The 72,089-nt window shown below is 39.2% G+C and overlaps 1 protein-coding gene and 3 long non-coding RNA genes across 4 annotated transcripts; 3 read left to right on the forward strand and 1 right to left on the reverse strand.

Annotated features, from left to right (window-relative positions):
- The first annotated feature begins 15,699 nt into the window (after window positions 1-15,699).
- On the forward strand, window positions 15,700-18,892 carry LOC147482986 (uncharacterized). The gene is made up of 3 exons (XR_015203559.1): window positions 15,700-15,735; window positions 18,519-18,617; window positions 18,706-18,892. It is a non-coding gene; the product is annotated as an uncharacterized LOC147482986 (long non-coding RNA).
- Window positions 18,893-27,766: 8,874 nt separating this feature from the next.
- LOC147482987 (1-aminocyclopropane-1-carboxylate oxidase homolog 1-like) lies at window positions 27,767-29,607 on the forward strand. Its single transcript, XM_086580850.1, has 2 exons — window positions 27,767-28,704; window positions 29,041-29,607. Exons 1-2 carry the CDS (start codon window positions 27,898-27,900, stop codon window positions 29,296-29,298), a joined length of 1,065 nt encoding a protein of 354 aa, XP_086436976.1. The 5' UTR covers window positions 27,767-27,897; the 3' UTR covers window positions 29,299-29,607.
- Window positions 29,608-30,900: 1,293 nt separating this feature from the next.
- Window positions 30,901-57,539, forward strand: LOC147482988 (uncharacterized). Its single transcript, XR_015203531.1, has 3 exons — window positions 30,901-31,440; window positions 31,607-31,682; window positions 57,250-57,539. It is a non-coding gene; the product is annotated as an uncharacterized LOC147482988 (long non-coding RNA).
- Window positions 57,540-67,768: 10,229 nt separating this feature from the next.
- LOC147482989 (uncharacterized) lies at window positions 67,769-70,300 on the reverse strand. Its single transcript, XR_015206068.1, has 2 exons — window positions 69,325-70,300; window positions 67,769-68,034 (listed from the first exon to the last, which is right to left on the reverse strand). It is a non-coding gene; the product is annotated as an uncharacterized LOC147482989 (long non-coding RNA).
- Between the last annotated feature and the right edge of the window lie 1,789 nt (window positions 70,301-72,089).

Here is a 72,089-nt window from a genome sequence, read left to right on the forward strand (position 1 = left end):
TTCACGTTATAAAAAATTTGGTTGAGTGATCAATATAATATCAATATATAATAATTTTATATATTTGCAAATATTTTTCAGAATAATTAATATAACAGCCACTACTACATAAATGCTCATTAGCCACGGTAGGTCAAAGTGCATATACCACTGTTTCTCTAATAAAAATATTAATAGGCATATGCCACGGTAAGAAAAACTTTTCTAATTTCGGTACAAGCAAAAAGCCACTAGTCTCAGAAAAAAGCGATTGGTATATAGTATGTCATATACCACGGAACAAACCAATATCGCCTAATTTGTATTTTGATGTTCATATACCCCACGATGTGAACAAAAAGGTGGCTAATGTCTGCAAAAACTTAAGCATACCGTGGACAAAGTCTACCAAAACCCCACGAAAAATTATTAGAAAGTAGGGCCAAAAACGTCTCTCGGCCAAACTTAGGTCTTTTCAACTTCCAAAACTCTCTAAAACTTCTAACTTCGGACTCTCTAACCTTCTCTCGGTCTCTCTTTTTTTTCTTCAACTTCTATCCTCCATTCTTCTTCAACTTCTATCGGTCTCTCATCGTCACCAAGAAGCGTGAGAATATCGTCACCAAGAAAGCGGTGAGAATCTGACTCTCCCAAATTTCCATTTCTCGGTATTGTTTTTTGCTCTATTTAAATTCAATTTTGGCTGTAAAGTAATTGTTTTTGCTTTATATCATTGGTAGCTGTTGATAGAGTTCACAAAAATAAGAAATTGCAATTTTCTTTTGCAAAATTTGGGGATTTTAGTGTAAAAGGAAACTCTCAGATTTGTTCGATGAGGCTAGATATCAAATTTTTCTTGGCCGCAACTCAAGGTGGTGGAATCTAATTTTTTAGCACGTTGATCATGATTGGAAAGAACTCTTAGTTGGCAGCCTAGATCCCAACCTCCACAGTCACATGATCCGCCCGATCTCCATCTGTCGAGCAGAGGTGAAGGTAATCCCGTAGGTGACAAGCCATGAACACCACTAGGAAGTACAGCTAGAATGCTAGAAAGGCTTTGACTTCCAAAAAAAGGTCCATTCATTACATATTCAATAGAAGAGAGTTTCTTATCAAGTGATTTCTCTCGCATCCTCATGCCCAAAAAGTCTTCACGGTTATCAATTTGCTTTGTCTATCAACTTTTTTAGACTTGCTTCCGCCTCTTCGAACCTTGATAACAATGGCTACAAGCTCCACATTTGTTAGGAAACTTGATGTTTCTTGATCTGCCTTTCTAGGTTCAACCTCGAACAAAACAAACTCTCTCACCATTAGTTGATTTTCTGAATCAGATCTCATGGACTTGGTGCACCGAGAACCATTCACTTTCATTTGACCGACAATGTTAGGAACATAGTCGAGACTTTTAGCTTTACTTCCATGGCTCATCCAACCACCACTTTTTTCTTACCTTTATGGAAGGAGTAAAATGTGTATATCCAGCCGCAATCATACTTCTCGGATGAATTAGTTTTCCTCATTGTAGCGGCAAGAATGTCACCAAGTTATTGTCGACCGCAAATGTAAACCAAGGAAGTCCATTCTTAACGGTGACACCGCAAAAGCGCTTTGCACCATATTGCTTTCCTTAAGAAGCAAGAGAGAAAGAAAGAGAAGGAAGCCGAGTTGAACATAAGATAGAGTTTTAGTTCCAAAGAAAGCCCCTACTCCTAACAAGTTGGAAAGTGAAGTTCAAGTCAAAGATAAGTTTCTTATTTCTGATTTTTTTCTTTTGTTCACCATGGGCTGTTAACGATTGGTCATAGCTTGAAGTTGCCTTTCAGCTTTCCACGTGGTAATCGAAGGTAATGAATCGGTGAGTGGGCGCGACATAAGCCTTAGATGAGTCTCACGAGAGTAGTACAGAAAGTCCCCCGCATTAAATAAACTCTTTCTCCCTTGCGAATAGGTTCCCTCCCTAAATTTGATTTCCTCCTCTACGGTGCATCCCCCTCGCTATGAGTTCTCATCGAATTGAGCCAAGCTAGCTTCTCCACATGAGCTAGGTGCCTAATGGTACATAATCACACTCACATCACCACTTGCACACACTCACACACTAGCTAGCAGTAGTACCCGCATCACCACCCACACTTTGACTACCAAATCCACACCACTACACCACCAAATTCCACCACCACACACCGCACACCAACAATCCACATACACACCGCACCACCAGTCCACACAATGCAAACCACCACACACTTTACACCACCAGTTCACACACTGCACCACCAGTCCACACAATGCAAACCACGCCACTAGTCCCTAAACCCATGCCTTCAAAGTTCGAGTGAATAGAGATTCTAAGAACTAACCAACGGACATGAATAAAAGTCATTACCTCGGCTCGCAAAGCTTTGCTTCAAGTTTCAATTGGTTCTCTAGTTTCTTACGCCTAATCCGCCCCTCGGCTACCATAAATTGTTGACAAGCTCTAATCCGGCCTTGTATTTTCGGCTCCATGAATGGATATAACTTAGAGCTGTTGATGCTTGTTTTGTAACTGCATAAGCTTCAGCTAGAAACTCGAGAACTCCAAAACTTATTCTCGCTACCCAAGAAACAGAGCACCCAAAAATCCAAAACGAAATCCATCCGAACTAAACAAACACCACTTCGGAATACCCAACCATACAAAAAGAAACAATTTCTATAAGCAAATAAGAAAAAATAAATCAACTGAAAACTTGTTCAAACTTTTCCGCACAAAATGAAAAAAAATCCTCCATCCAATAACACGAAAGTAAACATAAATTGACCGAATTCAATCAATCACGATGACAAAGAAGTTACAATTTTTTCACACCAAACATTAATGTATTCAAACTAGATTACACTAGAATAACGAACTAAGTAAATTAGAAATTTCAATACCCTAACTTGATTTCAAATTAATCACAAACTTTTATGGCGTCGATTACCTTTCTCCATTAAATCAATCGCATCTTCGAGCTCCTTCTTCAAATATCTTTTGCCTTCGGATACTTCAATCGTTTAATGGCTTGACAAGAAGAAATTTCAAGCTTTAGATCTAAATACTTCAATCGTTTCACGGTGACCGACCAACCATCATTTTTCTAGATTTCTCACGGAAGTCGGTTTCTCCATTTGTGATATTCAAACAAAAATTAACCTTGAACAAAATCATCTCAAGGAACAAGAATTTATACTTTAACGCCTATATCCCGTCACTATTTTTTTTAATATTTAACGCTGGGTTTAAATATCATCTCAAGGAACCGGCAAATAAAAAACAACCTTTAATTTGGTTTTAATATTTTATTAGCTAAAATATTTATACTTTAACGCCTATATGCCGTCACTATTTTTTCCCGAATTATCTAAAGAAAAATAAAATAACTTTTTGATTTATTGTGACGTTAAAAACCGAATACTGACGCCTAATTACCGTCACAAAATTTCTGACGCCATTTTGGCATCACAAATCCTCAAAAACCTCTGTCACAAAAATCCAGTTATGGTGTAGTGTATGTTCTGTTGTGGTTCCACTACTACATAAATTTGAGCGAATCATTCGAATAGATTTTGTATCACACTGCCTGCCGTGTGTTTAGTGCTTTTCTTCCCCCAATATAGTAGGTGCATTGATCAGGTGTTTGCATTCCTCAAATTATAATTCACTGAACTGCTTGGGGATATTTTTCATTGAATTCCATGTGAGGTCCCAAAATTATATGAAATCCCATAGCACTGTCTCGATGCGTCAAAATGTGGTCCAATGAAAGGTTTAGCAAGGTTTTAGCTCTCACCAAATACTTGCCTTTTAGTAGCCCTCGTAAAACTTGTAATGGCCTGGTGATGGCATGTAGTTGCCTATATAGTGGCCCCGGCACAATTTTTCTTAGTGGCTTAAGTTGTTTGACTAAAAGAATAAGATATGGAGACTATTTTCGTTACATAAACCGGTTTTAGAAACTTATGCCTGTTGTTTTATTTTTATTTTTAGTTTGCAAGTTTGCTTATTGTTAATTGATATATTGGCCTAGTGATGGCATGTAGTTGCTTGTATAGTGGCTTGGCGGTTCATGTTTACGGTTTTGTTAGTGGCTTAAGGTGTTTGACCTGAATGAGTAAGAGATAGAGATCAAGTATCGCATATAAACTGATTTTAGAAGCTCTTATGCCTGTTGTTTTACTATTAGTTTGCAAGTTTGCTTATTGTTGATTGATATATTGGGCAGAACGCCTTCGATCGTGATTTGCATGATTTTATCTTGCTTAATCACCTTTTTTTCATGTGTATGTAGTACTTGTGTATTGAATTTCTCGACATTGAGTATGGATAAGCCTTGGATGACTATGGATAGACTTTTCGATGAATACGAGGAAGGGGTCAAGTATTTTATAGAATGTCTTTGGAGAGCATGCAGCCCGCATAATCTTAATTTCATAAGATGCCCATGCCTTAATTGTGGGAACCACTTGCATCAGAGTTTGGACGATATCAAGGATCATCTGTTTCATGTTGGTTTTGAAAAAAGTTACAGAACGTGGATATGGCATGGGGAAAAGCCTCACAGTGGAAAGTCCCGAAGTGTCGACACGCATGAACCTCCATGTCAAGACTTTGATATGGAAACCCCATGTGATTTTGGGGACACGGTTAGAATGGTTAATGATGCATATGAGAGTTTCACGGGGAATCCTGAAAAGCTTTGTAAATTGCTTGAAGATGCTGAGAAACCTTTGTACAAAGGTTGCAAAAGCTATACAAAGTTATCATCCCTTGTGGAATTGTTCAACTTGAAAGCCAGTAGTGGGTGGTCAGACACGAGTTTTACCAAGCTATTGAAGGTGTTGGGAAAAATGTTGCCGATAATAACGAAGTGCCACAATCCATGACCAAAGCTAGAAATGTTTTGTCTACGTTTGGAATGGAAGTTCAAAAAATACATGCATGTCCCAATGATTGCATACTTTACAGAGGAGATGAGTACAAGGATTTAACTAGTTGTCCAACTTGTGGAACATCGAGATATCAGGAAAAGAAGGGTAAAGCGCCTGCGAAAGTTTTGTGGTACTTTCCGCCTCTCCCAAGGTTTGCAAAGATGTTTCAATCTTCTCAGACATCAAAGGATTTGGTATGGCATGCAGATAGAAGAGTAGAAGTTGATGGTCAAATGCGTCATCCAGCAGATTCTCCAGCATGGAAAGAGGTTGATAAAAGGTGGCCAGAGTTCGCTGAAGATCCAAGAAATCTGCGACTTGCTCTTTCGACAGATGGGATTAATCCACATAGTAATCTCAGCTCTAGGCATAGTTGCTGGCCGGTTATGTTGATCACTTACAATCTTCCTCCATGGTTATGTATGAAGAGAAAATTTCTGATGCTGACAATGTTGATATCAGGTCCCCGGCAACCTGGTAATGATATTGATGTTTACCTTAGACCTTTAATTGAAGATTTACAGGCTCTTTGGAATCCCGTGTGGGAGGTTTATGATGCCTACAAGCAAGAATCTTTTACATTAAGGGATGTTCTATCGTGGACGATCAATGATTTTCCCCGCCTTTGGAAATTTAGTCAAGTGTAGTGTCAAGGGATATCTTGCTTGTCCAATATGTGGTGAGAAAACTGATTCTACAAGATTGAAACACTCGAATAAAACATATATCAGTCCCATAAAAAGTTCCTTCCAAAAAATCATCGCTATCGGCTGCAAAGGAAGGCATTTAATGGTCGACAAGAGTTAAGATCACATCCGCACCTGCTAACCGGAGAGGTGATTTCGTGAGAAGCTCAAAGGGATGAAAGTTAGATGGGGAAACCAAAGCTGGTGATTCCAAAGCCAAAACATCAAGAAAGAAGTCAAAGGCATCCAATGAAGAGTCACAAACACGAGAGAAGCGACCTAGCACTTCGATGAGAATGAAAGTGGTAAATATTGGAAGAAGAGATCCATATTTTTGAGCTTGAATATTGGGAATTCTTGCTTGTCAGCGACACAACTTGGATGTCATGCATATTGAGAAAAATATTTGTGATAGCATCATCGCACACTACTTAACATTAAGTACAAGACAAAAGATGACCTCAAAAAAGTCGCCTAGACCTCTTAGAAATGGACATGAGGAAGGAACTAGCACCGAGAAAAGGGGAAATAGGACTTATCTTCCACCAAAGATGTCATAATGCTATCTAGAGCTGAGAAAGTAATAGCTTTTGCAACACTTTGTGAAACTCAAAGTGCCGGATGGATATTCTTCACATTTTAGACACCGCGTGTCAATGCAAGATCTAAAAGTGTATGGTCTCAAGTCTCATGACTGTCACATATTGATGCAGCAACTTCTTCCCCGGGCATACGATCGGTGTTGCCAAAACGCACGGAGGTATACCATCACTTTCGGTTGTGTTTCTTTTCAACTCTCTTTGCACCAAAGTAGTGGATGTGTCAAAATTAAAGGAAATTCAAGACAATTTGGTCCTCACTTTATGTCTCTGGAAATGTACTTTCCACCATCGCTCTTTGATGTCATCATGGTGCATCTATCCGTTCATCTTATAAGGGAGGTTGAGCTTTGTGGGCCAAGATTCTTTCGTTGGATGTATCCATTTGAGAGGCAAGTACACGAAAATTGAATTAACTACTTTCAATAATTTAGTAAAGCTTCATCAATTTGATTGTTTGTTTGTTTGTATTTTCTCTTTTTTGTTACTTTTTGAATATTAGGTTCATGAAAATACTAAAGGGCTACGTCTGAATCGAAATCGCCCGTCGATGGATGCATTGCTGAAAATTATATCCTTGAAGAAGCCGCTGAGTTTCTTAGCGAAAAGTACTTATCCGGAGTGAATGCTTTGTGGGAGTCCCATCGGTTAGAAACATGGATACTAATGATACGGAGAAAGAAAATACAATTTCTAAGGGAAAGCCTCTTGGTGGTATGAATGTTGTTGTTGAAGTCGACGAAGACTTGGGAGCAAGCTTCATCAATGTGTTTTGGCAAACACTAATGACGCTTCAACCTTATATCGAAAGCGTTAGTATAGGATTTTGTTTTTCCTTATTTCACCTAGACAGATAATGGTGACCAAGCTTTTTCTTAACTTGATAGGAAGCATATGGAACACCTAAAGCTTACTTATCCTCGTAAGTCACCAAATGGTATCAAGATGAGCACACTCGCGACATTCATTTATTGATTCACAAAGGGTAAGATTATCTGAAATTATTTTACATCTAATACAACTTTGCTAAATTCGACTAAGATTCTTGGATAACTTGGATAATCGAGGTTAAGGAGGAGGCAAAGAGCTACCGTAACAAACTTTCAAACACCCCGAAAGTTATAGCTCAAGGACCTCGTCGAGACGTTCTAAAGTGTTCAGCTATGTTATTGGTGGATACCGCTTTCATCTGAAGGATCATGAAGCTTCACTAGTAAACCAAAATAGTGGTGTGGGTTTAATGGCTTACAACAAAGGCAAATTTCAAGTGCCAAGGATAAGAACCCGTTGTTTGAAATGGGTTACTACGGTGTTATAACCGAGATATGGTCGCCGACTATCCGGTACTCAAAGTCCCAAAGATTTAAGTGTGACTGGGTTGACAAATGAAATGGCATCAAAGTAGACGATTTGGGTTTCACTCTGCTGACCTTGGTAGAATTGGACATAAGGAAGACCCTTTTGTGATGGCCTCTCGTGCCAAGCAAGTCTTTTATGTACCGACCAACTCGATCCAAAATGGTCAATAGCTTTGAGGACTCCCCGAAAGAGACTACCTTGAGGAAGGGAATGAGGATGAGCTAGATCATACAAGTAGTAAAGTCTTTCCGGATGTCGACTTCCTTAGTTCAAAAAGCATCAAGATCATCATCTTATGCTAGTAGATTGTGAGGGGACTTATGTCGAATTCCCTACCTCAAACGATTAAGTTAGAGCATGTTATGATTTTTTCCTTTCTATGGAGATGTTTGAACAAGTTTGTTCCTTTATTATTTGACTATTGAATATTGTTATTAAATGTGAATTGCACCTACTTTGATATTTATATTTGCCTTAATACTTTAATTCATGTTATGGATGATCATTTGTCTTATTATTGTTTAATTAATATTGTCCAAGTTATTGATACCTAGCTTATTTCATATGTTGTTATTGGTTCAAGTCTTCATGTCTATACTTGGTATATAGGAAATCAAAGATGGATCCAGAGAGAATTCTGATTCGATTCAGATATGGGAGTTGACGAGACTTCCGATACACCAATGGAAGTTAACAATACACAAGCTTCAAGTGTAGAAAGGACAGAAGAAGAGGAGCAGTTCAATGCAAAAAGATAACAAAATGAGAGGGGGTGAACTATTGAATGTTCAATACAATGAAGATGGTCAACGATATAGGGAAGGCGAAAGGATTTGGCAAGCTACTCAGTTTGTTAGCGGAGTCCCGAATCTCTATTGTTGATTATGAAAATTGGCATGTCATCGGAGATGAAGTGAGAGACTTGTTATGGGATAGTATAAAGGTAAATAGCTCGGTTGTAATACTAATTGTCTAATTAGTCTTAGTTTATTGTAACTTTATAGCTTATTCTTATTTTATAGGCCAAATTCAAATTGACAGTAAGACGAAAAAGAAGGGTGTCGTCCTCGGATATTGGTGAGAAATGGAAAGAATTCAAGAGTCGGTTGACTAGGTACTATATCACTCCCTACAAAGACCAACCCGAAATGCTTTTGAAGCCGCTAAAAACACGAGAAAAAATATTAGACAGAAGATTGGGAAAGATTTGTGAAGTCAAGACCGACACCAAAATTTCAGGTTAGGATAACTTATTTTTCTTAGTTTGATTGGTTTTGGATAATTGTATTCATTTCGGTTAACAAGCATTCTATCTTCTGATACTTCCTACTGCCTTCATCCCTAAAATCTCAGCCCATGTGCTATTACTTTATGCTGGATTTTCTACTGGGTGTGGGTGTGGGTAGTAATTTGGTAGTCTCTTTAGTCATAGTCCGGGGCGAAGTCTCACAGTCTAGTCTAGACGCTTGCTAGATAGCAGCTGCTACTTCCTCTCTAAAACAGGTGCTGCTAGTTAAGGAGGTTTTCCTAAATAGTAGCCAACTTTTAGAATAGTATAGAACATTGATACCTTGTACTTTTTAAAAAGATTAAGCATTTACGGGCATATCTGATTTAGTGTTGGTCTTTGTCTCTCATTCCCCTACTATTGATATGAATTGCCATACTTGCCTTTACGCTTATTGGCCTTGAATTGATTATGAGTATTTTTTCTTAGAATGGCGAGGTGCCCCTTCCTTAGTCGATATGAGTATTTTTCTTCAAGATGCATCTTAAATTGGATTTTCTATTATTGATACTAGTTGATTCATATAAAAAATGACAACCATGCAAAATGTGTCTATACTTCCGTACCGTGTTCACTTGGGGTGGTGTATTGTCCGCAGTGATAGTGGCTGATTGTGAAGTATTGTGCGATTCCTTAGATTGTGAAGTATCTGGTGATACTTCTGGTACCATTCCTTAGACTGATTGTGAAGAGTATTTGACAGTGGATAATCCGAAGACTGAAGAGTATAGATTGCACATTCTAACAAGTGCCTGAAAAGTTTGTAACTCCTAATGAGAATTTGTAAGTCCATAGGAACTAGCAACCACTAGCATATAAAGACTCGACTTGAACCATGACCTCCTAGGTTCTAGACAGCATGAACAATCCCCTACGATAAAGATGGATGATATACTTTTGGGTGTAAATTGTGCGAGTCCATGCGTCAATCACAATTGTAGTAGAAGTTCTTATTAGAACCCGCTTAAAAGTAAACAAACGTAAGGTTCTCACTGCTATAATGAAAAAGAAAAATGGTTTGTTGCAACCGTGGTGGAGGGTGTGTTATGTTCGGAGACACAGTTTGTTGCAACTTGCAACTGTTATTATCAGGATGAACACGCTTTTTGTTGCAACCGTGTTCATACCGCGATTTAACCGTATATCTCGACTAGCCGATATGGGGCCATTCGTAAGCCAAGGACTGCCTTCCTTGCTTTGGTTGTTTGCTTCATCAACAGACCGCCTCAACTAGAGCGAATCGATGAAACTAGATCAACTGCTGAAACTCGCTCTATTGCATCTTCTGAACATGAAACCTATCGCATTCTTTTTTAAGGCTAGCGACACATACCTAGTTCTAGTAAAAAATCTCTTCTTGGCTTGGCACCTTGGCTGAAATCCATGTTCTTTCAAGGGTTCCAGTTTCTTTGGTAGCTTTGGGCAAGGCGCAAGATTTCCATAGCCCCAAAAAGGCGAAGGAAGAAATACATTGAGAGGAAGTGAGCGAGGGATACAATGTGTTTTCACTTCGAAATCACCTTAGTTCTTGATATGTTATGGAGGGTGTGTTATGTTCGGGAGACACGGTTTGTTGCAACGTGGTCTATACCGCGATTTAACCGGTTTGTTGCACCTTGATATGTTATGGGCCATGACCAACTAGGTGCTAGGCCGTGAATATAGCAGACTTAAGTCTTTTGATCTCTATCCCTTTAGAAACAGATAATGATTAGTTGAGGAGTTATCATATTATCAAGCAAAAAAAAAAAATATTAGTTTTGGAAAATAAAGTTAGAACTAGAACTAAAGTACAAAATAAGAGAATCCATCCACATGTTTGGGTCGCCGAAAGGCGAAACTTTCGGAATACGAGAGATAACCCAAAACTGTAGTCGACTAGCCGATATGGGGCCATTCGTAAGCCAAGGACTGCCTTCCTTGCTTTGGTTGTTGCTTCATCAACAGACCGCTTCAACTAGAGCGACCGATGAAACTAGATCAACTCAATAAACTCGCTCTATTGCATCTCCCCGAATCGCAAAACCTATCGCATTCTTTTTTTTTAAGGCTAGCGACACAGCTCCTCAGAGTCCCCTTTCGGTCAAGTGGCGTTTATCCTTCCCTTTTAGTCGAAAGTAGTAAAACCCCTCTCGTGGTGGTTCGACCAACCCAATATGCAAATAGGTGCCCTTTGGTCGCTCCTCGATTCGAAAAAACAAAATACTAACCGAAAACGAAAAAGAATACGGGTCGTGTCTTTGTTCGATGCTAAGCCCGAAAGCCCTTAGAGTCTGATTTTTATGCCATTATGGAATGCAGGGGTTTTAGCTCACCCTTGCTTCTTTGGATGCCAATCGTCTCTTTGTTTCAAATTTGATTCTCGCTACGGATGAAGATTTGGATACTGAGGCATCTTTCTACCATAAAAACGAGGGTTTATCACCGCCGAAATGAGGCTAGAGTTATGATTCTCAAATTGAAGATCGGTCTTCTCAAGGGAGTCTTTTATGCCGTCCGAAATCCCTTGTTTTCAATCTGTATATCCAACCCCAAGAGTGTACCGAGCGAGCACTAAATGAAAGGGTGTCAATCCTCTATACTACGGGATACCGCCTCTATGAATCTATCCGCGGATAGATATGTATGAGTGACTATGCCGATCCTTATATGTTTTGGTCCAACTGATCGGGCAACTAGTCGCACCTAAACCCTTAACACACCGAACGCAAAAGGAGGAGTTTACTCGAACTAACACACCGGTAATGACTACTCACAAGGCAAACAACAAAGATCGGCAAGGAAACCACACGAGAGCTTCCCTCGCTTAAAAGAGGACTCGATAGCTACTAGCTTTTGAAAAGACCTATACAAGGCTTTTCTCACAAGATTTCTTAACTCACAACGGGATAATCCACAATCTAGCGAGGTATTTCAACAGGCCTTCTTCGGTTTAAGGAAAAATAGAAAAAAAAGCTTGAAACTCAAACTTTTTTCTCTTTTTTTTCTATTTCGCATCCATTTTGCAACTTCTTTTTTATTGTAAAATAGTTGTAGCTGCAATGAGAGTCACACCTAAGTGATTATCCTTTATGAGGGGAAGCTTATTAGTAGGGGCGAAACGGCTTTAGCTGTCTGCTTTACTTAAGCCGGTAGGTCTCGTTCAAAAGCCACTTTAGTTGATGTGTCCCAATCAATGTGCTCGGTAATGATGTTGTCATCGCTGATGCTCAAGTTGCTGAAGTTTATTTTCGTGTCTTCAGAAATTAGGAGTTCCAATTTCAACTCCAAAATATCTGATTTCGACCGGTGCATTTGAGTTTGCTAAAGCGCTTTTGGCGCCAAGGGTGGACGGGTGGATTTATCTGCCATGTCCGCTTTCGTTGTTTGCTTTGCTTTACCATCATCCATATGGTCTGATGGCTATATGTAAAAATATCCATTCATTACGAAGGTTCTCTACCTTAGTAAGGATAGGTGGTGGAGGTTATAGGGTCCTTGCCAAACTCACCATACAAGATCTCGCCACTTTGAGCTGGTTCTTGCTATGTACACACCAAGCCTCGGTCGGGTCACAATGACTATCCATTAGAATTGTGGCTTGGCAAAGTGAGCTTTAAGCTTCCTTATCTTCGAGGTTTCATTATCTCCTTCCTTCTTAAAGAGATGAAACCTTCGGATTTTTGGTGGCTCCCGATGAATTATTTCCAACAAAAAGAGTCCGGGACTCCCTTTGAGTGGTCTTTGCTCGTGAACCGGATGAAGGATTGGCTTCGCACGCCCATTGGTACTGGAGTGTCGCGAATTCACCGATGTTTCCTTAAGTGACTTCTTTTCTGCATCGGTCTATGAGAAAGAATGGAGGATCGACGCTTAATCGAGTGAGCTCATTCGCTTTGGTCTTCTCTCGGAAGATCTATGATTTGGTAGCGTAGAAGGGTGTAGCTTGGAGCCCGCCATGTCTTCAAGAACACCTCCCCGGATTTCGGGATGGTTACTAGGAGGAGTCTCGGGCATGGATTTCTTAGTCGAGCCTGATGGTTTAACCCAACCTAGGGCTTTGAAAGGGATCATCATAAGACTTTAGCGCACCGGGGAAGGACTACATATAAGCAATTAATAAACGATACCGAATTAACCGATAAAGAGACAAAACTAACAACTACCGTAAATGAACCTAAACTAAAGACGGAAAGAGTCACTCACTGAATACCTATTTATTAAAGAAGACCGAAGTTAGTCCTAAAGCCGAAAAGACGGCGGCAGAAAGCCGAAAAGGAACAAGGATTGTTTGTTACACGACTTATCCATTTCACCGGCTAGCCGAGGCTAGCCCGCACTAACAAGGTCGAATGAGACAGCTACTAGTGGCGGAAGGAAAGAAAGAAAGAACAAACAGAGGGAAGCAAGCCTATGACAAATGGTTAGGAAGGTGGGTCAAGGTTTAAGGAGCCCGACGGTCACCAATCACTGCCTAGGGCCTTCCTCGCGGTCGCAACTCTTTCCTCGTCAACAATCCCAATCACTTGCTTTGAGACAAGCTATCCTCCTATTTCAGATCGCTTCGGTTGATGTCTATTATGCTCTTTTTACTTCTTAGACTCGCCTTCCAGCTCAAACTAGCCAAGACTCCTATTCCGGTAGTGTTTTTATAGTCCTTTGCTCTTTACAAACCCCCGACTCGTTCATTCACTCGCTTGATTCAGTCTCGCTCGGTTGTTGATTAGTTCATCGGTAGTCGATGAAGAATAAGAAAGAGAGAACGATGCCGAGGCTGAAGTTGAAACCTAAGTCAAAGTTCAAGCTAAAGCAGGTGCCTAAGTCGATGCCTAAGCCGGTGTTGATGTCTTAGAATAGGGAACACCAAGTGAAAGATGCCATCCGAACTTGAGAAGGGGGACGAACAAGCAACGGATGAGCGTACTACCGAAAAAAGCCGCTGCTTGTTCCCCAACGACTTGTTCACAACTTCAGTCCGACTTCGAAGGATCTTGGCTTCTGCTTTGTAGGCTTTAGATAAAAAGTGCCTCTTAGCGCCCGGTAGATTGAATACCGTGCTGTCTTGATGGCAAATAATACCGGCGACTTATTAGTTAGCATTAAAAGGATTTACCTAAAATCATGCTTTACCTAAGGATTTCCATAGTTCTACCTTTTCTTGAGGTAATTTGGTTCCCATAGGTAGATTGGTCCCTCCGTTATCATCTAGTAACCGGGGCTCTATTCGCTAACCCTTCTAAAAAAGAAGGAGTTCATCCCCCTAAAGCTTAAGCCGAGCGGTTAGGAAGATGATTCCCATTAGAAGAGAGAGAAAGGAAGGCAATCAATAAAGACATCAATCAAGGCTTTAACTCCTTTTGTTAGCTCTCCCTCAACAAAAAACACTACAAGCGTAAACCGAAGAGAAAAATCAGAATAAGCAAGCTAACCCAAGAGAAAAAATCCTATAATAAGCCTCTTACTACGGAAAATCCTAAAGATACAAGAAGAGATACTATACCGCATTGCCTAAAGAGACTTTCAAATTACAAGTGGTCACACCTCAAGATACTAATCCAAAGATACAACAAATATACCAAAGCCTAAAGATAAACAAAAAAAACCTAAAACTAAAATTAGAGAAACCAATAAAATAAAGATACTGAATCCTATGATTCGACAAAACTACAATACCTTTAAGGATTAGAGAAACAACAAGAGATACCAAAACCTAAAGAAACTAATCATATGACTAAAGATAAAAAGCAACCTACTATATACAATCACAAAACTAAAGCTATGAATAAGAAATGCAAGAATCAAAGAAGAAACAAAAAGAGAAAGAAAACAAAACCTCCAGTTAAGAAACAATGAGTGTTGACTTAAGAGGCAAAAAGGGCTATGGACTGTTCGGTAAGGACAATGTAAGCCTTGAGAAGGAAACAAGACAGGATTAGGATTGCTATTAAACATTTGACTAAGAATCCTCCCTACTAGTGATCAAAGGTTTGCACTTTTATTCCATCCTCCATTGATCACCTTAAAGTTTTCTCGATGGCTTAACGAAGTCTTTTTCGTCTTCATTAATGAACTTGCCCCCAGACCCTCCCGAAATCAACAATAAAGATTCCCTTGTAGACATCCAATCGATCATTAATCCTTCTTTCCATCCCATATCCTTTAAAGCCGGCTGCGCTTACTAGTACTAGTAAACTATTAGATTTTGCCACCGCTACCGACTCGGATCTACGGATAGCCTTTCTAGTGATGAGAGCGATGGGATACGGTGGTTTCATTCCCCGGGTGGCGCTAGAAGAATGGGACATTCAAGAAGGCTTGAGGCTAGAAAAGAGTTCGTTAGACCAACCCAATATCTCGTGGTGGTTCGACCAACCCAATACATGGACAACAACATTACATGTTCATTCCCCACGATCTTGCATTCCCCTCGCTCCAAGAGTTATTATCAGCTTTTTTTTTCTTTTCTCATGAGGTCTTTAGTCCCGCTTTGGTCATCATAGCAGCCAGTTTGCTAAATTTAGATTTAAACTGCGGCTCTGTTAGTGTTTATAGTTTATATTGAAGTCAAGAAACTCTGTTACATGGTTAATAAATATGTGGATTGCTTCCAAAGATGACATTAGCATTCAAGGAGTGTCGCGGGGAGGAGGGATTCTCACAAATCTCTACTCATGCCACTCATTTATGAAGCGTAACTTCTACTACTCGGTGTTCTCCTTTAAACCCATATATTGTTTTTTATTCCTACCCATATATTGTTTTTATTCCTAAAGACAACTAATTCCATGTTTTCCAGAAATTAGCAAACTTAATTCACAAAGCCGAGCAGCAAAAGTATATAATCACGGACGGGAAGACGGGATTTGCTGATATTGGAGAACAATTGGTGAGTACATTGTCTGCGTCTCGACATTTATACACGTAGGCACTTTGTTAATTTGTTTGGGTATGATAAACCTCTAAGAGTTTCGAAGACATGCACCGTATTAACCCTGTCGTTTGTGTGATTATTTTGTAACCATAGAAAAAAGAGTTGGGACCATCCTTTAATGGAAAAAAATCGAAGGCCTTCAATATGGAAAAGAGCTTACTCAAAAAAAGGAAAATATATTGAAGTAGCTACGGAAAGAGTGGCTGAAAAGATTGTAAGTTTTCTAATCGTTTATTATTATGTTTTAATGTTAGACATGAATGCTTGTTGTGATTTGGATTTGCTAAATCCTTGTTTACTTCAAAACTTAATTGAAGGATGTGCTGACTAAGGAAGTGGAGGAGGGAAAGGTAGTTATTGAAGGAAGTAAGGACATCTTAACTCTAGCATTGGGCACACCCGAGCATCCTGGTCGCACTCGAGCAGTTGGAAAGGGGATCACTCCCACCACATATTTCCACGTTAACAAACGTGGCTCAAAGGAACATGTTATGAAGTTGGAATCGACAATTCAGGAGCAACGGGACCAAAACTACTGTCTTCAGGAAGATGTTAGGTTGTTGTTGGATAGAGTCAGAAGGTTGGAGGACAAAGATAATTCCTTACCATCTGAAAAAATCTCTTCAAACAGCAATACGAGTGTCAATATTGATCATAATGATACACTCATCCGCAAACATCAATCTGGTAGATTAGTTAAAAATGCTCAGCAAGTAAGTTACTACTGTGAATGTTTCTTTTATTTTTTTTTATTGGTAACATGTCATCTATTTGCGCATCCTTCATCGTTGCATCTAGTGTTTGTGCAACAATAGTTTGACCCAACCATTTTATGCATTCCGACCTTCTAACTACAAATTTTATTTTTCTGACTAATAGTTGAAAAAAATTGGGAAGGCAGCCCAACCCCCATCAAAGCCCAAAGCAGATCATGGTAACAAAGCAAATAAGAAAACACAAGAAGGTCAAACACCATTTTCGAGGCCAACATCTGGTCTAGGACAGGCAAGTTGCATTTTACACGTGATATATATAATTTTAATAATGTTGCGTGGTTCTAAGATTATATTTCAATTGTAGGGCCTAGAGTGTAATTTGGCTCAATCTGATCGTGTGAACAAGACAAATAAGAATAAAACACGGGGTCAACCACCATTTCAGGGTCTAACATCTGGTCTAGGAGAGGTAAGTAGTATTTTACACGTTATATATATAATTTTAAAATGGTTCTAAGATTTATACTTCAATTGTAGGGCCTAGAGTGTAATTTGGCTCAATTTGATAATGTGAACAAGGCAAATAAGAAAACACGGGGTCAAACATTTGGTCTAGGGGAGGTAAATTGTAGTTTATACGTAATATGTTATTAAAATATAATGCCGTGTGCTTATTATGATACTTAGACATTTATATAGGAAAAAAAGAATGTTATTTGGCTGTTGGCCGATCAAATATTGTTCTTTGAAGGCTTGGTATACGAGGGAAATAAACGAAAAGAAATTCACGGTTACCCTTTGGGACTCGATAATGTTAGGTGTTATGGGTTGTATCGCTTGTTTAAAGAAGCCGGGCCGCCTTGCTCTTCCTATACAAGTGAATGAGGAGCTTAGATATGTCGCAGATGCTCTTGGCGCACAAGTTCCTTGGCCAAAGGACCATGTCTATTATAAAGACGACATTGAGGTAAATAACAAGATTCTTTTATATGAAGTTATATGATAGATTTCTGAATTTGGCTTCTCTTTTAATAATTGGTTGTTCTGAATTTTTAATTTAGGGAAGTAAAAATCAAACTAGTGATGGTCATAATCAAGGTGCAATAGATTCGTTTGTGGGATTCCTCAATATGGAGCTTCCAGGGGACCAAGGTTCGATACATTTTCCAGTAGGAGGAGAATTGTTTGGAGATAATATGGGTAGTTTCATTATGGAGAAAAGCGATATAATGGATGTATGTAACATGGGTTGGTTAGATGCTGCTATTTTGGTGGTATACATGAGGTTAGAATATCTACAAAATTTCATTGTTGGTGTTATCGTAAATCTTAGATATTCATCTTTAGTTTTAGTAATTATGATTGTTTTATTTTTTTTTCTCTAGGATTCTTTATGACGAATTTGTGAGTTGTCGTGATGTCGTCCGGATTTGTAAACCCTTTATCTTTCACAAGAGCTAATGGGAATGAGAAAACTCAAATTATCGTGGAGAGCTTGCAGAATACAAGTGGTAAAAGAGTTGTTCTTATCCCTTATAATCCGTAAGGGATATTGTCTTATATTTTTAATACTATCCATGTTTTATCATTTTCATTGAAATGTATATTGTAGTTTTAATGTCTAATTTTTCTTTTTAACCACACATGCATCTGATCTTTTGTAGTGGACATTGGGTTTTGATTGCCATTAATTTATCAAGGATGACTTTTAATTGGTTGGATTCGATGCATAATCTGCCCTCTAATGATATGGATATCTATTTTAACAGGTTTGTCATGAGTGTGTATGTATATGAAATAATTAGATCATTACGTGCTTATCTTTTACTTGCTAATTAGGTTTTACATTGATCTTATTTTGAAGTGCGGTCATGAAAATAGAAAGACTTGAAGGGAAAGGAAGTAAAGGTCCAAAGTGAAGTGGGAGAATATTATGGTAATAAACAAATTAAATTCTTATACATACATACTGTGTATTTGGAAAAATATATACTTATGAATATTTTCCATGTTTGTACTTAGGGCCCGTACCAACCTAGTAGTAAAGAGTGTGGGTATTACGTAATGAAGTTTATGAGAGAAATAATAGAAGCTTGTTCAGATAATTCTTTTGAAAATAAGGTATAATTCGTCATACACTAGTATTCTATATTTTGTGTTACTCTTCCTTTTTTAGTTATTATATACTTTTTGATTTTTGATCGTGCAGATGACAAATCTATCTCTCAAAGCTACATACACACAAGAGGAACTTGATGTTGTTCGACTTGAAATTCTTAGATTCATCCAGCATAATGGAGTGTTTGAGCCAAGCGTCGAGTCTTAGCTAGGTTTTGACCCATTCCAGTTAAGGTGTGGTGCTTGGTCTCACCATTTTTTTTTTATATTTTAGATAGAACAAATAGATTGTTTTTTGATTGATGCAACAAGTTATGTCATTATTATTTTGATAGAACAAGTAAATTTGGATGTTTCTTTCATTATTGATGACTCAAAAAGTTCAAAACTCTTTTAGCAATTCAATGTCTTCGTGTTGGACGTCTAAATTTATTTCTTTTGTTTGTGTTGCACTATGAATTGTTCATTTGAGCAATGTGTTTTTAAATCCAGTGTGGATATATATGGTGAAAATGGGCAGGTTGCAGGTTGAATGAATATGATTAGAATCAAATAATTAGGGGCTTTTATTTAAAAAAAAAAAAGACTATAAACCACGGTTTATATCAAACCGTGGTATATATTATATTTATTTCCCACGGTTTGTAAACGTGGTATATATCAGTTTATATAACCCACGGTTTATATCCAACCGTGGTATATATCATATTTATTTCCCACGGTTTGCAACATATAACCCACGGTTTGTATCCAACCGTGGTATATATCATATTTATTTCCCACGGTTTGCAACATATAACCCACGGTTTGTATCCAACCGTGGTATATATCATCATATTTCCCACGGTTCACATCGAATATAGCAGACTTTTCGGGCTATTAACCACGGTTTGTAAATTCTAATACCACTGTTTTACTAAAAACCGTGGTATATAAGAGATATTTTTCCCCACGGTTTTGTTAGAAGTATTTGTCACGGTGGTTGTTACCACGGTATGAAAACAGTGGCTAAAGGCTTTTTACCACTGTAAATAACAGTGGTATATGAGCTTTTTTGTAGTAGTGAGCACCCGTTCGTAGATAATCTTTGAAGATTTCACATAATGAGTCATGCATAATTTAAAGAATAATTAACGGGAAATCGGGAACTGGATAATCTTCGATGATCCCACATAGTAAATTAAACATAATTTATTTTTTATGTCATGTTTGCAAGGACACTACAGATGGATCAGTAGAAGTTTGTATTACACACCACATTGGATAATTATAAGAAAATCGAAAACTGGATTCAAATACATAACTGAGCTTAATGAGTAATTAATGGGAAATCGGAAACTTTATGCAAATTGCATTAAACTAATAACAGAGAATAACTAACGGGAAATTATAAATTGGATACAAATCTTTGAAAAATATTTAACGGAAAATCAGAAACGGTATGCAAATACATCAAAAAAACCTCAAATAATAATTAATGGGAAACCGAAAATTGGATGCAAATGCATTGAACTTAATTCAAAAAATAATTAACATAAAATCAAAAACAGAATGCAACTGCATTGAACTAACCTCATAGAATAATTGGTGGGAAATCGGAAACTAAATGCAAATGCATTGAAATAACTTTAAAGAATAGTTTATGGAAATCATAAACCGAATATAATTGTATCGAACTAACCTCAAATAATTAGAAACTAGATGCGGATGTATTGGACTAACCTTAAAGAGTTATTAGTGAAATCGAAACTAGATCTAAATGCAATGAACTAATCTCAAAGACTAATTAATGAAACATTGAAAAATGGATGAAACTGCACCGAACTAACCTAAATGAATAATTAACAAAAATTATAAATTTGATGTAACTGTATTGAACTAACTTCAAAAATAATTAACGAGAAATCAAAAACTTGATACAAATGCATTGAACTAACCTCAAAGAACAATTAACATAAAATCGAAAATTGGATGCAAATCGCATTGAACTAACCTCAAAAAATAATTATTAATGAAAACAAAAAACCTGGATGCAACCGCATTAAACTAAAATAAGAAATTAACTAACGGAAATCAGAAATTAGATGCAAATGCATTGAAATAATCTAAAAAATAGTTAACTAGAAATCGAAGTCGGATGTAATCGCATCATGCTCACCTCAAAGCATAAATGTCCACTTTTTAACCTTCTCACATTAGCAATTACGAGTAATTAGGAACCCAAAACGAAAGTGAGTTTATAAAAACAGACTTTTACATGTATGCAAACAAATTATAAACTATCGAACTAACCTAGAAAAGCAATTAACGGGAAATCAGAAACTGGATGCAGATGTATTGAACTAACCTCAAAGAGTAATTAACGGGAGATTGGAACTTGGATGCAAATGCAATGAACTAATCTCAAAGACTAATTAATAAAACATCGAAAACTTGATGCAACTGTACTGAATTAACCTTAATGGATAACTAACGGGAAATCATAAATAAGTAGATGCAATTGCACTAAACTAACCTCAAATAATAATTAACGGGAAATTGGAAACTTGATGCAATTGCATTGAACTAACCTCAAAGAATAATTAATGACAAATTGGAAACTGGATGCAACGTACTACATTAAACTAACCTCAAAGAATAATTAATAGAAAATAAAAAACTTGATGCAAATGCATTGAACTAATAATCCTAAAACATATTTGTATTATATGTAGGGAGAATAAATGTCTCAACAAATATAGTTTTGCATTTTAAATAGTGTTTATTATAATTATTTTATTGTAATTGGGAATGTCTTGCTATTCAAGTAGCTTCAATATTATCTTCGTCATATTGGACATTCTCACAAAGCTTCAATCAAACTTCTATTATTAAACCTAACAATAAAAAGAAGTCGATAAGTTTTATCAAGGCTTGGTGCTTCCTTTTTATAGAGAGTGGTCAAGAAATTTAAATGAGTAATTAGTATAATTTTCATATCTCATAGCTATGCATAGTTGCTAATATTTTTTAGAATAATTTAATATAATGACACCCGTTCGTAGGACACGTTCATGTGAAAAATCTTTTTAAGTGGGAGTAGTGTATTCTTTGAGGATATGGAAACAATCCATCTGTTTTAGTGATTTGTACACATTACGTAAGCCGAATGGTGATGATTTACCGCTAAATCACCATAAATCTAATAAAACTATTATACAAGCTAGATCGAGTTTAAAATAATTTTATTTAAAAATTACGGATTAATATTCTAAACCACAATGTGAAGAGGCTATCTCAATTTAATCCCTTAGTTTCCAAGTACTTATGCACTATAATCGTTGCTCACTAACGTATTTCGGTTTATTTTCAATAAAAATATATTCTTATTCGAAAATGTGCCGCTAAATCACCATAAATCTAAGAAAATTATTATACAAGCTAGATAGAGTTTAAGATAATTATATTTGAAAATTACGGATTAATATCCTAAACCACAAAGTGAAGAGGCTATCTCAATTTGATCCCTTAGTTTCCAAGTACTTATGCACCATAATCGCTGGTCATTAACGTATTTCTATTTATTTTTAATAAAAATATATTCTGATTCGAAAATTTGTGTGAGACATTTTGTAAAGCCTTTTCAGCACACAAAATATTTAATAGATCCCGAGCATATGCCCGGGTCCAAAATCTAGTACTATCTACAGTAAAATCTCGATAAGTTAATACCCTTAGGACCAGGCAAAATCCATTAATTAAGTGGGGTTTTAATTAATCGGTAAATTAATAATAACATTAATTAATTGGTAAATTAATAGTTATTAATTTATCCAAACATTTACGGATATTTTAAAGTTTATTCTAGAAATAATTATCCATGGTTTTGTACCATGGAGCCAATTTCACGTAAACTTGAAGGCGACAATGATGTTAAATTTCCTCTTGCAATATGAAAACACCACACCGGAACTTCTTAGCGCATTACGAAAGATTAGAGGTGAGATCCAGTTAGACTTAAATTTCACCAAAATAATAAGCAACACTAAACTCATAATTTAAGAAGGCATAATATATGGCCTCAATTGTATTGTTTTATTAATTTATGTAATAAATTGGGTTCACTAAACTCTACTTATGTTTTGAAATCTATTATCTTACAAATTTAGTGAAATTATTAATTTAGTCCATTGGCAGTAGGGGTGGGAATTTGGCCCTAACGACCCTAATCCGGCCTTGACCGACCCGACCCTAAGCCCTATAAAGCCCTTACAACTAAAGCCCTCACAGAGTTTAGGGAAGGGCCGACCCGGCCCTAATGCCTTCTAAGGCAGGGTCAGGGCTAAGGTTCTGAAACATAGGCCCGACCCTAACCAAGCCCTAGTTATAATTTTACTATAAAATACACAACTAAAACTATCCAACTCCTTGTTACATATTTTCAATTAAAATAGCACTGTCCTTTGTAATTTATCAGTTACCATATGGGTACTTCTAATAACTTGTCTTATATCATAAAAACTTGTAAACTTAATTGTTTCTATCTCACAACTCACGTACACCTCACAACTCCCCGTCTAACCTAGTCGCCAAGAACAATAATGAGCACTGAGCACTAGCCTAATGAAAAATAGGTTGACGTCAGTAAAAACTCATTCCATACTCTTATTTGTCTTTGTGTTCTTCAATGTTAAATGTAATTTTGGTGAGATTTGAGTACAAGAAATAACGGATTTATGTCGATTGAAAGCTCATTCCAAAATGTGTCTTGTGCATTTTAACCGTAATTTTGAAATATAAATATGAGTCTCTATGTACTTCAGTTTATTAGATTGTGGATATGCATTTTAAATTGTTGGACTTATCAAGAATTATTACTAGATTGGTTGTTATTCAAATTTCAAAGTGGTGGGACTTTGAGTTTGCAAATCTTTGAAATTTTTTTGTAATATAAATGAGTTTTAAAATTGATGCAGTAAAAAGAAGAAAATATATAGGCCCGACTCTAAACTGTTAAAAAGGGCTTAGGATAGGGTCAGGGCTTGAAATTTAGACTTATGACCCGGCCCGACCCGGCTTTATGGAGACTTTAAGGCCGGACTGATCCGACCCTAATAATTGAAAGGCTTTAAATATTTAGGGCCGGGCTAGCCCGACCTAGCCCATTGCCCACCCCTAATTGGCAGAGTCGGGACAACACAAATTTCATTAATTAAGTGCAATAATTAATTTATGACATTAATTTAACGAGGTTCTACATATATATTTCATAAAAATTGTATCCTGCCGAGTCTTACACGTAAGGTGGCGCGAAAAGATTTCCAATGGAAATTGGTCATTATTTACGAATAAATTGCAGGGAAGTAATTAAATTTTGCTGCTCAGATGCTGTTTCATCTTGTGTTGATGTCATTCTGACTTTGTTGGTTGGACTCCACTACTACTCGATAAGATGGAAGAACCCTATTGCACTTGCCTATGTTTCTTGCTTTTTAGAAATATCACCGCCTCTGTAGAAGGTCTGTGGAAGCTTAAAGGAGCTCGCAAATAGTGTGATGAGATGACTTGCTTCATCTATAATCTATTATATAAAGGCTAAATCTACTGTGTGCGAGATGTAGGCTATGCCCTCACATCTCGGCCACTCATCACAAAGGAGGTGCGTGTGTATTGTGTCAAGAAGTACTGATCAACGGCCCTCACTTCCTGCACACGATACATCTCGCGCACCGAAGTAGTGCTCTTTTATAAAAGAGTTCCTTCGATGTTTTTTCAAAATTGTAAACTTAAATAAAAAATAATCACGTCAATAAAATTTCAAGGACAATCGTGCCGAAGGCACAGGCAATGCCTATTGCCTAGTCTATTAATATTTCCTGCCTATGTCACCATTTTTCTGATTACTTCAATTTTGCTACGAGATGCATTGACCGACTGTTGAACTTCGTTATCCTTATGTCTTTCAAGTATTTTATGACAAATTGATCATTGTTTAAACTTTATTCTTATTGCTGCTCTCCAAATAGCAATGATTATTTGCCGGCCAGCTGCCACTGGAATTTAAAAGTAAACTTCAGGGAATCAATGCTTTTTTGATAGATAAACGTGGGGTGGGTCTCGAGTTCTCGACAAAATGCATTCAAATTTTATAAAATAATTCAGACCTATGATTTATTTAAAGTCAAATTCACGGAAAGTTTGGATCTGATCTGACTTTAATAATGCATGTGATTATGATCTTTGATCTGATCTGACTTTAACAATGCACTAGTACACTGGCACGTGGCAGTCGCCACGTGTACGGTCAGTTTTTAGTCGGGCAGCACAAACAAAATTTTAAAATTCGGTCAGTGGCAATATAAAAAATGACTGAAAAAATAGAGACAATGTCTTACTCCACGTGTGTGTGGTCAGCTGGATTAGGCAGGGCAGCCCGTTTAAAACCCGAGATATTGGCAAGGCGTCTGGTTCCAGTTTAAAACCCGGATTTAAAAAAAAAAAAAACCGTTTTAAACGTTTTAAATGCGTTTTAAACTTAAAAAACGTTTAAAACCCGAGATTTTGAAAATCTCCCGTTTATTTTATTTTTTATTTATTTTTTAATCTAAAAGAAAACACGAAGAAGAAAAAGAGATTTTTGAGTTTACTTTTTTGAAGAGTGGGCGTTAGATTGATTTATTGAGACAGTTTTATTTTGTTTTGGACTATTAATAATTAATTATAAAATTTAAAGGTATTAACTTATTTGTAGAACTTGATTATGTCATTATGGTTGGTAATTAGTAGTATCTTATTTAGAGCCGTGTTTTGGTACTGAATTTAAAACTTCTAGTATTTGGATGAGTAATGATAATTTGATACTTTCATGTATTTGAATTTTCTTTCATTTGTATTATTTTTATTTTTATTTTATATGTCAATTCTTTTTTCCACTCTTATAAAAAAAAATCAATTATTTATCTATTATATTCTTTATCATCGGTTTTACCGTTTCTTTTATGTATTGTGCGTGCATTATTAAACCCGTTTTTATGCCCCACGCTTTTTTCGTTTTTTTTTAGTTTTTTTTTTAAAGACGCGTTCGTTTAAAACACGAACTAAGTTTTTTTTCAAATACACCGTTTTAAACACGTACCGTACTTGGTGACAATGACAAAAATACAAAATTTAGTCAGCAGCAATTTCGTAATTTTTAACAAAACTGATGGCAGTGTTAAAATGAAAGAGAAGCGTCTGAATTTCACTGTAGAAACGGACTATTTTATCCCTCCATAAATTCCGTTATTACAAAAATCATTACTATACATATCCAATTATCGAAGTCGGATAAAGATAAAATCGGAAAATACTACTAATTCTCTTTAAAGTAGAGAAACTCTAGAGGACAAATCGACCGAAAGAGAAACTCTAGAGGACATGTTATTTTTGTAATTACTCACAAGAACCGGGTGGATGAAAGTTCAAGTTTACCCTTGACGCGAAATAAGAACGGCTCAGGTAGATAAAAGGTCAAGTATACCTTTGAAGAAAAAAAAAATAAACGGCCCAACCCAACTGAAACAACCCGGTTATGAACATTGATTGTTCATACCCACAATAGGTATGAATAATGACTATCCATGTACGAACAATAGCTATGAACATTGATTGTTCATACCCCTAATTATGAACATTAGCTATGAACAATGAGTGTTCATATCTATTTGAGCTATGAACAAGCATTGTTCATACCTATCCATGTATGAACATTGATCCAGTTGATTGTTCATACCCACAATAGGTATGAACATTGATTGTTCATACCTACCCATGCTGAACATCAGCTATATATGAACATTAATTGTGGCTATGAAAACATGAACCCAAAACAGATATGAACAATAATTGTTCATACCCCAAATTATAAACATTAGTTATGAACAATAGGTATGAACAAAACAGATATGAACAATAAATGTTCACACTCAAAACAGATATGAACATTGATTGTTTATACCTTCTTATACCTTCTTTAGGTATGAATAATCCGTGTTCATACCCAAAAAAACATGAACCCAAAACAGATATGAACATTGATTGTTTATACCCAAAATATATATGAACAATAAATGTTCATACCCAAAACAGACATGAACATTGATTGTTCATACCCAAAATATATATGAACAATAAATGTTCATACCCAAAACATATATGAACATTGATTGTTCATACCTACTTAAAAAAACATGAAACCAAAACAGATATGAATATTGATTGTTCATACCCAAAACATATATGAATAATAAATGTTCATATCCAAAAGATATATGAACATTGATTGTTCATACCCAAAGCAGATATGAAAAATACGTGTTCATACCAACAAAAAAACATGAACCCAAAGTAGATATAAACAATAAATGTTTATTTCCAAAACAGATATGAACAATACGTGTTCATACTTAAAGTAGGTATGAATAATACGTGTTTAACTTTAACAGTAAAAAAATGAACAATCATTGTTTGATTAACATTAAAATTTTAGAGAATCTTAGTGGAATCGAACCACCATCACTTTTGGATATCACTTTTACCCAAATTTGAATAAGTTATTCACATTACCTATGAACATTGATTGTTCATACCCTCAATTATGAACATTAGCTATGAATGTTCATACCTATTGGAGCTATGAACACTATTTTGTTTGATAATTAGTCTGGTGCCGCCATCTCTAGCTTTGTTTGATAATTAGTCATTGATATTATCGTATAAAAAGGGTTATTCTTCGCAAGGAGGTATTATTATCGTCTAAAAAGGGTCTGGTTGGTTGGAGAATAAGGAGTTTTGGCGTTTTGGGTTTTCTCTCTCGTTTATTCACATAAAGGTAAAAGGGGAAATAAAATAAAAAATTAAAAACCGGGCTAACTTATTTTGTCCTTGAGGGTTATTTTAATTAAAAGATTGCGTCCGTAAGTGATTAAAACATGGAATTTGGTTTTGTGAGTGATTTCTAAAATAGGTTGTCCTCTACCGTGATTTTGGCTTAAAATTGGTCTAGAAAATTTCTTTTTAAAGTAATAAGATAAGATAAGATGTGATTATGATCTTTACTTGGTTTTATTTGTATGAGAGTCTTGACATATTATCTAAGTTATTAAAAAATGAAAGCATGACACACTAGCAATTGAAAAACAACATACAAAATGAAAGCATAACACACGAGCAATTGAAAAACAACATACAGTGTACTATATTTATAATTCATCGAGGATGTTATATATAGTTGACCCCATAGTTGATACTTGATAGTTACCCCAAAATGGATTATGATCGGATGAAAGAAGTAAAAGAATTTGATGATTCAAAGATTGGAGTGAAAGGTCTTGTGGATTCTGGTATCACCACCATTCCAAGATTTTTCGTGCACAAGCCTGAAAATCTAGCTGATATCAAAACATGTTCAGAATCCACTGACCTCCCAATCGTTGATCTCTTTGGCGTCAATTCTCACAGAAGACCAGAAATTATTGAAAACTTAAGTGAAGCTGCCCGCGAATGGGGCTTTTTTCAAGTCATAAACCATGGCATTCCTCTTCCCATACTAAATGCTACAATCTCCGCCATCAGATCATTCCACGAGCAGCCACCAGAAATCAAGAAACTGCACTATGTCCGAGAGCAACCTGTATCTTATGTTACTAACATAGATCTCTTCCGTTCCGAGGCTGCCAGTTGGAGGGACACACTCTTGGTGCTGTTGGCACCACACCAACCACAAGTAGTTGAAGAAATTCCAGCAATATGCAGAAAAGAAGTGGTGGACTGGGGTGTTCATGTGAGGAGATTAGCAGAAATGTTGATGGAGCTCTTAGGGGAAGGATTGGGTTTGGTGGCCAACACATTGAAGGAAAGAAAGTGTTCGAGTAGCATGCAACTTGCAGGGCACTATTACCCATATTGTGCGGAGTCAGAATCAACATTGGGCTTCCCATCACACACTGATAAAGGTGTCCTGACAGTTTTGCTACAAGACCATGGAGGGCTACAAATGAAGAAGGGAGAGCAGTGGGTGGTGGTCAAGCCCATACCTGGTGCTTTAGTTATTAACGTCGGGGACTTGCTGCAGGTAGCACATATACATGACTTACACTAAATATTCCCCTACACTATTAAAGATATTACACTTCAAAAAAGATGTGTGTTCTGTATGTTCTGGATTAAGTTATTTTCATTCAAAATTTGTTCACCTTAACCAATATTATCTCCTTTGACAACTCTCACAAAAGCACCCAAATGCACTTATTTATTTTGCACAAACTAGCACTGATTAGCAGCAAGCTGTCACCTTAACATTTTTCTTCAAATGTGACTAAATCAACTATATATGATTACTAAAAGTTACACAGTAATGTTAACGTTCCAGAAATAACATGCCAATGCTGTCGCCAATTTTTAACTGCAGATGCTATCTAATGATCAATACAAGAGTGGAGAGCATCGGGTGTTGGCAAATTCTTTTCGAGAGCCACGAACCTCTATTGCCGTGTTCGTTGGTGTAGAAGTAAAAGATACAAACACAGCGTCATATGGGCCACTGCAGGAGTTGTTGTCACCTGCGAAGCCACCCCTTTATAGGAATTTCACTATGTCTGAACTTGTACAGAAGTTTTATAGTAGAGCATTGGGAAACATGTCTATTCTCGACGAGTTCAAGTTGTGATCGAACTGTGTCAGTTCCCAACACTGCGTTTACTGCTGGCATCAATGGTACACATACATCTTATCTATGTCTTTCAAAACTAATGTTCAAGATCAAGGCCGGACTGGCAATCAAAACCTATATAGAGTGAACTATATACCGATCACCATGCAGTCTCGTCAAGCAGGAACTGTTGGTTCTTTGTACAATTCACAGTAGCTCTCCAGTCTACCTTTCACTTTTTCGTTTAAGTTGTTACAGATCGTTTCCCTTGGTATCCTTTTTCATGAACAAATCAAAATGAATAAATATCTCGAAAGTGTTGGGAAATAACGATACCAATCGATCCCACTACTAGGATAACTTGCACTTGGACTAACTACAATTTCCAGAAAATCTAAACTTTCACTACAACCAACCTAGCATACCCAACTCTCTAAACAACTATCACCAACAAATAATAATGCAAAGAAAGTAAAACATACCACAACACAAGATGTAACGTGGTTCGGCCAATAATGCCTACTTCCAAAAGAGCTAATTCTTTTATAAGTATAGGAAGAAAGATTACAATCACTCCTCTCAAGTCTCTCCACCTTACTAGATCTCTCTTCTCTTCTTACAAGCTTTTCTGGATGTAAGAGTTTTCTCTCAATTTTGATAGCTCTTAAAATTGGGTTTCTATTCACTTAGGTTTTCCAAAACCATACTTTTGGTTTTTATAGTAACCCACAATTTCGCGGTTACTGTAGAAAATAGAAACTGCAAATTTAGACATGAGTGCGGGCGCGTTCTCGGTAAGGCACAATCGAGCTCGTGTGCGCTCTCTTATTTTCCTCAAACCACCAAAAGTCCAGTAACTTTGTTTCATAAGAGGCTGAAAAAAAACTATCTTCTTTTTCACGGCAAGGGCGCGGGCGCGCCTTGGTCACGACCAATTTGAACGTGCGCGCTTAGACTTCTTCACACGAACAATACTGCTTTCTCATCTTTCTCTCATCTTTCTCATTCTCATGTGAGGGATAACTCCAAGAGAAAATTATTAAGTATGTTTGATCCTAAAAATGTGTCTTCAAGTTCATTTCATATAAGTTGATTTTATTAGAATATAGTCAACTTTTCGGCATATTGATATCCCAAATCATAGAGATTTAGAGAATGAAACAGTTGAGATTGTTGGTACAATAAAAACATGTCGATGTTTCTTGAAATTGTTCAATAAAAACAATTGAGATTGTTCATACATACCATTCAGGCAAGAGTTCCCAAGAGTCTAGGACCAACTCCAACGTTTCTTGAAATTCATCTGCAATGAATTAAGGATGAAGGGAAACTCAATTTGTCACCAGAGTTTGAAAGATGACGATGACACTTGAAATGGCGCCTAATTGCCTTACCCCTATAAAGCAACAAGAATGGCGTCTGAACTCTGAAAGCCAATTTTTTTGGAAAAAAATAAAATAAAATAAAACAAAAATGGATTGACATCTCACATCTGAAAACCTATTTCTAAATTCTAACAGAGGCAATGGACAATGTGCAATAGTGCTAGAGCCTACCTGTATCCCTGCAAATTTGATCGAATAGATCATCACATCACTTGGGCCAAGGGGGGCATAAATTGAAACTAATGGCAATGATTCAATTTCTTACAGTAGGAAAAGTCCAACAGCTAGTAGAAGCATAGTTTGCCATCCAGTTAGAAGACCAAATTAAAAGCTGATCCGAGCGAAATATCAATACTACCAACTAAAGGAAAACCACAGGACAACAAGTCCATTGGTCTAAGGTTCAGAAGTGAGACACATAGACACTAGCAAGTGTGAAAGTGTGATTCATTTATCCAAACACTAATTGATATAATACATGTAGTTTAATTGAAAGAGTGGAGCTGAACTAATCAAGTTCTTCTTCCCATCGCTGTTGAGCAAAGTAGTAAAAAAAAAACCCCTAGTAATCCACTGCCTTCTTTTCTTTTTCCTTGTTTCTGTACCCGAAACCCGGCCGTTGTAAAATTTCCTAACATTGGGGCTGGAGCCCTCTTATATAACCCGTTACTGTTTTAGTGTTTTCTGTTTTTGTTCGTTCGATATAAAAACAAACGGTTTCTCCAAATCGAATCAAATCAAAAAATAATAATCCCTGGGTTTCTCCATTACATAGGTTGGTTTCTCTTTCTTGTGTAATGTTTTTTCTCCATCACATCTCTATTTTTATTTTTCTAGAAAGAAGGTTAGAACAAAATAAAAATTATGATTTGATGAGAAACAAGCAAATTTTATAGGAAAAACATATTCTTTTTGTTTCTAAATACAGTTCTGAATAGCAGATATGCTATACATGGATGAAGTGAAAATATACACACTAGTAGGCTTTGGCAGATACAAACAGAATTAACTCAGGAGGTGAGTTTTCATTTGTTTTTTTTGTATCTTTCAAATTTTGTTTACGGGTAATGAGAGCTTGAGTGCACAATGTCAAAGGACAATAATGGATATTGTTTCGACCCCCACCTACGTGGCAAACGTCCATTAGTAGGGGTCTCTATTTTTTTCATTTAATCAACAGGGCTAAAGCCCAATTTGCAATATCATGGATCAATGTATGCGGGCGATTAACTTCGTATTATGCAAAATTCAACCTTAAATTTTACATGGCTTTACACTAATGTACGTTGATTTATGTCCGTGATTCATTTCTTATTAAAGAGATAGTTATCGGTTAGCTATATATTCTATCACAATTACTCAAGATACAAGATTACTTGAGCTACAAGGACTCTTTACTCTACCTATATAAATACCACATTATTTTTCATAAGGAACTACGTGGAAACTTGATCCCTAGAGAACAGATCTTGGGTAATGCGTAGGCAGCCATTATTTGGTTCGGTTTCATCTCCCCACATCAAAATCCTCTGTTTCTTAGTGCGTTAAATCACCATTGCTCGTTGTGGTTGAAGCGGTTTATTGCCGAAACATAATTGGCGCCGTCTGTGGGGAAAAAGAATTCATTATCCGTGAAACAATCAAGATGGTAAGCACGAAGCGGACCAAATAGTCAACATATTCCTCCTACTAACAAGAATTGCAACCACCTCGAAATTCAAATCGGCCGATGCATGAACCGTTGAACAATCAAGTTGCTCCTAGTAGTAGGATCAATTCTCAACATCCGGTCAGAAGTAATAAGATCCGCCACCGCCTCGCCCGCCAAAAGCGGTACAAGTGCCACCACCCTTAACGGCCTTGCAACAAGAAAATCGACAAGTCGGTAGTCCTCCCATGCGGTCCGCCGATCATCCCGTCCATGTCGATCCTTCCGGTTGACATGGATATGGGCGTGGACATTACTCTCACGCCAACTAGCGGAAAATGTGATAGTAATGACCAATTCACCCCTAATATGGTTGGCGGGGAGTTACGACGAGTCAAAAATTTAAGCGAGAATTTGAGAAGGAAGGCAAAGAGGCAAAGGCGGTGGGACGGCGTTGCAAATTCAACAACATCAAGGCGACCACGGCGGACGCAGCCATTCCGGTGTATGGGACCGTCTTGACGATCCACTTCGTCGTCACCGACAACGTCTATTTCTCGAAGCACAATCAACCGATTACAGCACGCTCTAGGAGTAATGACCACTATTACCCGTACTTATGGGAGAATCGGATTGGCGGGGATAACTACTACCCTAGACATGTCCGATCTCAAAGGGAAGATTTACCTCGAGAAGCAATTTCGGGAAGACCGCCATCCGACATGTCGACATGACCGGGAAGCGGGCATCCCGCACAAAAGCAACAAAATATGGAGTGGTATAATTATTCCGACCACCCTAGGCCAAGGGTGACTACCGACCTAGACACGAGCCTGGTCTGAGGGGATAGACAAAGACAATCACCGGTCGGAGCCGATCGTGGGTACCGCCAAAGATCTCTAACTCCATAAGAGATAATGGAAGGTATCCTTCTCCACATACGGGCACGACGGAAATCCAGTTGTTCGAGCCAATACTTTAACTCTAACGAGAACAACGGTTGAAAAGAGTTGATTGCAAAAGAACTTAACGATAGAGAGTCAAGGGATGTAAGAATGAAAAACTTGGCGGTCAATGATGGAGTACTTGACAAGTTTTAAGCCGACATTCAAGAAGCTTACCACCATCCCGCTTCAAACAACCCGATTTTGAACTTTATGATGAGTCGGAAGGAGATCCCGCTTGCATGTTCTATCGTTCAAAAATAAGTTGGTGTTGTGGGGTGGGGATGATCCGCTCATATGTAAGCTCTTTCCATCGACTCTAAAGGGAGAAGCATTACTGTTGGTTTAGTGAGTTGCCTTCAAGATCAATTCACCAATTCAATGAACTAGAAAATCAATTTGTTAATCGTTTTTAAAAGCCACAATTGCAAGGCGCCAAAGGATGTCGACTAAACTTCTAAACATCAAGCAACAACGTGGCCGAAAGTTACGTACTTTTGTTACTAGGTTCAAAGGCGGCAGCCAGATGTTCGAAGTTTACGATGGGATGCTTCTTTTTGCCTTTAAAGAAGCATTATATTATGAAAGAGACGGTTCGAACTTCATTGTAAAGGGATCTTTACCACTCTCTAATTAAAAGATGTCCCTAAAAACTCGATCGATCGTATGTTAGGGCTGAACAACACATCCGTATCGAGGAGAACCTATCGGCGAAAAGCAAAAAGGGACAAAGATATTCGGAGTAAAGATTTTTCCGAAAAGCAAAAATTTTAAGCCGGGCAAGACGATCCGGATCAACAACATAACGATGGAAAGAATGACAATCAGAAACAAGTCAATTTCAATCGTGATGGAAAAACTCTACCGAGCTAAAACCACCCCATTTCAATGCCAAGTACTCGCTTATATATGAGAAGTTGAAAAGTGGGAATCTTCTTTCCCGCCGTATCCACTTTTCGAAGATACCAAAGCGACAAGGGACAAAGCCTTGTGGTGTAAATTTCATAATGACTATGGCCATGAGACGTAACTTTGTCGCTCTCTCCGGGTCGGATTCAGAAATTAGTGGAGAAAGGACTTTTGAACGAATATCTTACTTAAAAACTCTCAACAGTGATTCTTTACAACTTATGAGCATGTCATTAATGTCTCCCATTCTCATGTTGAGTCTCTTTCCAAAAGTCGAGTAAGAATCAAAAGCGTTTGAAAGTTAGTTATGTTGGTGAATTTAACCGTATCAACAAAGTCGATTTTGTCAAAGGAATCCGGTATCGAGACTTTTGAAGAAGAGCCCTCCAATTCACCGATGATGATCTCCGTGGTGTATATCACCCTCACTATGACGCAGCTTATAATTTCTGTGTCTATAGGTGCTTCTCGTGTTCAACGGGTAATGATCGATACGGGGGCCACTTCAGCGTCATTTTCGGTGGATGTTATTCTCGGATGCAACTTCATGAGGGTATGATCATCGCCGAAGACAATCTATCATCGGTTTTGATGGGACAACATCTTCAGCCGGTTGGAAGAATTACCTTACCAATCAAATTAATGAACAAAGAAGTTGAGCTCGATTTCTTATTGATGGATCATCAATCCCACTATAACGAATTTTGGGCGGATTGGATACATTCCATGGGGGCTGTAGTCTCCACTTTTCATCGATGTGTCAAGTTCCCATTCTCCGGGCATATTTGCAAGGTTCAGTAGTGACCGGTATCTGCCCATTCTGTCATGACAAAGCAATGGATGACTATAAAAATCTGAAGTTCGAGGTAATCTGATCCTTGCAAGTGCCCCGCCTGATTACGGTTACCAAAGCGTGCCTCCATCTATAATATTGAGGCTCATGTGCAAGGGCCGACGATTGATCGACTTTTGGAAGTACAAGTAGGAGATTCAAAGAAGAAACCACTTTTATTTCCATTTGAACTTTCGAGCATAGAACAACAAGAGTTGGTTTCCCTTTTCTGACAAAATAAAGCGTATCTTCGCTTAGAAAATTGAGGAAATGCCGAATCGACCCATTCTATTTACTCATAAACTTGACATTGATCCAAGTTTCAGGCCGGTTAAGCCAAAACCTAGGAGAATGGCACCGATCGAAGCTCAAAGTTAAAGAGGAGATTGATAAGCTACTTGCGGTTAACTTTATCCGGCGAAGTTACTTACCCGAAATGGCTTGCTAATGTCGTCATAGCGGCCAAAAAAGAACGGACAAATCAGAATTTGTATTGACTTTACAAACCTTAACGCGGCTTTGTCCGATTCATCCGTTATCCATTGCCACGAATTTCCGAACTAGTGGATGCCACTTCGGGATCCAAATACCTATCTTTCATGGATGCTTCTTCGTGGTACTACCGGATCTCTTTGAATGTTGATGACCAAGAGTTCACCGCTTTCATTACCGACCAAGGCATTTTCTTTACAACTCGTTATGCCTTTTGGTTTGAAAAATGCCGGTGCAACCTACCAAAAGCTTATCAATACAATTTTTTCCGATCTGTTGGGAATAATAATGGAGGCTTATATCGATGATATAGTCGTGAAATCAAAGCTTACTGGTGATCATCTTTCCGATCTTCAACTTGTTTTTGATAGGCTTAACAAGTATAACATGAGACTCAATCCCGCCAAATGTTCTTTTGGCCTCTCTTCCTCGAAAATTTAAGGATACCTCATGACTCGTTAGAGGTATTGAGGCTAATCCTGATCAGATCCGTGCCGTTATTGATATGCCATCACCAAAAAATAAGAAGGAAATTCAACGGCTTACTGGTCGGCTTGCCGCTCTTCATAGATTTATTTCTAAATATTCCGATCGTTGTCATCCCTTCTTCCAGACTTTAAAGGGGGCGGCAACTTGGAACATTGATTGTGAGATGGCATTGCAACAGCTGAAGAAATACTTGGTCAGTCCTCCTATATTGACAAGTCCTTCAACGGGTCAACCCATTGGCATGTACCTAGCAGCTACAACTCAAGCTGTTAGTGCTGTTCTTTTCGTCGATGATGGTAGACCCGTCTTTTTTATCAGTAAGACGTTAACCGGAGCTGAGTCTCGTTATTCAAAGATGGAAAAAATGGCACTTGCATTGGTTCATGCCGCTCGTCGGTTAAAACCATACTTCCAGGGGAAGGTTGGTCGAGTTTATCTTGAGTATCCCTTACGCAAGATCTTTCGTAAATGCACAAGAATCAAAGCGGATTAGCCGAATGGGAAAGTTATCTTAGTGCGTATAGCATTGTCTTTAAAAGTCGCATCACTGAAAAAGGACATGCTTTAGCTTCTTTGATAGCTGATTTTTTTCCGATTGATGATTCTCCTATTGACGCGATTTCTTGCGCCAAGAAGAATCTATGGAAGACATTCGCCACCAATAACTGGGGCGAATTTAAGACCAACTTGCAAACGCAATTCCTAATCCAATTGACCTATGGATTGTTTATTCAGATGGCTCCCATAATAAATCACGGTCCGGAATTGGATCGCGTTTTGTTAAACCCGGGAGGAGAGAAGATTGAGAAATCGTGCGACTTTGCTTCGCCGCTTCAAATAACGGCGCGTATGAGGCTGCCGTTTGTGCCTTGAGAACGGCTTTAAAATGGGGGCGCGAAGCTCCAGGTTATACACGGATTCTCGCCTTTGTAGCCAATCGGTTTGGCGGGTCTTTTGAAGCAAGAGATGACCGTATGGCGGCTTATCTTGGTTTGATACATAGCCTTGCTCGACAATTTGATAGCATCTCTATCACTCAAAGACCCGAAATGACATACGCCATGCTTGATTCATTGGCTTATCTCTCCGCCCGTTAGAAGCGAAGAGTCAAGATACATCACCGTGGAGTTCGAGAAAGAGCCAAGCATTGACTTTACCGGACAAAGAATTGCATGACTTGTATGTACATGAAAGCAATTACTTGTTTTGCTTATGCATAACAAAATAAAATACGACCCACGTATAATCGCACCAATCATGACTTCGAAGCGGAAAAGGGGAGATGGAAAATTCACAACATGACCATATTTTGGATCTTCCATTAGAATCTGTAGATCCATTTGTTCCTCCCGAATTAAGCTCCCAAACAGATAGTGAGTTGGTACATGAAGCAGATGATAGTCCTGAAGTTCCCGATATAACTATCAGAGCCAGTGATGATCTCCGATGCACAAGATTGGCGTCTTCCTTATATCCACTACTTGCAAGTTTCTTCACTTCCGCTAGAACCAAAACTTCATTTGAAAGAATCAAACCACGATGCATGGAAGTTTTGGTGATATCTCATTCGACGAAAGTTTGCACTTATATCGCAAAGGCTCGGACTTTAACCCTATGTTGCGGTGCCTCTCAAAACAGGAAGGACTTCAAGTTTTGGAAGAGATTCACTCCGGCTTATGCGGAAGCCACTCCAAGGGGCGAAGTTTAGCTCATAAGGCTATGAGACAGGGCTATTGGTGGCCAGAGATGCAAAAGGATGCAAAACACCTATCTGAGAGGTGTGAGCCATGCCAAAAGCACGATAATATGAGTAAACTACCTGTTACTGAGTTGCATCCCATGCTAAGCCCGTGGCCATTTGCCAAATGGGGCTTAGACATTGTTGGTCCTTTACCTAAAGCTCCAGGTAGTATACGATTCCTTCTTGTGGCAACCGACTTTTACCAAATGGGTAGAAGCAAAGCCTTTGGTCCAAATCCATGCTTCCAATGTCAAAATGTTTTTGTGGAGAAATATTGTTTGTCGTTTTGGCATCCCTGCGGACTTGTATCGGATAATGGTAAGCAATTTGATGTTTGAAGAAATTCGATTACGCTTCTGCTAATTTGAAGATACGGCATAACTTCTCCGCACCTTATCATCCATGAAACAATGGGGCAGGCCGAAGCCACCAATAAGGTGATTTTGGCCAACTGAAGAGGCGCGTTGATCGGCCAAAGGAAATTGGGTCAAGGAGTTACCACCGCCTTGTGGGCTTATAGGACAACGCCAAAATATTCAACTGCATTATCACCTTTTAACTTTGCATATGGTGTCAAGAAGCCTCTTACCTACAAAACTGATTTCCGGTACATCTCGGTCAATTCATGCGGTTGAAACAGTTCCAATGACACTACTTTGGCTCACCAAAAGCTCTTATTGATGAGGTTCGCTAGAGGGACTACAAACAAATTTATTAAGTATCAAGTTGACATGAAACGGAACTTCGACAAGAAGATCCGTCCCTAAGTCTTTTTGCTCCTCAAGACCGGTTCTTTGTAGAAACCCAAAGCTTGTAGAATTTGGAAAGTTTGGGGAAAATTGGCAAGGACCCTACATCATAGATCGCCCAAAGATCTAAGGGGTCATATTTCCTCCGTACTATTTACGGAAGAATAATAGAGAAGCCATGGAATGCTTACCACCTTCGCAAAGTTTTACCGTTAGGAAATTTTTTTGCAATTTTACATTACTCCATCAATAACAAATCTATCCATCTATGTAGTTCGTTCTATGTTATTCATCAATAAAGGCATTCAACTTCCATTCTCTTAGTTTGGTTGTCATTTTACATTTCTCTATTCGTCTGTACTTTTACTTTAAACAATGTCATTCATTAACGTTCATTCTACGGAGGTCATTCATATTATGCCTTTTTCGGTCCAAGTAAGTCGCATTCATGCCTACTTGACGGAAATCCGAGTCAATAAGATGGTTATTCTTGCTCGGAACAATTATTGCAATACTCCCACAATACAATATCCGTGCTAATTCCACTACTAAGGCAATGACGTTGTGTTTTAGTTTGGTCCCAGTGCACGGGTGATGACTTTGAACCTGTGACAACTCCAACAGTTGTCAGGCCGTGCTTCACGTTCGGTACAAATATTTTAACACCTGAATAGCTAGGTTCATGGAGGACGATCATGTCCCCTTTACCTTTCAATAACTTTGTCCAATGGTTCTATATTGGGAGGTTTTTCTCTCTACATGGGGGCGTCTCGTTCTTTTACATTCATAAATCAACCACACTAAGTTTTATACAGGTATGTTATCTAACATCACAATGATATTCAATAGCCAACACATACTTTATTTTTATTTTCATAAAAAGAATTTTTAGTTCTACGATATTACATACTCGCAATCACATGATTATTGGTTTGGGAAAATCCGATGGTTCCTTCCCAACTTTTCGCATATACAACTCGTACAAATCTTTGTAATTCATCTTCTCGCGTTCTAGTTCATCTCCGTTTCTATTAAAGTCTCATCAATTCTCTTACGGACGATTCCGCGGTGTGCCATTTGCATCGTGATCTTGGCCGAGCCGCTCGTTTAAATCGTCATTCGCTTGTTATTTTTCTCTACCTCCTTTTTGACGCTTAAGTTCCTCGATCTTTGGTCGCCACGAGTGACTTCAATTCTATCACATCTGCTTTTAAGTGTTTGTGTTCCTCCATTATCTCACAGGCTTTCCCGAATTCTTCGTACGATCTCTCCTCTGCTTCTTCCGTACGCTCGGTTAAGCTTTTGTTTTCGTCTTCTAAATCTCTGATGGTGCCGTTTAACGCTTTGTTTGCCTCTTCCAATTTTTGGTTGAGTATCTTCACTTTCTCTATTTCTTCTAAGGCATTGACTTCATTCGGAACGATATTTTTCTTCGCGACTTTTTCATGAATTTCTTTGGCTCGTACTACCGCCGTTTTAACCTGCGGCGGGAAAACAAAAAAAAAAAAAATCTGATTTCATTATCTTTCAGACTTAAACACAAGTTTGCAATAACTGATAAAAAAAAAATACTATCATACCTGGTTCATACTATCGAAAATCATTGACACTACTCTGTCATATTCTCCGATGTTCTCCGTATTCTGGTCACAGCTTTGATATTTTTCGAGCCCTTTCATTGGCATAATCCCGGGCGATCCCTTCACTTCGTCTTCCAAGCTTGAACATCTCTGCTTCATCTAATATTTTCATCGGTTTAGTGTTGGACACAAATTTCTTTACCTTCCTAACGCAATAGTAAAAATCAACGGTCAACTTACCATTAACAGATTATGTGGTTTTCCTCCATGAGTAGTATTACCCCTGACAGTACTTGCCAGTGGTTGTTGGATTCTTTGCTCCTGCATTTTGCTTTGCCGTTTATTTTCTTTCACCGACTTTGTGTTCTCCGCTGCACTATCTTTTGTAAGTATCACTGTTTCGTTCTTTTCCTGTATATACAAAACAAAGCGAGATATTACATCTCACCACACGTTTACATATCTATGTTTTCTACGTTACATACCTTTTTCTCTTGATGCGGCGTATGTATTATGTTTCGTCTGGGACGTTTTGTGCATTGTAGTCTCGTCCCTCGAGGCATCATACAGTGTAACGTTGGTTTTTTCTTTTGATCTCCGTTCGCCCGTTTTCTTGTGGCACATTTTCTTTTGTACAATTTGCTTTTTTTGCTTGGCAAACTTAGCACTAGTTCTCGCTGTGTTAACTCCGTTCCATCTTCTTTTTCACTATCGCTATCGCTGCCAAATATTGCATTTCTGAGACTCTTACTCTTCTTCGCCATTTCACTATGTGTTTCCATGGACCTATTGGGCCGTTGTTCGATACCCCCATAATGTCGGAAATCAACGATATCATCAAAGTAGCTCAGATCTACCAATCTTTCATTAGAGCATTCATGAAAGAAGAAACGAAGATTGTTCTCCACTTCCTTGTCCAATTCAATGTCTGGTAGTGTACTCGCGTTTTCTGTTAGACACAAAAATAACTCGTGTTAGTCAACAGTTTACTCATAGTACAATTTTCAATACTTATATTTTGGCTTACCTCGAAATCAGTTCGGCACTTTAAACTCTGTCGGATTCCACTTCCCTCGCAAAGCGTACAGAAATCTATCCCATCCGGTGTATACTTTTTTGGGAACCCTTTAAAACTTCGTTTGAATCTTTGAATTCAACTTCAAATTTTATGTACCCTTTCGTCAAGATGGCTTTTCGGTCGATTAACAGCATAAAGATTTCTTGAGCCCCTAACCTTCCATTTAAATTCATTTTGTAAACGGTGCGCTCTTGTAAAGATTAACCGAACGATATTGGCAATTGTCGGTGCAATTTGCCACCACTCCAAAGATAATGCGCTATTTCTTTGCTCAACGGGATTGCATTCCTGCAATTTAATTGTGTGTAAGCCATTACTACTTCATCTTCTTCGACTTTCGTTTCAAATTCGTACACTTCATCCATCTCAAATTTCTCGACTCATAGTATTTTCTGTATTTCCTTAAAGCGACCATCGACGCGGTTCAGTAGTCATTTGATCACCTTCTTTTTCCACCTCACCAAGTCTGCGATCGCCATCGAGTTTCTTCTCGAGTATTTTTCCCCCGTATAGTACGGTAGAGTCTACCTGAAAAAATAGAACAGAAAAAAATCGGGTCAGATTGCTTGAAAACCGGTTTCTCTAAAGCCACAAGGGTGAACCAAATAGGATAAAGGGGTCACAGTACGCGGTGCCCCTCCTTAGTAGGCACTGCACTATATCGTATTTGATTTATATCGGTTTACGAGCGCCTTCATCATCTTCATTCTTCGCCATCTTTACAACAAAGATGATGAGTACAATACAATTCGGCGCCTGAACACCAAAAGTTTCCTTTTTGGCTCGTCTAGACATGTTCGAACGAGAGAGTTCCTAAGGACATGGTTCAACAATTATCGTAAAAAAAAAAAAACCAACAAAGATGCTCTCTTTTGGCGGGAACCCCCAACTCCTCTTTTTGCTTCTCGCATGCTATCACCCCTACCGGTAGCTATCTTTTGTTACAATATAAAGTTCATGAGACCCACCATCGACGTCCTAACAAACCAAAGCCGGCATTTTCCGTAGGGCTGTAAAGACGAGTTCTAGGACCTTGGTTTAAGCTTGTGGAACCAGGCCGTCCGAATTGGGATCACTTGAGGTTTCCTTACGGGTTGAGAACTCATACAAACGCGAAAACGATCCTTTACATAGTACATGGAATCACCAATCCGGAGAAAGCGTATGCGTTCTCTCTAACTTGAAGACAATCATACCACTGTCACGCATCTAGGGGGAGGACTCTGACCCTGTGATTGCTTGGCGCGGTGTTAAGGTATGCTGTTTGGTGTTGGTGCTAAGTTCAGAGGTAGATTGCAAAGAGGATGGTATGATGTTGGTGCTGTGTTAAGGTCGATTCGTGAACAGAGAAGAAGATCAAGAGAGACGTACCTGCTAGTCAAAACAAAAGACGGAGAAGAAGACGATGAGGCGAGGGATTACCTGGAAGTAGAGGCGACAGAAGACGAGGTTGAGTATCCGATATAAGACCGCCGCTTTTCTTCGTCTACCCGCAGTTTTTCTTCGTCGAACCTCTTGGGTTTGGATGAGTCTCTCCGTTATCGATTATTTATACTTTCCTTTATGCGCGGTCCGGTCTTTTGTTTGCGTATAAGTCTTCCATCCAAACCGACTTCGGATGGGAGACTTCGGCGATAAAAGCGTTATCCAATCCGGATTTATTTTAGAGTCCTAGTTTTCGTAGTATTTTCACGTGACATCTTCTCGTTATTTCGAGATATATCGATTTCCAATTATTTCGTTCCGCGATTTTGATTTATGTCCGTCCTCCGTCGGATAATTCGCGGATTTTTTTTCTCCACAGTTTTCAACGGCCTAATCCTCGTATTGCTATTCCCGGTGGTATCGTCATCGACTTCACTTTAAGCCTTGTTATGAAATCGTTGGGTATAGTTTTCGCACTCAATTTCTTTTTAATATTTTAGCCATATTTTATTTATGTGCATCTTTTATTCTATCTATCGTTTTTGGGCCGTTTTTCTTTAACTACGTCATTCGCGTCAATCCACGTTAATTTAGCATTTTTTTTTTTCGCTTTAATTCCGAATTTTTTCCGATTGTCCATTTTCTTATCGTTTTACGTTCACACGACACTTTGTTATACACTCCGCTTTTACTCTTCTTTGCCATGTGAACTTTGTTCGCCGACAAAGAGGGGCGGATGTTTCGACCCCACCCACGTGGCAAACGTCCATTAGTAGGGGTCTCTATTTTATTCATTTAATCAACGGGGCTAAAAGCCCGATTAAGCAATATCATGGATCAATGTACGGGCCATTAACTCATGTGTCTAAAGGCTGAACCTTAGCCACATGGCTTGCCACTAATGTACGTTGATTTATGTCCGTATTCATTTCTTATCAAAGAGATAGTTATCGGTTTGCGCTTATACTCTATCACAATTACTCAAGATACAAGATTACTTGAGCTACAAGGACTCTTTACTCTACCTATATAAATACCACATTATTTTTCATAAGGAACTACGTGGAAACTTGATCCCTAGAGAACAGATCTTGGGTACGTAGGCAGCCATTATTTGGTTCAGTTTCATCTCCCCCAACATTAAAATCCTCTGTTTCTTAGTGCGTTCGTCACCATTGCTCTCGTTGTGTTGAAGCAGTTTATTGCCGAAACAGATATATGAAAACTTATTCCATTCTTAAAGTGGATTTACGAGTTGAATTGATGCACAATGTCTTGTTACTTGTATGGAAACCCATTTGCAAGGTGTCAAGTTGCCATCTACAACTGAGCAAGAGTGAGAGATGTTGGGGTTAAACACTTATACAAATTGATTCCCCACTACACAGATAATTTGTATTTGAACAATAACCACTCCAATCAATAATCTAAAATTCCCTACAACCAAACTAACATGCCCAACTCACTAAACAACTATTAACAACATATAATAATGTAAAGCAGTAAAAATAGACCATAACACAAAGATATACCGTGGTTCGGCCAATGGTGTTTACTTCCACAAGAGCTAGTCCTTATATAAAGTAGAAAGAAAGATTACAATCACTCCTTGCAGTCTCTCACCTTACTAGATCACTCCTCTATGTTTACAGGCTTGTCTCTCTGTAAATGTTATCTCTCAATCTTGATAGCTTTCAAAATTGGGTTTTCTCTGACTTCTGTGTTGTCTCTCGTGTGTTAGGTTTTGCCAAAAACCCCAACATATAATACAAAACTCACGGTTCCGCAAAAATAGAATCCTGCCAAAATTAGGCATGGGTGCGGGGCGCGCTTCAGATTTGGTTGTGAAGGGCGCGGGACGCGCTCTTGCCTAAGTAGATGTCTAGGCACTTGAGCGCGAGGCGCGTTCTTTCTTTTCCACACAAGCTGAACTGATTTCTCTCCTCTCCTCATGTGAGGGATAACTCCAACAATCTCCCCCTCTCGAACAGTGAGGGGAGAAACCTCCATGCAATGTCCAAATCAACAGGAGGAGTTTACTACCATTCCGGCGGTAGCACAACAAATATCAAACTTATCTTTCGGTAAGACTTTGGTCATCATATCCGACCCGTTCTTGTCGGTATGGATCTTCTCTAGACACAAATGCTTGTATTTGAGTACTTCTCTAATCCAATGATAACGTACGTGTATGTACTTGGATATAGAATGGAAACTTGGATTCTTGCTCAAATGGATGGCGCTCAACTGTCACATAGAAATACAAACTGTTTATGCTTTAGCCCTAGTTCGTCGAAGAACCCTTTCATCCATAGCATCTCTTTGCAAATGCAATATACTCGGCTTCTGTAATGGAGAGGGCAACACATTTTTGCAACTTAGATTGCCAAGAAACTACTCTCCCTGCAAAGATAACCAGATAACCGGAGGTGGACTTCATCAAGTCAACATCACCTGCCATGTCTGCATCAGTGTAGCTTTCAAGTAAGGGCTTACTTCCACCAAAACACAAACACGATTAGGAAGTGCCCTTGACATATCTCAATATCCACTTAACACCTTCCCAATGCTCCTTCAATTCCCCGGATTTGACAGAAATCGGCTTACAATACCAACGATGAAAGCAATATCTGGTCTTGTACACACCATTGCATACATCAAATTGCCCACTGTGGATACATAAGGAATCTTTTCCATCTGACTCTGCTCATGCTCACCCTTTGGACACATCTCTTTGGTCATGCGGAACTGGCCACCAAACGGACAACCGGTCGGCCGGCTTGATCCATGTTGAATCTCTTCAACACCTTCTCAATGTAGCTTTCTTGCAAGAAAGCCACAACTTCTCACTCTTTCTGTCATGAGTGATCCGCATCCCAAGTATCTGCTTTGCTTGACCCAAATCCTTCATCTCAAAGGACTTACTCAAGTCTTTCTTCAACTTGGATATCTTGTTGATGTTTGGGCCAACTATCAACATATCATCCACATACAACAAGAGCACTATGAAATCCCATATGGAAATCTCTAAACAAACACACAATGATCGGAGGCGGACTTCTTGTATCCTTGCTTCGCCATAAAGGAATCAAACTTTATATACCACTGTCTCGGTGCTTACTTTAACCCATACAAGCTCTTTATCAACTTGCATACTAGGTGCTCCTTGCCATTGACCTCAAACCCCTATGGTTGGCCCATGTAGACATCTTCTTCAAGGTCTCCATGAAGAAAAGTTGTCTTAACATCTAGCTGCTCAACCCCTAGGTTCATACTTGTGGTCATACCCAATACCACCCGGATAGAAGTCATCTTCACTACAGGAGAGAAAATCTCATCAAAGTCAATACTTTTCCTTTGACCAAATCCCTTCACAACAAGGAGAGCTTTGTGCCTTGGGTGTGGATTGTTCTCCTCATGTTTGACCTTATAGATCCACTTATTCTTGAGAATTTTTCTTCCTTGCGGTTTCTCAACTAACTCATAAGTGTGATTCTTATGCAAAGAATCCATCTCATCATGCATGGCCTTCAACCACTTTTCTTTGTCTGTACCTTCAAGTGCCTCTTGATAGTACATAAGTTCTCCACCATCCGATAGTAGAACATACGTATGTGGTGGATACCTGGTTGAAGCTAGTCTCTCTTCTCTCAATCGACCTCCTTGCCCCATTTTCTGGTGCCTTAGGAGGATGCACTTCTGCTTGCTCTGGTGGTGGTTCATGCACTTCATCTGCATCTTCTATACCAATAGGTTATATCCCATCATGAGCAATAGGATTCTCATCATGAGCTAAAAACTCATGGTTCTCTGCATTCTCAATGCCTTCTGCACGTTCCACAATAAGAACTTCTGATTCTGAATCAACAAGATCATTGGTGAAAGCCTGTAGCTTCTCACCCTTCTCAAAGTCTGCTATGGTTTGGTATTCCAAAAACATAACATCTCGACTTCGGATTACCTTCTTGTTAATCGGATCATAGAGTTTGTAACCAATCTTTTCATCTCTATAACCCAGAAAAATGCACTACTTGACTTTGTCATCAAGCTTGGATCTCTCATCCTTTGGAATATGCACAAATACCCTGCACCCAAATACTTTTAAGTATCCATAATCAACATCTCTGCCTGACCATACTCTCTCTGGATAGTCACTATTCAGAGGCTTCGACGGCGATAGGTTGATCACATGCACGGCTATACACATTGCTTCTACCTAGTAGGTTCTAGGTAGCTTAGAGTGAGATAGCATGCATCTCATCCTCTCTACAATGGTACGGTTCATTATCTCTGCTATTCCATTCTGTTGCGGTGTCTTGGGAACGGTCTACTCATGACAAATCCCATGACTCTGGCAATACTCTTCAAACGGCCCAATGTATTCACCCCCATTATCTGAGCAAATACACTTTAAAACTTCCCTGTCTCTCTTTCCACCATGCTATGGAATTTCTTAAACACGCCAAGTACTTCATCCTTGGTCTTCAAACTATATGCCCATACCTTTATTGACGCATCATCAATGAAGGTCACAAAGTATAAAGCTCCCCCATGGGACTTCACTTTTATAGGACCACATAAGTCTGTGTGCACTAGTTTAAGGATATTGTCCTTTCTGTGATACGGGAATCTTTGGAAAGATACCCTGTATTGCTTTCCTACCAAACAGTGAGTACATGTATTTAAATATGTACCTTTAATGTCTGGCAAGGCCTTTTGCTTAGCAAGAACTTCCATCCTATTTATGCCCATATGACACAGTCTCTTGTGCCACAGTTCGAAGGAAGCTTCTTCTTTCCGCCAGTATTCATACGCTTTACACAAACTAGCACGTGTTTTGTAAAGAGAGCAAGTTTTTTTCCTTCCTCAAAAACGCTGATGGAACCTCTACTTAGTTTCCATACCCCATTATCAAACGAGTTTACAAAGCCATCGTAATCTAATTTCCCAGCCGAAATTAGGCTTAGTCGAATGTCAGGGACATGTCATACATCCTTGAGTGTCAAGGTGTAGCCGACATTGGTTTCTACATGAACATCTCCAATGCCTATAATCTTCAAGACACCACTGTTGCCCATCTTCACTTCACCATATTCACCACAGCTGTAGGTAGTGAGGAACTCCCTGTGCAGTGTAACGTGATAGGATGCTCCTGTATCTATCCCCCACTCTGTATCCTGGCATAAGGTACTAAGACAACACACACCACAATCTGACACAATTCCCACTAGGTCGTCGACTAGTACGGTGAGTATCTCGCTGTGTTTGGTTTCCTCTGCACCATGTCTTCATGTACACAATTATTCTTCTCATCTCTCTTCAGTGTTCTACACTCATACCTGAAGTGACCCTTGGTGGTTCAATAGTAACATTGCCTCTTTGCCTTAGGAGTTCTAGTTTCACCCCTAGATTTACTTCTGTCATCACCTTTAGAACGAGATGGTTTTCTATTTTTACCTCTCCCCCGTTTCTTTGTGACAAAGATCTCGGCGAGGAGAGCGCCTTTGAACTCCTTCTCAGTCTCCTCATTCAACAAAGGCGTGGTAGCCATCTCCACGGTAACGATTCCATCCTTGGTCGCGCTCGTGTAGAGATCGCTAACATCTCCCAACTTTTGGGTAGAGAGCCTAATAGAAACAAAGCCTCAACTTCGTCTCCCAAATTAATCTTCATAAAATGCATCGATTGATGGTATTACGTACTTCGTTAAGATGCTCGACATTGAAGAACCTTCTTGGTACCGTGTTGGCAAACTTCTTAACGACCCGGCCTTTGTTTTTACGCCCGACTTCCACTCATAGAGGTCTTCGAGTTTCTTCCACAAGCCAAAAGCGTAGTCTCTTACGATACATGGTGAAAGACACTGTCATCAATCCACTGTCAAATGTACCCAATTGCTTTTCTGTCAAGCTTGCTCCACTCAACCGCAGCAACCGTTTCCGGTCTTTCTCCTCCATTCTTAATGGGTTGTGTCAAGTCCTTTCAATAAAGTAAGTCTTCCATCTTGGCTTTCCAAATGGTGTAGTTCTTCCTATTCAGACTCGTCATGCGAGTGTTCACGGAATTGCCTATCTCTACAAGTTATTTAAACTCAAATATTCTCTCAGGAGTTTTGTTAAACACCTTTCGACCAAAATTTGGATAACACCCTAGGATAATCTAACCTAGCTCTGATACCACTTGTTGGGGTTAAACACCGATACCAATCGATTCCCCATTACACAGATAACTTGTATTTGAACAATAACCACTCCTATCAACAATCTAAAATTCCCTACAACCAAACTAATATGCCCAACTCGCTATACAACTATTAATAACAGATAATAATGTAAAGCAGTAAAAGCAGACCACAACACAAAGATATACCATGGTTCGGCCAATGGTGCCTACTTCCATAAGAGCTAATCCTTATATAAAGTTGGAAGGAAGATTACAATCATTCTTTGCAGTCTCTCACCTTACTAGATCACTCCTATCTCTTTACAGGCTTGTCTCTCTGTAAAGGTTATCTCTCAATCTTGATAGCTTTCAAGATTGGGTTTTCTCTGACTTCTGTGTTGTCTCTCGTGTGTTAGGTTTTGCCAAAAACCCCAACATATAATACAAAACTTGAGGTTCCACAAAAATAGAATCTTGCCAAAATTAGGCATGGGCGCGGGGCGCGCTTCAGATTTGGTTGTGGAGGGCGTGGGATGCGCTCTTGCCTGAGTCGATGTCCAGGCGCGCTTCAGAATAGGTTGTGGAAGGCGCGGCGCGCGCTCTTTCTTTTCCACACAAGCTGAATTGATTTCTCTCCTCTCCTCATGTGAGGGATAACTCCAACAAGAGACACTTTATGTGTGTCTTGGACTCTGTAGGTGTTAATTGTAGAGAAGGATTTTATTACCGATTTCTTTTATAGCAAAAAAATTGTACAGCATGTCTTTGGACCCACCTAGCTGACTTGTATCATAAATGGTGCTACATCATTCTTAGAGATTCTAGGAATGAAAACTAATTTGGAATAAGCAAATGACTCCTTTAGAGATACTAATTTTTAAAAGATAACTTGCTTCACAACTTAGATCTGAAATTATGCCATTCAACTGCTGCACTATACCTTGACATCGACAACAGACCACAAATCTTTAGCTGGTACCCATAGCTATTGCCGTTTGTAACATAGTCTTTCACATTCTCTTCTGCTCCATTTGCTTTCATATCTGGTGAGGAGAATAGTGAAGAGACATTTGAATGTGGAAGAGCTTGTTTCATGAGCTTTAGGATATATGATTATTCTTTCTTTGTCATTTTATGTATTCTTGATAACTTTATATCCTTGAATTGTTTTACATATTCAAAAGCATTGTTGGTCCTCACTACATTGTATTTTTACAATTTACTAAATTGGACTATTTGACAAGCTTTTGATCGAATACAATGGCATTCCTTTCTTTGATCATTAAGTTATGGAAGAATGGAAACAAAAGAAGGAAGATTGAGCGGGGGTATGACAAGTGTTGGAGTTATCCCTCACATGAGGAGAAAAGAAGTTCAGTTTGTGTGAAGAAGGCTGAGAGCGTGCGCTCAGTTTGGTCTTGCCCAAGGCGCGACCCGCGCCCATGCCGTGAACGACTTCTAGTGTTTTTAGGGCGCGCGCGCTCGACTTTGGCCTTGCCCAAGGCGCACCCGTGCCCATGCCTATTTTTGTCAGAACTTCTATTTTTGCGAAACCGCGAGTTTGCAATATAAGGTTTGGGTTTTTGGCAAAACCTAACACATGATGAGACACGAAAATACACAGCACACAGAGAGGAAACCCAATCTTGAAAGCAATCAAGATTGAGAGATAATCTTTACAGAGAAACAACCCTATAAAGAGAGAGGAGTGATCTAGTAAGATGAGAGACTGAAAGGAGTGATTGTAATCTTCCTTCCCACTTTATAAAAGGATTAGCTTTTGTGGAAGTAGGCACCATTAGGCAAACCATGGTATATCTTTGTGTTGTGGTATGCTTTTACTGCTTTACATTACTATCTGTTGTTAATAATTGTTTAGTGAGTTGGGCATGTTAGTTTGGTTGTAGAGAATATTTAGATTGTTGATTGGAGTTGTTATTGTTCAAATACAAATTATCTGTGTAGTGAGGAATCGATTGGTATCGGTGTTAAACCCCAACAAGTGGTATCAGAGCCAGGTTAAATTAGCCTAGGGTGTTATCCAAATCTTGGTCAGAAGGTGTTTGAGAAAACTCCTGAGAGAAAATTTGAGTTTAAATAACTTGTAGAGATGGACAATTTCGTGAACACTCGCATGACGAGTCTGAATAGGAAGAACTACACAGTTTGGAAAGCCAAGATGGAAGACTTGTTTTATTATAAGGACTTGGCACAACCCATTGAGAATGGAGGAGAAAGACCGGAATCGGTTGTTGCGACTGAGTGGAGCAAGCTTGACTGAAAAGCAATTGGGTACATTCGACAGTGGATTGACAACAATGTTTCACCATGTATCCCAAGATACTACAGCTTTTGGCTTGTGGAAGAAACTCGAAGACCTCTATGAGAGGAAGTCGGACGGAAATAAAGCGCTGCTCGTTAAGAAGTTTGCCAACACGAAGTACCAAGAAGGTTCTTCAATGTCAGAGCATCTTAACGAAGTACAGAATACCGTCAATTAGATGCATTTGATGAAGATTAATTTGGGAGACGAAGTTGAGGCTTTGTTTCTATTATGCTCTCTACCCGGAAGTTGGGAGACGTTAGCAGTCTCTTTACACGGATCAACCAAGGATGGAATCGTTTCCATGGAGACTAGAAGGAGTTCAAAATGCAGCTCCTCGCACTTAGAGATCCTTGTCACAGAGAAACGGGGGAGAGGTAGAAGCAGAAAACCATCTCGTTCTAGAGGTGATGACAGAATTAAATCTAGGAGTGAAGGTAGAACTCCTAAGGTAGAGAGGCAATGTTACTATTGTGCCACCAAGGGTCACTTCAGGTATGAGTGTAGAACACTGAAGAGGGATGAGAAGAATAACTGTGTACATGAAGACATGGTGCAGAGGAACGGAAACACAGGCAGAGATATTACCACACTAGTCGATGATCTAGTGGAAATTGTATCAGATTGTAGTGTGTGCTGTTTTAGTACCTCAGGCCAGGATACAGAGTGGGTGATAGATACAGGAGCATCTTATCATGTCACACCGCACAGGGGATTCTTCACTACCTACAGCTGTGGTGAATATGGTGAAGTGAAGATGGGTAACAGTGGAGTCTCGAAGATTATAGGCATTAGTGATGTTCATGTAGAAACCAATGTCGGTTACACCTTGACACACAAGGATGTAAGACATGTCCTTGACATTCGACTAAACCCAATTTCGGCTGGGAAGTTAAATGACGATGGCTTTGTAAACTCGTTTGGTAATGGGGTATGGTAACTGAGCAGATGTTCCATTGTAGCAACCAGAGGGAAGAAAACTTGCTCTCTTTACAAAACACTGGCTAGTTTATGTAAAGCAGAAGTGAATGCGGCAGAAGAAGAATCTTCCTTCGAACTGTGGCACAAGAGACTGTGTCATATGGGCGAAAAAGGGATGGAAGTTCTTGCTAAGCAAAAGGCCTTTCCAGACATCAAAGGTACACATTTAAATAGATGTACTCACTGATTGGCAGGAAAGCAACACAGGGTGTCTTTCCAAAGATTCCCGTCTCACAGAAAGGACAATGTCCTTGAACTATTGCATACAGACTTATGTGGCCCCACAAAACTGAAGTCCTATGGTGGAGCTTTATACTTCGTGACCTTCATTGATGATGGGTCAAGAAAAGTATGGGCATATAGTCTGAAGACCAAGGATGAAGTATTTGGTGTGTTTGAGAAATTTCATAGGATGGTGGAAAGAGAGACAGGGAAGTTGTTGAAGTGTATTCGCTCAGATAATGGGGGTGAATACATTGGGCCATTTGAAGAGTATTGCCATAGTCATTGGGATTCATCATAAGTAGACCGTTCCCAAGATACCACAACAGAATGGAATAGCAGAGAGAATGAACCGTACCATTGTAGAGAGGAGGAGATGCATGCTATCTTACTCTAAGCTACCTAGAAGCTACTGGGTAGAAGCAATGCGTACAGCCGTGCATGTGATTAACCTATCGTCGTCAAAGTCTCTGAATAGTGATTATCCAGAGAGAGTATGGTCAGGCAGAGATGTTGATTATGGATACTTGAGGGTATTTGGGTGTAGAGCATTTGTGCATATTCCGAAGGATGAGAAATCCAAGCTTGATGATAAAGCCAAGCAATGCATTTTTCTGGATTATGGAGATGAAAAGTTTGGTTACAAACTCTATGATCAGATTAACAAGAAGGTAATCCGAAGTCGAGATGTTGTGTTCTTGGAAGACCAAACCATAATAGACTTTAAGGAAGGTGAGAAGCTACAGTCTTTCACTAATGATCTTGTTGATTCAGAACCAGAAGTTCCTACTGTGGAACATGTAGAAGGCATTGAGAATGCAAAGAACCATGAGTTTGAAGCTCATGATGAGAATTTTATTGCTCATGATGGGATAGAACCTATTGGTATAGAAGATGCAGATGAAGTGAATGAACCACCACCATAGAGCAAGCAAAAGTGCATCCTCGTGAGGCACCAACAGATGAGGCAAGGAGGTCAGACAGAGAGAGACAAGCTCCAACCCGGTATCTACCACATACATATGTTTTACTATTTGATGGTGAAGAACCTACGTACTATCAAGAGGCACTTGAAGGTACAGACAAAGAGAAGTGGTTGAAGGCCATGCATGACGAGATGGATTCTTTGCATAAGAATCACACTTATGAGTTAGTTGAGAAACCATAAGGAAGAAAAATTCTCAAGAATAAGTGGATCTACAAAGTCAAGCATGAGGAGAATAATCCACACCCAAGGCACAAAGCTCGCCTTGTTATGAAGGGATTCAGTCAAAGGAAAGGGATTGACTTTGATGAGATTTTCTCTCCTGTAGTGAAGATGACTTCTATCCGGGTGGTATTGGGTATGACCGTAAGTATGAACCTGGAGGTTGAGCAGCTAGATGTTAAGACAACTTTTCTTCATGGAGACCTTGAAGAAGATGTCTACATAGACTAGCCATAGGGGTTTGAGGTCAAAGGCAAGTAGCACCTAGTATGCAAGCTGATAAAGGGCTTGTATGGGTTGAAGCAAACACCGAGACAATGGTACATAAAGTTTGATTCCTTTATGGCAAAACAATGATATAAGAAGTCTGCTTCCGATCATTATGTGTTTGTTCAAAAATTTCCAAATGGGGATTTCATAGTGCTCTTGTTGTATGTGGATGATATGTTGATAGTTGGCCCAAACATCATCAAAATATCCAAGCTGAAGAAAGACTTGAGTAAGTCCTTTGAGATGAAGGATTTGGATCAAGCAAAGAAGATACTTGGGATGCAGATCACTTGTGACAGAAAGAGTGGAAAGTTTTGGCTTTCTCAAGAAAGCTACATTGAGAAGGTGTTGAAGAGATTCAACATGGTTCAAGTAAAGTTAGTCAGTTGTCTGCTTGGTGGCCAGTTCTGCATTACCATAGAGATGTATCCAATGGGTGAGCATGAGTAGAGTCAGATGGAAAAGATTCTTTATGCATCCACAATGGGTAGCTTGATGTATGCAATGGTGTGTACAAGGCCGGATATTGTTTTCACCGTTGGTGTTGTAAGCCGTTTTCTGTCAAATCCGGGAAAGGAGCATTGGGAAGGTGCTAAGTGGATATTGAAATATCTCAAGGGCACTTCCAAATCGTGTTTGTGTTTTGGTGGAAGTAAGCCCTTACTTGAAGGATATACTAATGCAGACATGGTAGGTGATGTTGACTCGATGAAGTCCACCTCCGGTTATCTGGTTACTTTTGTAGGGGGAGCAGTTTCTTGGCAATCTAAGTTGCAAAAGTGTGTTGCCCTCTCCACTACATAAGCCAAGTATATTGCAGCCACTGAGTGTTGGAAAGAGATGTTATGGATGAAGAGGTTCTTCGACGAACTAGGGCTAAAGCAGAAATACTTTGTAGTTTTATGTGACAGTCAGAGTGCCATCCATTTGAGCAAGAATCCAAGTTTTTATTCTAGATCCAAGAACATACATGTGTGTTATCATTGGATTAGAGAAGTACTCGAAGACAACCATTTGTGTATTGAGAAGATCCATACCAACAAGAACGGGTTGGATATGATGACCAAAGTCTTACCGAAAGGAAAGTTTGATGTTTGTTGTGCTACCGCTGGAATAGTTGTAGACTCCTCCTGTTGATTTGGAAATTGCATGGAGGTATCCCCCTCACTGTTCGGGAGGGGGAGATTATTGGAGTTATCCCTCACATGAGGAGAAAAGAAGTTCAGTTTGTGTGAAGAAGGCTGAGCACGCGCGCACTCAGTTTAGTCTTGCCCAAGGCGCGACCCGCTCCCATGCCGTGAACGACTTCCAAGGTGTTTTTTAGAGGCGCTACAACTTTGGTCTTCCTTGCCCAAGCAAGACTCATGCCTATTTTCATCAGAACTTCTATTTTTGTGAAACCGCGAGTTTGCAATATAAGGTTTGGGTTTTTGGCAAAACCTAACACATGCTGAGACACGAAAATACACAACACACAGAGAGAAAACCCAATCTTGAAAGCAATCAAGATTGAGAGATAACCTTTATAGAGAAACAACCCTGTAAAGAGAGAGGAGTGATCTAGTAAGGTGAGAGACTGAAAGGAATGGTTGTAATCTTCCTTCCCACTTTATAAAAGGATTAGCTCTTGTGGATGTAGGTACCATTGGCCGAACCACGATATATCTTTGTGTTGTGGTATGCTTTTACTGCTTTACATTATTATCTGTTGTTAATAGTTATTTAGTGAGTTGGGCATGTTAGTTTGGTTGCAGAGAATATTTAGATTGTTGATTGAAGTTGTTATTGTTCAAATACAAGTTATCTGTGTAGTGGGGAATCGATTGGCATCGTTGTTAAACCCCAACAACAAGTTGCTGGATCTTGACCATATTCCGTATGATCGATCTATTACTTGAAATACATAGTAGACTGCCTGTGAAATCTTTCTTCAGATTTAAATCTGTCTACAAGCAATGGTGCTATTTAATCCAAGAGCCTTTCTTCATCCAAATGCATCTTCATCGATCGAAGAAGATGGCATGTTTATACATATCAACTGGTCAGGATTTTCTTAGACAAATACTTGCTATCAATCAACAAGGTGTAACAAGTCACAAGTCTAATGCACAAGATGAGAAGACCAGGTTCTCCATTGCAATACTGCAATTGGTTGATTTGTTTTTGCGCATGGTATGTGTGCTTAACCCAACCACAAAAGAATATGTAACCCTCCCTAGTAACACTTTGTATGGTTTAAACTATGGATTATGCTTTGATAAATCCATTAATAAGTATAAAGTTCTTCAGTTTGATTATGGGTGCTCTCCGGTCTTTACGTTGGGAGAGGACAGTTCTTGGAGAGAAATAACTAGAAGACCCACTTGCAATCCCCAAGAATCTAAAATCTCGGAGGAATCCATTTTTGTAAATGGGGTCTTTCACTGGAATTCTGATGGCATCATAATCTCGTTTGACCTAAAAATTGAGAAGTTTGGTGTGATAACGCACCCACAGAAGCTCACTAGTTCTAGTAAGGAATATCTACTTGATTGTGAAGGATGTTTGTGCATGTTTTGTGGTGGTGATCAATGACTATCTATTTAGTGGGGGTTTGATCTGGGGGATACATAGTGGAACCTCCACCTCTATCTTGGATGACCCTTGGGTTGTTTGCAATGTAAAACCTAAGACTCTAAGAGAATTAGGGCTGGAGGATTCCAGACTAAATGATCTCCATGTGGCTGACTTGTTCAAAGAGGATAGGACTGGATGGGATGAGGCTAAACTAACAGCCTTTTTCCCTCCTTTGCTAGTTGTTAGAATCAAGGAGGTTGTGATCAGACCTTTGGGCCTAGGAAAAGACAAGATGGTCTGGAGTGAGGATAAGTCTGGGAAGTTCACTGTGAAATCTGCCTACAAGTATCTAACTAAAGATAAAGTTGTAGGGCAGAGTTCCAGTTTGAACTCCCATACTGCTAAGCTCCTCTAGAAGACTAGATTGCCAGCCAATATCCATATGTTCCTTTGGAGAGTCTATATGTATGCTTTACTAATGGGGGATAGGCTGGCATCTAGGAAGATGTTAGGGGACTTCTCCTGTCCTTTTTGCTTCAATACTTTAGAGACTGATGCTCATCTGTTATTTGAATGTGAATGGTCTAGAACCATGTGGTTCTCTTCAGGCTTGGGTCTGAGAATAGAGAGTCATGGAAAGACCATTGTCAAAGATTGGGTAACTAAGTTCCTAAGTTGGAGCAATAGCAAGAGGCAAAATGTATCCCAAGCTGGGGTTCAAGCATGCTATTTGTTATACAACATCTGGAAAACCAGAATTAAAGCCAAGTTCGACCATAGACCACCAAATAGAGAAAGAACAATCAGAAGGAGTGTGATGGAGGCAGACAAGTGATATGCTAGCCTTGCAAGAAGCAACCTTGAGAATAGAACTTCTATTGCTCCTGAACTTCCTTCTAATCAATTTGATTTTGACTCTATGTTTCCTATTATCCCTAATGATTGTACTAACATTAGGTTTGATGCTTCTTTCCAGGTTGCAACAGGATGGGCAGCAGCTGGTACAATTGCTTGGAACAATGAAGGAAAGGTAGTAGGGGCAGGCACTAAAAGGTATCAAGCCTGGTCAGTAGAGGAAGCTGAGATGGTGGCTGCGGAGGTAGCAGTAGGGCTGGCTCTAGCTTCAGGATGGACTGATGTTTTGATAGAAGGGGACTGCTTAGAGAGTATCAAGGCACTCAATAGCCAAACATGTTCATGGCTATATGAGAGCTTAAGAGACTATGTGCTTAACTTAAGTTCTTCCTTTTCTTTTTGTAAGTTTAAGTGGATTAGTAGGAGAGATAATGGAGAGGCACATTTGCTAGCGAAATGGGCATACCATCAGCAGCAAGTGTATCAGCTTCCACAGTGTATCTTGACAAACAATGTAGTGCCTGTTGTGGTTTAGAGTTTGATTATATATATATATATATATATATATATATATATATATATATATATATATATATATATATATAAGGTATAAAAAAAAAAAAAAAAGATCGATGACTATCAGTATGTTTTCAACCTGTGGATGTTAAAGGACTATAACACTTAGGTCAAGCACAGTGTTGTTCGGCCAGACTTGCTAGCAGACATTAAGATGCCGCCTCAAATATAATAGTTATTCGAAATGGTGAGATATTGACAGTATCCTCTTATCGTTGTAAGAGTACTTCATCTCTATTATTGGCGTGCACACTACTTTCTCTATTCGTATAACCTACAAAGTCATTTCAGTAAGAAGATTGAACTTCAAAAGTTTCCTGGGCCCTCATGTATACATTATGTGATAGTTGCCAATCATGAGGAGAGTTTGGTCAGTCTGTGAAATCTGTGAGATGTAATAGGTACTGTTATAGTGTTATATCCATTTTTATTTACTAGTATGATGCACGTTTTTTTATGCCAAGTGTAAGGGAGTAATATTCTCGTTGAGGAATATTAAGCACGCGTTAAGCATAAGCAGAGATCGTAGCGAACTCATATCATCGACCTCCAAGATTGATTCGTGAGCAGCTCGCTTCATGTAGGTGGTACACTTCAGCTCGTACTAGAATACATCGAGTCGGATGGACGAACTCAATCAGAACGCTTCGAGTGATGACAACATCCCTTATCCAGATGCAATCATCACCGTAGCCATACTTGTACGTTTAATCACCGTGATATATGAACTACTACACCCACTCCCAATCATCACACAATACCTACCAAAACCAACCTAACACTCATACTCAATCTCTACCCTACATATGTACATGTTAGTACACGTGTCTCGGGGATCTAGACCTTCCAATGCCTATAAATACCATCTATATGAACTACGTGAGACCTGATTCTTCTCGCCCCCCAGAATCACGAGAAGATACATAGGCAGTTCGCTCAGCAACGAACTCGGTCTAAACTCTTTCCCAAATCCAATTCTATTCTCCTTCCTCCCCTGTATGTAAAGGAAACCAAAACGCTCCTTTACATTGGCGCCGTCTGTGGTCTTGATTTCTTGAGAAACCACTTCACAAATCCTAAAACCAAAAGAAAAAACACTCAAGCCCACGAAGCATGGCAAGCCTCGAAGCTCAAACCTAGAGTTTGGCAGGTCAGCTAGGAACGATGAATAAGCAAATCACCCTACTCAGACAGGAGAATGTCACTCTCCGCGCCCAAGTCGACACGCAGAATCCACCTGCTATCTTAGCAGAGGACGGCATCAACGAGGTTAATCAACAGATTAATGAATTGTCACAACGAATCGACCAAAGTGCAGTCAAGAAAGACGCTTCCCAGATCGTTCAAAAGATGCTGAAGACATACCGGGCATCTCCATTCCCTGCTGAGGTACTTAGTAAAGCTTATCCTCCAGATTTCATTCAACCTCGTTTTCCAATGTATGATGGTAGCATGTGTCCTGGTCAACACGTGGCTCGTTATATTCAAAGCCTAGCACTATATAGTGCACTAGAGTTCGATCACCTCCACTGTCGTTTGTTTTCCGCCAGTCTCAAACATGGCGCACTCAATTGGTTTTTCTCACTTGAGCCAGACTCGATAAAGACCTTTGAGCAGCTCACCGATTCATTTGCTAGTCAGTACGTCCATAACAGGTGTAAGAAAGCTGATCTTGATTCGTTGTTCCAGCTCTCACTTGGCGAAGACGAAACAATTCGTGAATTTCTAGGTCGGTTCAAAGCCGAGCTACTGTGCATGGAAATAGGTCTGAAAGAGTCTTTCACCACCCTAGCATTCTCCAACGCCTGCCGTGTATGCAACACGGCACTCGCCAGATCGCTGATGAAAGAACGCCCCGAGACTTTATTTGAGCTATACGCTCGAGTTGACAAGTACATTAAGCTGTAGGAAGGCCTGAAGCACCAAGGCCTACCCGAAGAAGAAGAGTTCGCAGCAATATCCGACGACCCCTTAGCTTCCAAAAAGCGACCCTGACAGTAAGAACGAAAGTCGGAAAATAGAATGAACAATGACTGTGAGTTCGCTGTTCTCACACAATCTCCCAGTTACATACTAGAGAAGATCAAGAAAGCTACCTATTATTGACCTACTGTACGACAACCAGAAGATCGATCTGGCAGGCCTTATTGCGCCTTTCACCAATCCAAATGTCATGAGACCGATGTGTGCTGGGGGCTAAAGCATTACCTTTAGGACCTCATCAAAGCAGGACATATCTAGCAGTACACCAACATTGCTGATGGCGATCTGCACCATAAGCTCATGGCTCGCAGAGTGCGCAGTCGATCTCCACCTCGCCATGAATGTCACAACATCCAAGCTCGCTCCCGTAGCAGAGGACGACCATGAGATCGCTCCCGCCATGAGCGTCGTCAGCATTAGTCAGACCGAGACAATGACCGAACCATTCACATGATAACGTTTCCAGATGATTCAGTAACATCATCTAGAGAGAAAAGACGGTGTGTTGGCGCCCTTCAAGAAGTTTACCATTTTTCTTCCCAGGCCGCACCAGCCCCACGCAGTTCCTATTGCAGTTCAGGTGATATCACTTTTACTGAGGCCGACCTCAACAAGGTTTGCCTCCCACACAATGATGCACTTGTAGTCCACGTCAAAATCAGTTACTGGACAGTCAAGCGTGTCTTGATAGATCCTAGTAGTTCATGTGACATTCTGTTTTACCATACTATTCAAGAGATGAATTTGCCCAAGTCGGTTCCCCATCGCTCCTCTCTACGGGTTCAATGGCTCTAGAGCTGACCCAATCGGTGACATCATATTCCCAGTTTTGGTGGGATCTAGAGAGGACAAGTCAGCTTCAATACGCACTTCAGCGTTCTAGATATCAAGTCGTCCTACAATGCTATTCTAGGACGGCGCTGGATTAATCAAATACAAGCTATACCATCAACGTTGCATCAAGTTCTCCGCTTCCCAGGCCCAAAGGGCATGATGGAGCTTCGAAGAAATCAGCTCGAGGCTTATCATTGTAATCAAATCCTCTCAGCGAACAAAACCACCGACCTACCTACCCACACAAGGAACGAGCCCACCAGCTACACAATGGCCAAACATCTGGTCGCTGAGATCAGAGCCAAAGCACCAACACAGAATGTTGGGGTCTCCAGCAATAAGGTCTATTCGTCTATTCAAACCCCATAAGTCACTCAAACCGTTGTTGCTCCACCAGCCACGATCCCAGAAGTCACTCCGTCATTTGCTGCTCCGCTCATCAAAACTCCAGAGGTCGCACCATCATGGGTCACACAGCCAACACAGATTCCAGAGATCACTCTAACCCCTGTTGTCATAACCACAGAAGCCACTTCAGCCTCTGTTGTCGTCACCACAGAGGTCGCTCCAACTCCTATTGCCAACTCCACTCTACCTCAGGTCGACAAAGCATCTCCAGAGATCAGTCCACCTGAGGATGCATCAGCGTCAAAGGCAGCATCTCAATCTGTAGACAGAGAGCGAGTGAACCTAGGAACAGAAGATGACCCTAAGTTTGTATACGTAGGGGCTAACTTAGACCCTACACTCAAGGCTCAACTTGTAAACTTTTTAGCAATGAATAAAGATGTTTTTGCTTGGTCGTATATCGACGTACCGGGTATAGATCATAATGTTGCATGTCATAGGCTAAACGTAAATCCTAACGCTAGGCCAGTTCATCAGTGACCTAGATGGTTATCTTTAAGATTTCAAAAAGCAATTAATGATGAGGTCGACAAACTCAAGCAAGTCGGATTCATCAGAAAAGTCAATTACCCAGACTGGATCGCCAACATAGTAGCCATTCCAAAAAAGAATGGCACAGTTCGTCTTTGCGTTGACTTCACCAATGTTAACCAAGAAACACCTAAAGATAACTTCCTTTTGCCTAGAATTGACCGACTCGTGGACCAGATCTGTGGCCATGAGCTCCTGTCATTTATGAATACGTACAATGGATACAATCAGATCCCACTCACTGAAGAAGACCATGAGAAAATGTCATTCATCACTGAACAAGGAATTTATTGCTACAACGTTCTCCCGTTTGGCATCAAGAACACTGGAGCGACTTATCAACGGCTGGTCACTGACATGTTCCAGGACATGTTAGGGGATACCATGGAAGTCTATATCGACGACATGGTCGTCAAGAGCAAGAACGCAGGTGACCACCTCTCTCATCTTGAGAAAGCATTCTCCAGGTTACGCCATACTCGAATGAAGCTGAATCCCGAAAAGTGCCTTTTTGGAGCGTCCTCAGGAAAGTTTCTAGGGTACCAAGTATCACAAAGAGGTATCGAAGCTAACACAGACCAAATCAGAGCGTTCTTGGACATGCTCGATCCACAGACGAAGAAGCAAATACAAAAGCTATCAGGAATGGTGGCAGCACTAAACCGATTTATATCCAGTGCGTCAGACAAATGCCGACCGTTCTTGTAACTTCTTAAAAAGGGTGAGAGTTCTCGTGGAACGATCAGTGCCACCAAGCGTTCTCCACCCTCAAAGAGTACCTGACTACACCTCCGTCCTAGCAAAACCAACAGATGGCGAAACGCTGGGGCTGTATCTAGCAATATCAGACTTTGCCATCAACTCGGTTCTCTTCAAAGAGGAAAACAACTCAGAGAAGCCGATCTATTTTACAAGTAAGATGCTCACTCCAGCTAAAAAGAATTACTCTTACATTGAAAGAGCAGTACTAGCATTGTTATATTCCGCACGAAAGTTTAGACCTTACTTTCATGCGCATCCAATCAAAGTACTCACCGGCCTCCCATTGAAGAAAATCCTTCACAAGGAGAACAAGACAACTCGCATGGCAGTATGGGCCAAAGAGCTCGAGGAGCACCACATCGAGTTCGTCCCACGTACCTCACAGAAAGGACAAGTTGTTGTAGATTTCCTAGCAGATTTCCCTATCGACAACCTAAATTAGGAATCATAAATAGTTACTCCATCCACAAAGAAGAATGACAAGACCATCTGGTCTCTCTTTGTAGATGGATCTAGCAATCCTGGAGGAAGTGGAATCGGAGTTGTCCTAGTATCCCCAGATGGAACAATGATGGAGAAAGCAGTTTGCATCGACTTTGGAACCTCCAACAATGAAGCGGAGTACGAGGAGTTAATCATGGGGATCCGCATGGCGCTACAACTCGGAGTACAAGAGCTCCAAGTATTTAGTGACTCGCAACTGGTCGTTCACCAGGTTGCTAAAAAGTACACTACCCACGAAGGTAACCTTTCTAAGTACCTTCAAGTTGTTTATCAGTTACTTCTGGCTTTCAAGAAAGCCACTATACATCACTTTTTGTGTGACGAGAACCGTCACGCAGACAGTTTAGCTTACTTGGCTACTCAAACACCGAACTTCGCCCCTAGACAATTACTCATTGAGGTAGTTGACCGACCTGTTTACCAAGTGGAACACGTCTTAGAAATCAGCGACCTGTGCCCACTCTCTGATAATCAGATGAGTCAAACATGGATGCAGCCCATCATAGAGTACATCCAACATGGCACGCTCCCAGAAGAGCGTACCAAAGCCAGGCAAATCCCATATCAGGCATGCTATTACTGCTTGGTCAATAACAAGTTGTTTAGAAAATCCGCTGGCGACCTTCACTTGAGGTGCATAAGCCCAGAACAAGGTCAATTGATTTTTGCTGAGATTCATGAGGGAGAATGTGGAAATCCATCGTGAGGTCGCTTTTTGGCTCACAAAGCGATCTCTTAGGGATACTTTTGGCCTCGAATGCAGATCGACACCAAAACATATGTACTTAAGTGCGTCAAATGTCAGACCTTTGGCCACAACATCATACAACCATCTCGTGAATTGATTAACATCGCGAGCCCTTGGCCATTTCACATGTGGGGCATGGACATCATAGGACCATTCATCCCATAAAAGAGTACTGATTTTCACTTTGTCTTAGTCGCAACTGATTACTTCACTAAATGGATCGAAGCAATTCCTTTAACTAATGTTAAGGAATCACATATCAGAAACTTCATCTGGACTCATATCATTACCAGATTCGGCTTGCCACATACATTGGTGATGGACAATGGTTCCCAATTCAAGGGAAAAACAATCAAGGAGTTTCCGGCCAAGTGGAAGATCGTTCATGCATTCTCCACTCCTCAGTACGCTTAAAGCAATGGCCAAGCAGAGGCTAGCAACAAAGCAATCTTAGAAAATTTAAAGAAAAAGATTGAAAAGAACAAAAGCCAATGGCCAAATCAATTAGAAAACATATTGTGGGCTCATTGCACCATTAACTCGCTCCCAAAGACAGCGAAGTCACCATTCTCCCCTATGCTATGGCACGTAAGTACATTATCCCCACCGAAATGATCAAATACTACGACGATCGAAACTCGTCGAGTCTGGACACAATGACTCCATCCTATCACAAGAGGTCGATTTGCTAGAAGAACGGCGCGACCTAGCCGCCATCAGAGTGACATTTTATCAACAAACTCTGAAGAAGTCCTACAACAAGCGAGTACACCCTCGATCTTTTCAACCTGGTGATCTAGTTCTGAAAAAGACTCAAGATGACTCCAAACTAGCACCAATATGGGAAGGACCGTACATAGTGGAACGAGTTGTCGGCAATGGAGCTTACTGGACCAAGACCCAAGAAGGGAAATTATTGCCACGCCCTTGGAACACTTACTTGTTAAAGAAATTTTATCAATAAAACCACATTGTTGTATATTTCATGTTTTTCATTTACTATAAATTCAAGTTTCATTTACTTATGTATTACAACCTATTATACCTAACCTCGTCGATGAAGTACCAAACTCGTAATAGGAGCATTACCAATATACGCGCACTTCCAGCACTGTCTTGAGTTTCAACGCTCTCAGTGAGCAGTACTCTTTCATAAGCTAACACGCTCTCCGTGAGCAGTACGCTCTCTTGAGCTAACAGGCTCCAGAGCCTCTCCAATTCTCACTAGTTGAGGACCTATACTTCTAGGATCAACTCAGTGAGAACACTCTTAGTGAGCAGTACGCTTTCATAAGCTAACACGCTCTCCGTGAGCCGCACGCTCTCTTTAGCTAACAGACTCCCGAGCCTTTCCAATTCTCACTAGTTGAGGACCTATACTTCTAGGATCAACTCGGTGAGAACGCTCTCAATGAGTCGTACACTTTCATAAGCTAACACATTCTCCGTGAGCAGCACGCTCTCTTGAGCTTACAGGCTCCAGAGTCTCTCTAATTCTAATTACGCTTACATAAACACTACGCTCTCAGCGAGCCTATCGCTTTCTTGAGATCACAGGTTTTACAGCCTCTCAAATTCTTCTCAGTTGAATACCTTTAACTGTTCGGTCGGTTGTACACTCATAGGTGATTACCCCACCGTTCGGTGGGTTGTATTCCTCACTCCGCACATTTTCACTCGGCCCTGGTTCGTATATCTCCAGGTCAGGTATATTTATTCCGTAAGCTACCCTCAGTTCGGGGAACGCACTCGCTGCAAGACGATCCACTGACCTAGGGGGCAACCCACTTGAGGACGACCCTTCATCACGACCTGACATGCTAGCCACAGCACCCACAGAGCCAGATCATATACTACCCTTATCTTCCCTAACCCCAACCTCACCACACTCAGAATGACTTTCAAGACTCACCGACTCTTCATTATCCTCTTCATATTCACCACAACTTAAAGAAACTTCCTAAACCTCTTCCGACTGGGTATCGACAGAGTCAGACATTTTTGCATTTTTTTCTTATCAAATACCCAAACCTGACACCAACCTACTTATTAGACACACAACACTTTCACAAGCAGAAAGAAAACCGAGAATGGAAAATAAGCGGTAGCGAAAGCACTTACCTGAGAAACCCTAGCTTGCGGTTTTGCTGAAGAAGAAAACAGAAAATAGCTTTTCAGCTCTCCCAAATTTGATTTTTGTACAACCGCCCATTCAGTTCCCAAGGCGTTATGATTACAACCTACGCCCTAGCCCGCACACGTGTCTCAAGGACCTGTCTTTTCAAGATTTCGAAAATGTGGCAATACGTTTCCTCAACAACTGCTATGATTCTGTCACGTGCCAACCATGTGCTAACTTTCACCTCGCATCAAGTTGTCATACAGCACGAATCGACCTCCACATTACGATAGCCAATTCCGTTCACACCAGCCACTCTTCCACTCATGCTCAATATGTACTACCATTTTCTCTGAGCAGATCGCTTCAATGTACAACATAATCTATTGAGAGGGGGCTATGTAAGGGAGTAATATTCTCGTTGAGGAATATTAAGCACGCATTAAGCATAAGCAGAGATCGTAGCGAACTCATATCATCGACTTCCAAGATCAATTTGTGAGCAGCTCGCTTCATGTAGGTGGTACACTTCAGCTCGCACCAGAATTCATCGAGTCGGATGGACAAACTCAATCAGAACGCTTTGAGTGATGACAACATTCCTTATCCAGATGCAATCATCACCGTAGCCATACCTGTACTTCCAATCACCTTGATATATGAACTACTACACCCACTCCCCATCATCACACAATTCATACCAAAACCAACCTAACACTCATACTCAATCTCCACCCTACATATATACATGTCAGTACACGTGTCTCAGGGATCTAGACCTTCCAATGCCTATAAATACCACCTATATGAACTACGTGAGACCGATTCTTCTCGCCCCCCAGAATCACGAGAAGATACATAGGCAGTTCGCTCAGCAACGAACTTGGTCTAAACTTTTCCCAAATCCAATTCCATTCTCCTTCCTCCTTTGTATGTAAAGGAAACCAAAACGCTCCTTTACACCAAGCTAATTGTATAAGTCGGCAAATATTTTTAGAACAATAGTTAACCAACTAAGTACTAATGTATCTAAAATGGTATATATTGTATATCGTATCTATATCGTCGGTGTAAGCAAGGTATATATTCAATTTTACATTGTGCTGTCAATATATGTTAAAGAGTTGGTGAAAAATGTAAAAGATATATTGAACCTAGTAGACAGTAAAAGACACATAAGAAAAGACTTAATATCATAGACATGTACAGAAGCAAAAGAGGATATAGCAGTTAGTAAAGAACATGCAAGAAAATACTGAATATCTTTTACATATTTGGTTTCAAAAGAACAAAAGTTAGAACGTAGTGCTAAGTGAAGTTGTTGTCTCTGTTTTTCGGTCAAGTTGTTCATCGAAGCATTCACTACAGTGGATGTCATCACTGCCAAAATAAGAAGATATTTGTATGAATGCGTACATTAGAGATATGAAAATTTTATGGTAAGTATTTGAAATTGTAAGAATGTCGCACTTACATTTTTATCCAGAATTGGTGCATTGCGACTTGTTGAGTCATTAATAATTGGAAGCAGTTTTGAAACGACGAAGAAACTGTTTTTGTGTTGCTTGTTGAAGCTGGTTATTTTTAGTTGGAATATAGCCATTTTAGCGACGAAAACAAGCGTAGGAAAAAGTAAGAAAATCGTCGGTAATAGTTAGTAGCAACGTTTTTTTTATCGTCGCTCGATCATCGCAAATTGTATAGTCGCAAAAGGTTTGAAACTACGAAATAAAAACGTCGGCAAAGGTGTAGCATTAGCGACGATTTATAATGTCGGTAATGCCAAAAAAACGCCGATTTCCATTTGATTACTCAAAATGTAGCAAAAAAAGTATTTTTGGCAACGATATGAGAAAACGTCGGTAATTGTTTATACTACTGACGTTTTATTTAGTGGCAACAACCCCAAAATTTTCATGAATTACATTCATATTCTGACGTTATATAACGTCACTAAAGATTCCCATTTGGCGACCATTTTTGGTATTAGTAGGGACGTTTTGGGGAGTCTTCTATTTGCATTGCAAAACCTCGCTAAAAATATCTTTTTAGCGACACATCGTCATAGTGTCGCCCTATTTTTTCCCCCATATTTTTGTTATCACATATTCATATAACTTCTAATGTATCTGTCATATTCAATCACAAAACCTAAATAAACATAAACACACCACATTAAATTTTACCAACAATATTCTCGGAAGTCATTTATAAAGATTGATTATCGTCTCTAATTCCAAGAGTAATATGATTCATTACATACATAACAACCTTATAAACCAAAAAACATCAAAATAAATTGCCTTAACATCATCTAAAATCACATTGTACTTTTCTTTTTCCATAATCCTACCTAAAATTTCTGCCCAAACAAATAAACTTCATTTTTCTCAAACAAACCCACAAAAATCACTTTTTCCAAACCGCATTGACTCTCGAACCTGCAAACAAAATATAATAACATTTAGTTCACATCCAATGAAATGCCAAAGCAAGACATGGCAGCATATATTTAGAGTACAACTAAAGAAAAACATGTTCTATAACTTTCCAAGTGATACTATTATGCCAAACCACATGATAGCCAAGTTGAGCCAAAGAAAACAATTAAAAAACACTCATTGTCCTTATATTAGTACAATTTGATACATTTCATAAGCAAAGGCAAGAAACCCAATTCTCACTATGCCATACATGCATGCCCAAAATAAAGTATAATTTCACAATAGTAACCATAACAAATGAACCAATATGTACTCAAACTACTAGAAGTTGACATGACATTTGACATTTACAATTAGTTAGGTCTAGTGATTTCCAAATGCAGCAAAGAAGATGTATTTCTCCAAGCAGTAAAAGCTTGATAACAATAGATATATACAACTCCCATAGATTAATAACCCTAAACAAGATGAATAAGACTGTATTTGTTCATCTAGAAAGGCAATGGGGCTTTAACCATATATACCACATATACAACAACTCTCTAAAATACTGTTGCGGAACTTTCAAGTTTCAATGGCAAATGGCAAAAGCCATCTAGTTTTTCAGCATAATAGATCTCTCTACAAGCAATGTCAACATGGCAACAAATCATTGACAGATTCATAATATTATAGATCCATAGAATTAGCTTAGACCATGCATGCATATCCCTGGTAGTAAGTTTTACCAATAAAAATCACTAATCAATTAGCCAGAGCATTTGAAGCACTTGTAGTATAATGCCCCAAACCCCTATAACATTGTCAGACACCTTGACAAAAGACATAAAAATTTCAACAAAGTCTCCTCTGTATTTTCAACATTTCATAGACATAAATCCTGTCATAACCTGAAAATCAAATAATATACTTTCATAACATATATTAAAACCTCAGACCTTGGTCGTAAACCTGACTACTCAAATATATATTGATTCGTAGAACCAACTACTTAACTATCTCGACCAATGCCAGTTAAGTCAAATAACCAATCCTCAAATCAAAATGACACTATAAATTTTATACAAAAATTAAAATGAAAACAATATATACATCACTTCCACTTATATCAGTGTTATACACCTCTATTAGTTCCAACCAAAGATACCACACTTCGAATATATATACGCCATACATTCACACTACTCACATGTAAAAACCATCTTCCAAAACAAAACTCATGAATATTCCAACATCCACATACAATTGTCACATATGAAATGAAAGAAAACCACATAAGTTCCTTACCTTTCATTAAATGTTAGGTCTCATGTTGCTGCTCTCCATCTACGTTCCAACACGAAACACTAAAGCTAGTTCCTTACTCGGAGGCATTTTAGTTCCTTATTCCCCTAACAAAATAACTAAAGTAACATATACGCGATTATTCAAAATAACTACATTTAACTTTACTTTTACCTTTACCTGAGTTAGTATCATAGGGTAAACACGCGCCCTACACAAAGAATTAGTAGGGCCTACCCTCCTACAAATCACTGTTCAATCAAGCGAAAATAACTAATACTTGAGACATTTATAACTTAACTATATCATCATATTGTATTCATAACATTACAAACAAATATCTAATATAAAGGTTGCACTTTACTACAAAGCTGCCTATCTATCTAAATCTTTTAAGATTTGGAATCAAGCCTTATGTAGCTCTTAAATTACCCCATACCACAACTCCATCAATAATCAAATTTCAACGAATCCAATCTAAATGTAAACCCAACTCTCGGGTTTAACAAACCATGGGCATCAAAGAAAAATCAATATATACAATGGAAATAATCATTCACAAATAATACTTTACCACTCTTACTTTGTCACTACTTTAAAGTTTTCCTGTGGTGAAGATTGTTTGATTTGTATAAAGTTAATACATAACAAAACGGATTGAGGGATGGAAACCTTAAAAGATATACATATAGTTAAGATTGAACCGACAATTTTCTTTGTCTGTTTTGCATAAGTGAAAACATTTAAAAGAATGCAGGGATACCCTGAACCCAAATAAATCCTTCAAGGACCATAGTGGTAAGCATAATTTTTTTCTGATAGGAAAATCAATTAGCTTATTAATAGGGAACATGCCAAGTGAAAAGAACATTAATATGTGAACTCAAATGAACTAACCAGAAATTGGAAGCATGAGATGTGATGGACTCAATTAATGCTAAACAAAAACTTCTCATAAGAAGATAAGCATTTCTAAGGTACACCTATTATCCCCGCCCTGCAGTCCATATATACTAGGCAAAAATTCACATACAACAAAAAAAATAAAGAACACATAAAGAGGGGCAGTCTTGTTTAAGATAGGTACGCTACCCATAAAGAAGGGCAGTCTTGTTTTAACAGTTCTTGCTACCAGTTTTGTTTACCTATCGCAGTTCCTACTTTAAGATAAGATACACATAAACAACCCATAAAGAAGGACATCTCCTTTTTACCTATAGCAGTTATGTTTCCATTCAGCATGGGACATCTGCCCCAGGAGGCGGAGTTAGAATCAATAGTTACAGTTTCAATCCTAGTTGATTCAACAATGACCAACACGTACTAGAGACAAGAGGGGCAGTCTTAAACTATTCTCTTTCCTTCATTTAAATATGTGCCAAATGAAGCAACTCCGTACACTAAGTGAAAGAGTCCTACCAAGGATTCAGATAAGGCCAGACCACTTATCTAGGATAAGGCTAGATTCACCACTCATATGTGTGGTGCTGAACTAAAAGACCGAGAGGCAGATTTGCAATAAAGTGAGGATGGCTCCACTAATAAAGGGGACGAAGTCGCTTATCATTCAGACTTAATAGAATTGGATCAATCTTTTTTGTCAATAAGGTGGAGAACTAAACCAAGAGCATCACACACACGATACCAATCTCTTTTCTAAAAGTGAAAAACTACTATGTACTAGTTTTGAAGCCTTCCCTTATTTGAGTATTACGGAAAGTACTCACCACTTCAAACCTATTTTGATTTTATGAGATGACCCAATTTATAGGAGATGTCGTAAGCTCACCCCTTTTTTCTTCGTATAAGGACTGCTCACTTGCTTAAGGTTCCAATTCCTATCTATTACTTTAACTTTATTCAATCTTCGACTTCGGATTCAGCACTATTTATCTTGGTTTAGAGATCACTTGTTGAGTTAAAGATTTTTTTGTTGTGAAATGTTACGGCCTAAATGCTGAACTATTGATGCTGCGCTAAGAAGTGCCCTGGGTTGCCTGGCCTTGGGTTCTATTGTCGCCTTCGCTTTTGGAACCTTGAATTTGCGCCATCTCTCAAATAATAAAAAGCTGAAGATTCTACTCAAACAATCATGATTCCTAATATAGGACGTATCTAAAATTCCTCAAAAAAAAAAATAACCTTAAATAAAATTTATTAGAAGTCCTCATTTTTTCCAAATCATTCGTAACAAAGATATACAAATTTAAGGTGTGCGCTTAATTGCAATCTATTAAGTGCAACTAAGGAAGACACCTTGCTGCCATTATCAGAAATTTACTAGGACCACTTAAAGATTTCTCATCGATATAAACTATAAAAGCATAAGTTGGGTTACATGGCTAAGCCGGTCAAGTCATTCTTCATTCAAGGGGAAAGGTCGTTGAGTTCTTGGAGGCAACTGGTCAGCAAGAAAACCATATCCTAGTTGCCAGCAAAGGCCAACATCCAAATCAATCGACACCAAGTGCCGCCCAAGCAACACTATTGCCAAAGGGCATCCAACACCTTTATTTGTTGCAAATCATTAAGAGACAGATACATAGATATGAGATTGTGGATATGTTCTTAGTGAGGAACTAACTTATGCTAGCTTTTACGAAATAAATTTGCAAATCATTAACAAGCAAACAACAACCATGTTAATTTGCAAGCCGACAAAATTAATATGCATATCATGATAAGTAACTAGCATGCCCTCGTACAGAAGTCATAAACTCAGATAACAGAAACTCTACAAGATAGAAAATTCCACCGACCAGTAACAA

This window comes from Coptis chinensis, chromosome 8, assembly GCF_015680905.1.
Source record: "Coptis chinensis isolate HL-2020 chromosome 8, ASM1568090v1, whole genome shotgun sequence".
Taxonomy (NCBI): domain Eukaryota; kingdom Viridiplantae; phylum Streptophyta; class Magnoliopsida; order Ranunculales; family Ranunculaceae; genus Coptis; species Coptis chinensis.

Excerpts from the sequence above, each read along its gene's own strand:
- LOC147482987 (XM_086580850.1), top strand. The coding sequence starts at position 27,898 with ATGGATTATGATCGGATGAAAGAAGTAAAAGAATTTGATGATTCAAAG. Across the intron at positions 28,705-29,040 it reads ACGTCGGGGACTTGCTGCAG|ATGCTATCTAATGATCAATA; the intron begins GTAGCACATATA and ends TTTTAACTGCAG.